The following is a 72,089-nucleotide window of genomic DNA, read 5'->3' as shown; positions in this document are numbered from 1 at the left end:
TTTGGTTGATAATTTAGCTCTTTGGTGGAATGTGGTAGAGAATGGTAGGAAGCGTTCTTAAATATGGAAAGAGCTCAAAAGGCTTATGAATAAAGAATTCTTACCGACTCAATTCAAGGCTAAAAATAGGCAACAATGGGACAATTTTAGCTAATTTGAGAGAGAGAGAGTATATCTATTTACATTGAGAGGTTTTGGCAAATACTTATACAGCTTCAATCATTTGACAAAATTTTGAAAAGAGATCAAAAGACAGAGTTTTTATCAAGCCTTAGATCTAAAATCATGGAAGAGATAAACATGTTCAAACTCTGGGTTTGCTCCTACGAATGTCAACAAAACACAAGGTGATCGTAATAAGTGAAATTGAGAAAAGGGTCCACTTAAGAAGACCATCACTTGCTACCGATGTCATAAGGAGGGCTTGGATAAGTTGAGGGGAGCTAAGGTGTTTAGCAAAATTTATTTGAAATTGGGTTATCACCAAGTAAGAATGGTCGAGGAAGATGTTTATAAAACTTCTTTTGAAACACAAACAAGTCATGATGAATTTTTGGTTATGCCTTTTGGTTTGACTAATGCTCCTACTACATTTAGTAGGATGATGAATCGGATTTTCTTAAAATATCAGCATTGTGTAGTGGTGTTCTTTGATGACATATTGATTTTCAATAAAAATGTTGTTCAAAGAACATAAGAAACATCTTGAGTTAGTTTTTGGACTTTTAATATAAAATCAATTGTTTATAAATCCGAAAAAGAGCACTTTCTTTTAAGATCAAATTGAATATTTGGGTCACAATGTCTCATCACAAGGAATTCAAGTACAAATCCTAAAAAGGTTGAGTGCATTTCTACTTGGCCTAAACCAAAGGACATCCATGAGGTACGATCATTTCTTGGGCTATGTATTATTTATAAACGATTTCTTAGGAACTTTGCTTTTATAGCAAATCCTTTAAGAAATCTTCTAAGTATTTCAATTTGACTGAGCTTCAAGATAAATCATTCTAAGATTTGAAAGAAGCTTTAATAAAGGCTCTAGTACTTCAGTTACCTAATTTCTTAAGACCATTTTTTGTGGTAGCAATTGATGCTAGTGGAAAAGGTATTGGTGCAGTGCTTGTGCAAGACAACAACCCTATTGCCTTTGAGAGTAGAAATTTGGAACCAATTGAATGCGATTATAGTACATATAACAAGGAAGTGATTGTTTTTGTTCATGCACCAAGAATTTGGAAACATTATTTGATGGGTTCCAAATTTCTTCTTAAAACGAATCAGCAAACTATCAAGCATTTATTGACACAACCCTTGATTTCCAATCGGCATATTAAATGGACATATTTTATTCAAATATTTCAACCCATGATTCAATATTAGCCCAAAAAAGAGAATGTGGTTGCTGATTCACTAAGTTGCAGACCACAAATTAATAACATTACAGCCATAGAGATTCAACCATATGAGCAATTGAAAATTTCTTACAAGACAATTCACATTTCTCTGATATATGGGTTAAGCTTGAGCTAAATAATTGGAGTCCTATATACAATTATTCATATAGTGATGGGTATACAGTTATTCATATAGTGATGGGTATCTCTTTTTTGAGAAAAGGCTATGTATCACTCGACATTATAAATTACAAGTTATGGAAGAGATGCATCATCCACCCTATATACAGTTATTCATATGGTGATAGGTATTCATATACAGTTATTCATATGTGATGGTTATACAAGTATTCATATAGTGATGGGTATCTCTTCTTTGAGAAAAGGCTATGTATCACTCGACATTATAAAATACAAGCTATGGAAGAGATGCATCATCCACCCTCTATAAGACATAGAGGAGTATCCGCTACCTTGCAAGTTATTTCCAAGGAAGTTTATTAGCCTTCCATGAAGATAGATGTAGCAAAGTTTGGTAGCTAAATGTATAACATGTCAAAAGATCAAAAGCTACAAGGGAAAGACACCAGGATTATTGATGCCCTTACCAGTACCTACACAATCTTGGGAACAAATTTCAATGGAATTTATTTCTGGATTTCCACTTACTGGTAATTAGAGTCACATGATTTGGGCCATTGTTGATCAATTTAGTAAACAAGCATATTTTATTCCATACAAGAAAATGTTGACTACTCAACAAGTAGCACATTTGTTTATAAAACACATCTTTGTGCATCATGGACTACCTAGGATTATTGTTTCTAATCGAGATTGCAATTTTTGTAGTGCCTTTTGGAAAGCTTTATTTGAGAACCTCGGAACCAAACTAGACTTCACTTCTGCATTTCATCTAGAAGACAATGGTCAGCAGACCGAGGTCACTAACAGCACAATACTGGACACGATTAGAGCATATATTGGCATCCAACCAAAGAGTTGGGATAATTATTTGCATTTATTGCAATTTTCTTGCAACAATACTCCGCACTCTACTACTGGGAGAGCTCCATTTAAAATAGTTTATGGAAAACTTCCACCAATACCCATTACTAGAATCCATCAAAAGTAGAAGCTGCATATGACTTTATGCGCAATTATGATAACATCATGAAGCAAGTCTCATTTTTAATCAAGAGAGCTCAAGATAAATATACCAAACAAGCCAACAGGAAAATAAAACATCTGGTATATAAAGAAGGTGACTATGTGTTACTACAAATTGAGAAAAGAAGACTAAAAAGTGTGGAGAAATGGCCTGTAGTCAAAATGGCAGCACGATTTTATGGACCATTCAAAATCATTCAAGTGATAAATGATGTGTCTTATAGGCTAGAATTGCCAAATCATTGGAAGATCCATAATGCTTTCCACATCCATTTATTAAAACCTTTCAAGGGAGAAGTACCTAACTAGGGACCTAACCATCCTACTTTTGAAGAGCCATCCTTTATCATTGATGAGGAAGAAATATTAGATCAAATTGCATTCTTGATCATCAATAGAGGACTACGCGTGGAGGAAAGATCTATAGCTCCTATTTGTTGAAGTTTAAAAATCATTCAAAATATGATGCACAATGGTTTCCAGAACTTTTCTTTTGAGCTTTACCTAATTTGATCCACTCTTATAATCAAGAAAAATTGGGAATGTTGTTAATATGGAATTGGCCATGAGATAGTATGTTTTTATAGTTGCATGGAAATTGCCATGAGATAGTATGGAGCTTGCATGGTGTGATGGTAGCTTTTATAACAATAACAACATGCATCCACATGGCATAGGATTGAAATACTCAAATTGGTGGTGTTTATAAAACATGATTTTAAAAAAATCAATATGGTGGTGTTTATTAAAACCATTTTTAAGGCTTGCATAACCTTGTTACATCACAACGATGAATCTCTAGAGGACAAGTGTAGATTGTTGTCTCTGTGCCAACATGGACTTAGGTAGAACAGAACGTGTGTCTAGAGTAGCGGCAAAGCTCCGCTTGTACTTGCATAAAGCTAGAAATAATCCCTCTTAGAAATCCAACTTGCATATTCTACATGCAACTCCTACATGCGAGTTCTACATGCAACTCCTACATGCGAGTCCTACATCCAACTCCTACATGCAACTCCTATATGCGAGTTCTACATGCAACTCCTACATGCAACTCCTACATGCGAGTTTTGCATGCAACTCCTACATGCAATTCCTACATGCGAGTTCTGCATGCAACTCCTACATGCAACTCCTACATGCGAGTTTTACATGCAACTCCTACATGCGAGTTCTACATACGAGTTCTACATGCGACTCCTACATGCAACTCCTACATGCAAGTTCTACATGCGAGTTCTACATGTAGAGAGAGATTGTCTTACAATTTCCACATGTAGAGAGAGAAGCTCTCCAACTTGTATAAATACCCCATAATGGAATGAAGCCCCACTCTTTGGGGCATTGTGTTGAGTTCTACTTTGGTATTGCAATCAATTGTCTCAAGTGTCCATGCTTCCTTGCACTCCACGTCCAAAAGCATGTCCTAACCTTGCAACTCCTCCTCCCCTCTCCTCCAACCTTGCAACCCATCCTCTCCATTCTCCTCCTCCCTCCTCCCTCCTCCTCCTCCCTTCTCCTCCTCCTCCTCCCTCCTTCTCCTCCCTTCTCCTCCTCCTCCTCCCTCTTTCTCCTCCTCCCTCCTCCTCCTCCCTCCTCCTCCTCCTCCTCCTCCCTCCTCCTCCTCCTCCTCCCCCTCCTCCTGCCTCTCTCTTCTTTCCCCCATGCTCTTACACCTTCTTCCTCTCCCAGTCCTATGCTCCCCCTAAACCCTTAGTTCCTCAACCCTTAACCTCCATGATCTACGAGGGAGATGTGTTCTCGACCATGTACTCTACCCTGAACCTTGGATCCTCCTTCTAACCCTGGAACTTCTTCTAAACTCTGGAATGACAAAATATGAAGAGGGGAGAGGAGAAGAGTGGAGATGAGGAGAGAGGGTACAGCTAGAGAGCACACCACAAATGACTAATTGTACACTAGAATTAGTTGAAAAAATAGAATATATACAAACCCTTTTAGAAATAGGGTTAGGGGATCTAACCCTTTCCTTTATAGCACTCTATAAGGTTATTGCTATGCACATATGATCACATGATGGTGCTATGCACACATGATCACATGATGTTGAGCGTGAACTCTCAACACCTTCCCTCAAGATCAACATCATGAAGTAGGCCTTCCCTCAAGATGATGATTCTGGGGAATCGAAGAAGGACTGAGCATTACATTCCACACACCCCTTTAATGGGAATGTCCTTCCTCTGCGTCAAACCAAGAGCTAGTCGGTGTTTCTCGAATAGCTCTTTACCGAGTGGTTTGGTAAAGATGTCTACAACATTTTCTTTGCTATCACAATGCTGCAGTGTGATGTCACCAAGTAACACTCTTTCTCTGATGAAGTGCTCTCTGACATCAATGTGCTTTGTCCTGGAGTGATATACTGGATTTTTGGCCAATGCTTGAGCCGATTGATTATCACAGTATATTGTTGTTGGCTTTGACTCATCAAAGTAATCTGTTTCCGACAATAGTCTTCTGAGCCACATAGCCTCACATGCACCTGTAGTGAGTGCTCTATATTCTGCTTCAGTCGAAGACAAAGAAACAGTTGGCTGTTTGTTTGACAACCATGATATAGCACCTTGACCAAGGAAAAATGCATATCCTTGTGTCGATCTCCTGGTCTCATGATCTCCAGCATAGTCACTGTCACAATATCCATGCAACCGTGGATGACTTCCTCTATATTCTATCCCAAACTGTCTTGTACCTCTGATGTATCTCAAGACTCTTTTGGCTGCATTCCAATGAGACTGTTTTGGATTTGCCATAAACTGTGCTAGTGAGCTTACTGCATAACAAATATCTGGCCGTGTGATTGTCAGATATATAAGAGATCCAATGAGTTGCCTATAGTATCTGTCATTGACTGTAGGCTTTTCTGAATCTTTAGTAAGTTTCAAACTCTGTTCCATGGGAGTGGCTGCAATCTTGCAATCTGCCATATGAAACTTCTTCAGGAGACTGTCAACATACTTGAGCTGACTCATGAATGTGCTATCTGAATCTCTCTAGAACTCAATTCCAAGACAATAGTGCATAAGTCCAAGATCTTTCATGTCGAACTCTGCAGATAAGTCTTGTTTTAATTTTTTGATGAAGCTATCCTTGCTTCCTATCACAATCAGATCATCTACGTACAAAAGTGCAATAGTAATGTCGTCCCCTTGAACTTTGTAGTAGAGAGTATGATCTGCATTGGACTTCATGTATCCCAGATCAGCAAAATACTTATCAATTCTGCTGTACCAACTTCTGGGTGCTTGCTTTAAGCCATAGAGACTTTTCTTTAGATGGCAAACCTTGTTCTCCTTTCCTGGTTCAACATAACCGGCTGGTTGTTGCATGTAGACTTCCTCATCTAGATAACCATTGAGAAATGCATTCTTGACATCGAGCTGATACACATTCCATTTACTGAGTGTCGCTAGTGATATTAAGAACCGTATGGAATCCATCTTTGCTACTGGAGCATAAGTCTCATCATAATCTTGGCCATATTGTTGTGCGAATCCTTTTGCAACTAATCTGGCTTTGTATCTCTGAATACTACCATCTGGATTGTACTTCACTTTGTATACCCATTTGTTGGCTATGGCCTTCTTTCCTGGTGGAAGGTTGCATAATTCCCAAGTGTTATTTTTATACAAAGCATCCATTTCTTCATTCATAGCAGTTTGCCATTCTGGCTTGTCTACTGCGTCTTCGAAGTACACTGGCTCTTCTGTAGCCATGATGGTAGTCATAAGAGCATAGTTGGTGGTTTCCACCTGAATTGCTTTGCCTTTCTGAGCATATGTCAATCTGGATGGTGGTCTGCTTTCCCTAGTAGACCGTCTGAGCTGCTGTGGCGCTGCTTGGGGTGTTGCTGGCAATTCTTGCTCTTCTTTATCAACCTGTTCTGTAGATGACTGTGAAGTCGATGCTTCTATCTCCTGTGTAGGTGAGGTTTTCCATTCTGATTCCTCATCGAAGATTACATCTCTAGAGATAATGACTTTGCGGTTGATGGGATCATACAATTTGTATGCTTTGCTTTCTTCACTGTAGCCAACCATGATGCATTTGCATGACTTTGCATCCAATTTCCTGCGATGATCATCATGTATGTGGGCATATGCTATGCAACCAAATATGCGGAGATGCCCAATGTGTGGCTTGTGTCCAGTGAATGCTTCATAAGGAGTCATACCTTGTATCGGTTCGGTAGGAAGCCGATTAAGCAAGTAGTTAGCTGTAGCTATTGCTTCTGCCCAATACTGATTCGGAAGATGCTTTTCACTAAGCATTGTTCTAGCACTATCTGCTAAAGTCCCATTCTTCCTTTCAGCTCTTGCATTTTGCTGAGGAGTATCTGCACATGTGAATTGTCTTCGAATGCCGTGATTTTTGCAAAAGTTCATGAATGCTGAAGACATGTATTCACCTCCTCTGTCTGATCTCATGACCTTGATCTTTCTGCCTGTCTGGTTTTCTACCATGACTTTGAATTCTTGAAATCTGACAAACACTTTAGATTTCTCTTTCAGAAAGTAGACCCAACAATATCTGCTGTAGTCGTTGATGAAGGTCAAGTAATAAAGTGAACCATTGATGCTGCGGGTCTGGGCATAACCCCATACATCTGTATGAATCAAATCAAGAATACCTCGTGCACGAGAGGTACTTCTGACAAAGTTGGTTCGCTTTTGTTTGCCGAAGCAGCATGCTTCACAAACTTTTCCAAGAAACTGTAGCTTCGGAATCCCAATTGCCATATTCTGATTCCGGAGATCTAACAAGTACTTGAAATTGACATGACCATATCTCTTGTGCCATTTTGCAGATAGTGGCATCTGTTGCATTTGAGCTGACATGGCATGCTTATCTGGTACTGTAGCTAGCATCCTGTATAAGCGTCCTTCCTTGACACCTTTTGCTACTAGCTGACCTCTTTTGGATTTGTCTCTGATAGTGCATTCATCACCGTCGAAGATGACTTTGTAGTTGTGTTCCGTCATTTGACCTACTGACAAAAGGTTCTTACTGAGCTTCGGAACATAGATCACATCTTTGACTAATCCTTTTGTACCAGTGAAATTGTTCATAGGGATAACCCCTGTCCCTTGAACCGGATTCGGTGTATTGTCTGCTGTGTAGATGACATTCTTTTGACCTTCTAATGGCTTCATTTCTGTGAACCATTCCTGGTGATTTGTCATATGAGATGATGCACCGCTGTCGATGTACCAAGGATCCTGTTCCACTTGGTCGACTTGATAGCTGAAATCCTCTTTGGGATTGAAATCAGTGTCTAGGTGCATTGTATCAGTCTGATGCAATTACTCACTTGCAAGAAACATATTTCCATGTTCATTTGCAAAATGACTGTGACTAGAATGTCCACCACGATGATTTCCTCTTCCTCGAGAATTCCCTCGATTACTGCTGGATTGACCGCCTTGGTCATACTGCTTCTTGCGGCAATCTCTTTCATAGTGTCCAAACTTGTGACAGTAGTTGCATTGAATGTTTGACACATTGGTGGATGCATTCCCTCGTCCTTGGAATCTTCCTCGGTTGGAATGATTTCCTCTTTGCTGATTCTGATGTTGCTGAGGATGATGCTGATGCTGATGCTGATTTTGACTTTATTGATGATGACCACTTTTCTGATATGATCTACCTCTGTTTCTGCCTTTGCCTCTGCTTCTGTCTGAAGCTGTGAATGCCTGATCATTAGAATGACCTTTACGTGCTTGAATGGCCTGAGTCCTGAGTTCTTCACCAAGTAGAACTGACTGAAGTTCTTCCAGTGTTGGAATTTGCCGTTGGATGGCAATACTCTGGACTAGATTCTCATATCCTTCTCCTAGTCCATTGAAGATTACTTGAACCATTTCTGCGGGATTCATAGTCTCTCCTTCTGCTGCAAGTTGATTGTTGTAGCCTTTGATGCGGAGTACATAAGCATGACCGGTTTCATTGCTATTGCGGAAACTCTGGTTGATTTGGTTTCTCAGGGTGAGAATCCTGGATGTGTTCTTGGACTCGTAGAGAGCTGCGAACATATCCCATGCTTCTTTTGATGTCTTAGCTGTGTTGAGCTATCCTAGCATGACATCTTGCACATTCTGCTTGATCAGGTGATAGGCATACTTGTCTTTCTTATCCCATTATTCTGCTTGAGCTCGGGCAATGGCAGGATCTGCTACTGGTGCGAAAACTGTTTGTGTAGATGTAGATCCCGTTGCTGGTACTGTGACAACAGATGGAGTAGAGCTAATGGTGGCTGGATCGGCCAATGGTCTAGGTATAGATCCATCGACATACTCCCATTTGTCCTGAAGCACAAGAATGGTCTCCATTCGGTATTTCCATGTACCGTAATTGGAGTTGTCTAACTTAGCAGATGCCTCCAGATTGAGGTTGCTAGTCGACATGGTGCAAACAATGTACTCAAAAGTGTCCTGAAAAACTCTGTATGAATCAACTGCAAATACACTGAAGATGCCAAGTGAAATCTCTGTACCGTCGGTGAAGATAGAACTGCAATATATATAAGATCTGATCTGTGTTACAAGGCTTGTGGCAATGATGCCGGGAATAGCCAAGAGGCTTTACAAGGCTGAAAAATGATGTGCACAATGCCGTGAGATAGCCGAATAGGCTTTACAATGGTGGCATGTGTGTGTGTGAAATCAAGTGCTATCTGCCCACTGAATCAATCTGCAATGCCTCTAAACTCTGAAGTCTGCTCACTGAACTGATGAACATAAGGTTTCAAGTAATGTAATGATGTGAAATCGGATGTGAGCGTATGGACTGACTCCGAGTAGGTACTAGTCGGGAATTTTGGGCATGGCTTAGATTGGCAACTTGGGGAATTCAAAGCGTCCCCTCTATGGCAATCTAGTCTACTTTGATCTAGATCTAAACCAACCGTCGATCGATGAAAGAGCAGCAAATAATTCCTTTTCTTTTGTTCTTTTTAAGTGCTGGGTCAGATGCGTCGATGTAGAGGCAAATGTGCATGAAGGAAGTGGTTTTGTCGGCGAGGCACAAATGTGAGTGTAACTTGCGCCGAAATGTGCACGTGATGTAACGAGCGCGTAGAGCACAAAAAAACGAGCGACTTTCCTTTTTGGAGCACCCTCAAATTCTTCCTGGATCAAGAGATATGACTTGATCTAGGTGGAGGGGCAAAAGGAGTGCAAATGGTGCTCAATGATGATGTGTCACTGTGAGTCACATGCAGTGATGATGTGGCACTGTGCTTAGCAAGAGGTGTGCCAGTGAAGCTCTGTGCTGAGGTGGCAGGAGTGTGCACATGCAGTGTGTGCACAGTGTGCCTGGCAAGGGATTGTGCCTGCAGGGGTCAGTGCTGAGGTGGCACTGCTGATGTGGCAGAGATGACGTGGCCTGGTGATGTGGCACTGATGACATGGCTTGGTGATGTGGCACTGATGACATGGCAGGTGACATGGTAGGATGATGTGGCTTGCTTACGTGGCGTTGATGACGTGGTAGATAGGATTGGATAGGGTTGCCACGTGGCATGCGCTGGAGACTGTTGACGTAGCAGTGGAGATAAGGTGCCACGTGTTTAGTTTCTAGGACCGACAAAATCTTCTCAAGATGCCGACAGAATCTCAGGATTTCGTCCTTCGTTGTCGTCTCTCTCATCTACTTGCAGAAGCTTGGAGGTCCGTGGTCGTCTCTCTCGTCTACTTGCAGAAGCTTGGAGGTCCGTCGCTGCCCGTGGGAGTCGGCCAATCGTTCGAGGGAGATGGAGAGGCGTGCTGATCGAGTTTCTTGGAGGGCGCTGGTCGTTGCAGTCCGAGAGGGAGTTCGCAGTAGATGGCGTTGGCTCTGCGTTGCTGGACGAGATTAGAATCCGGCTATTGGAGGTCGGCCGTGCGCTGCGTTGAAGCTACTGCAGGGCCAATAGATCTGTTGCTATAGGAGAGAAGCCGTCGATTGCTTTGGAGTTTGAAGCATCCGAGTCATTGAAGCTTTCGAGAGTCTCAGCTTGTTGCAGGTCGCCCGTGAGCTCATCTTTGGTCGATGTAGTCACTGGTAGCGCTTCTTGGAGAGCCGGTGTAGAGGCTCTGTTGGAGAGGCTTGGAAACGATGCCTTGAGCTCGTTGGCAGAGGCATTGAGGAATAGTCGCTTGGTCAAGGCTCCGTCTCAACTATTCGTTGGAGAGGTTAGTTGCTGGGCGCAGTTGGATTGCAAGAGGCTCACTGGAGCCTTTGGAGGAGTTGCGTCTACGAGGAGGAGCTCTGTGAAGTTGAGGCTGCTCGCTGGTGCTGGGAGTTACCAACGCAAGAGAAGCTGTTGCTGTCGTTGGACTTGGGTAAGGCAGCTCGTTGAGGACTACTGCCATTGGCTTGTAGCCCAGCTATGGAGAGGCTAGCGTCTGTGGAGAGGGATAGCATGGGCTTTCGTTGAAGGTGCAGGAGGCGATGTATACTTAGGAGTGTCGACAGCCCTTAGTTTGGGCTGCTAGATGGCTTTGCAAGAGTGGCTGGAGAGAAGTGTGGACGTCCGTCGGCAGCTTGCATGCATTGTTGGAGAAGCGTGCGTACGTTTTGGAGTTTGGAGCTGGCCATCGATGGCACAAGGCCTTGGTACAAGGGCGCTGCTGAAGCTTGCAGAGCCTCAGAGGTAGTTGTTGAAGATGCTAATCCCGCTTGTAGGTGTCGCTGCTGCAGCCACCGAGGCAAGGCTCCCCTTAAAGTAGTTCGCCACCAATACAGTTCAAGCGAAGGGTGTGGTTAAAGTGCAGGATAGGACCTGCAAAGTGACTCTGTCTCTCTCTCACAGACTCTCTCAAAGTAAAGTCTCTCTCATAGCAAAAATCTCTCATCATAGATCTCTCATGAAACTTTTCAAGAGCTCTCTCAATGAATCCTCTCACAAACTAGATCTCTCTCTCTCAAAGAAGGAAACCTTTCAACCTCACATGGACGGAAATATCTTTCAAATGAACATGATTTTCTCTATCACTCAATGGAAGTGAAAATCACTCAAGAAGAACTCTCTCAATCTTTCGATCTCTCTCACTCTCTCAAGGATCCCAATGCCTCAACGGAAGGCAAGGGAGCTCTGATACCATGACAAAATATGAAGAGTGGAGAGGAGAAGAGTGGAGATGAGGAGAGAGGGCACAGCTAGAGAGCACACCACAAATGACTAACTGTACAAGTCTAGAATTAGTTGAAAAAATAGAATATATACAAACCCTTTTACGGTTAGGGTTAGGGGATCTAACCCTTTCCTTCATAGCACTCTATAAGGTTAGTGCTATGCACATATGATCACGTGATGGTGCTATGCACACATGATCACATGATGTTGAGCGTGAACTCTCAACATGGAACTCCTTCTAACCATGGAACCTCCTTCTGAAGTCTGGAACCTCCTTTTGAACCTTGGATCCTCCTTCTAAACCTAGAACTTCTTCTAAACCTTGGAACCTCCTTCTAAACCTTGGAACCTCCTTCTAACCCTTAAAATCCTCCTAAGATGTGAGGATGGGAGTAAGGTGGTGGTCGATGGAGAGGGAGGAGTGTCTTGCGTAGGGCTCGAAATGGGGAAGAGGATGGAGGCAAGATGTGAAAGAAAAAGTATGAGAGGGATGGGAGCTCTTTGATAGGGAAGGAGGGGGGGCTATGGATTTAGTCAAACACATGTGCACCCCCCCCCCCATCTCCACCACCCCTCCCCCCTCCCTCTCTCCCTCCACCACCACCCTTTCTTCCCCCCCCCCCACCCCCCTCCTCCATCTTCACCTCCCCCCCTCCATCTCCACCATCCCCTCCACCCTCCAGCACCCCCCCTTCCATCTCCTCCACCCCCCTTCCTCTATCTCCTCCTCCACCACCACCCCCTCCCCCCCGTTCTCCTCCACCACCACTCTGTCCCTCCACCACCACCACGACCATCTTCTCCTCCACCACCACTCTCTTTCCCTCCCCCTCCCTCTTCTCTCTCTCTCTCTCTCTCTCTCTCTCTCTCTCTCTCTCTCTCTTCTCTCTCTCTGCCCTCTCTCTCTCTCTCTCTCTCTCTCTCTCTCTCTCTCTCTCTTTTCCTTCTCTCCCTCCCTCTCTCTCTCTCTCTCTCTCTCTCTATCTCTCTCTCTCTCTCTTGCTCTATTTTCCCTCTCTCTCTCTCTCTCTCGCTTTCCCTCCCCCTCCCTCTTCTCTCTCTCTCTCTCTCTCTCTCTCTCTCTCTCTCTCTCTCTCTCTCTCTCTCTCTCTCTTTTCCCCCCCTCTCTCTCTCTTTCCCTCCCCCTCTCTCCCTCTCTCTCTCTCTCTCTCTCTCTCTCTCTCTCTTCCCCCTCTCTCTTTCTCTTTCCCTCCCCCTCCCTCTTCTCTCTCTCTCTCTCTCTCTCTCTCTCTCTCTCTCACTCTCTCTACCCCCCCTCAGCGGCCGCTCCTAATAACTATATACTAACCTATTAAAAAAAGGGCTGAAGCCCTTGCAACTAAGGGCACGATGCCCACAGTGGTGCTCGCCCCGCCAACCATAGTGCCTGCCTGCCCTGCTCAAACTCTACCTCCTCCGCGGTGCCCTACGCTCTGTCTACAATACTGTCGCATCTCACCCTCTGTCTCCACCTCCTCCGCGGTGCCCCGCCCTCTGTCTACACCACCGCCCTTCCCCCCCACCGCTGCAATGCCAACCTCGCCCCTCCTCCCCACCTGCCTCACCTCTCCCCTTCACTCCACACCTCCCCTCCACTCCTCACCCCTCGCCTCGCCTCACCAGCCCCCCTCCCCTCCCCTCCACTCCACACCTCCCTCCCCATTCCCCTCGAGCCACCATCCCCCTCGCATCGGCCACAGCGCAACCCCCCCTCCCAAAATTTTTTAAAAATTAATTAATTATTAATTATTAATTTAAAAAATCTAACCTAACTTAACCCTAGGACTAACCCTAGCTAGGTTAGTTTATACCTAGGTCAGGTTAGCTTTAACTTAGGTTAGATTAAACTAATCTAGTTAGTTTAACTTCTAGTTAGTTAGCTTAATTGGACAGCTAGGTTAGGTCAACTAACTATGGTTAGTTTATCTAACTGTCCTCAGCTTTAACCCATAGTTAGGTTATATGCTAGTTAGACTAATTAGAATTCAATTGGTTCAAACCCCTTAGTTGGACTTAAAGTCCATTCACACCAACCTTAAGACCAAGGCCCCTCCCCTCCCTCCCCCAAAAGGCCAATTTTACCCCTACTTCAACACTTCGTATTACGCCCGTTTGCAACCCAAATTGGACCCTGTTTGAACCAAAATTTGACACACAAAACACCACACTATGGGGCATTTTTCCATCCCATTGCACACCATTTTTGCATCCCTAGCACTCGCTCATTCGCACCCCCGTGCTGACCTCATTTCGCACTAATTCGCTCGTATCTTTACACCGTGATCTCCGATTGACGATCTGTCTGCACCAACACATTTTCCTGCACACATGGGACAATTTTAGGCACATTATTAACACGATGGTCCCTACAAAACTAACACCACTCTAACCCTCCAAACAAAACTAAATCAACACCAACACTTGCGGGGTAGAGACACCCTTTGCAAATCTCGCCCAATCTACATGCAGCTACGTTCCGGCCAACACCTTTGACTCCAACGCTCGCTAAATCTATATACAACTCCACTACAACCACCTCCCCCAACAATCCTCTACCCCGAATCCCCCCCTGAAATTCAATCAATCCCTTTAACTCCTCCACGCCACAACATGGCTGGACGCCATCGTGAACAATGATGGGGATATTGGTCTCCATGCAGAGGCTGACAATTTCTTTAATCGAAGAAATGATAACACTCACGGCAGGCACCCCTTGGGAAAATTGGAACTTCCCAAATATAATGGTAGGGGAGATCCAACTCGATTCCTCCAGCATTTTGATGCCGCATGCCGAGTAGGTGGAGATCAATCCCATGAAACCAAGGTGGCTAGGTTTCCCATGGCCCTAAGTGATGAAGCATCTAAATGGTACCTAGACCTTCTAGTGGAAGAGCGCGCCACATGGGACCTACTTCAAACAGAATTTAAAAGACACTTTCAAAGGGAGAGGCTACAAGATGATCCCGCTCTCATCGAGAAGATATACGCATGTACTGGGTAAGATGAAAGATTAATCGCCAAATGTGACCCACGCCCCGATGCAAAGTACCTCACGGCCTGGTTCATTACAAGACTAAGAAAATTCAAAAGAATATGAAAAATATTAGTAGCAGCAGCTATGAAATGTTCAGTGCTGCTCATGTGATAGCCATTGACATCGAGGATGGCATGATTGACTCAAACACTAGCAGTGATGATGACAGATCTAGTGCATGAGATAAGCACTCAAAAAAGGGCAAATCAAAGTCCACTACTGAAACATCAAATGAAGATCGCCTAGAGGCCATGACCATGAAGCTGAAAGAAGACATGATGCAAGCCATGGAACAAAAACTTCACTTGTCTCAGCCACCAACTCAGACATATCCATGGTGAGAAAATGTCTGGTGTCCACACTGCATGGCCAATCATACAGCAAATGAGTGCCCGGTCCTAAGAGCCAAGATCACTGCACAAGCAAATCCACCACCAAGGTTGTGGTGCCATATCTGCGTCGTCTGTGGCCATGATGAAAACAATTGCATATTCAACATGTGCAACAACCCGCCTCGACCTCAACAATACCAAGCGGCACCCATGCCAGTGTACAGGCAACCGGCACTTGCACAAGTGCCCCCAGCTCTGAGGCTAAATCCTGTTCCCATTTGGACACAAGTCCCACAGCTACTCAGGAATGTGAATCCATGACCATATCCAAGAGTACCAAATCCAGCTCCTCAGGCAGTTCCATTACATCAATTACAAGCCGATGAAGTAGACTCGTCATTTGAGTATGAAACAGAGTACCCAGTGTACTATGTAGAAGGTGCAGAGGGTCTAATACCAGTTTATGCAAATCAAGTATGTCCCAACACATATTGAGCACCAATCAAGTGCTACGGTTGTGGAGAAAATCACCGGATCGCGCAGTAATTCCTAGTCTCTTGCCCTTAAAATTGTTGTGGTTATTTGATATATGGCTAGTCGGTCTTCATCTTTTGTTTATCATCTGCACAATACCTCATGCTTTGTGATCAAGGCTCAAAACCAAGGCCTATTATGACGGTAAATCACCTCTTACAATTGCATAGGTGGTTGGCTTGACTACGCTATCTCGTTGATCTCCCTCTTGGCCCGTTATCTCTCTGAGACCCTTGAAGCCTATTCACTCATCACCCTCCTCTTCCTTATTTCATTCTATGAAATCCTCTAGCTTCCCACAGTAGCGACGCCCATCATCTCATGTCTATCTATTACCTCCAGCCTGCATAGTCCGTCCTCCAAGCAGGATCTCCGTCGCTCATCTCTCTTGCTCACAGATCTCACACTCCATCATCTAAGGTTCTTCATCCCACATAGTAGAGATCACAAGTCTTACAAACCTGGCAGCTTCTAATGGAGGCAACAATCGACCCTCTCAGCTCCTACAACCAAGTTCTAAAGCTCCCTACCTCCACTTAGAAAGCTCTCTACTCTTTGCTGATCCTTCCAAGCTTCTCACTTGTGCAACGATCTCTCTATTCAAGTCTCTAAAATAGTTCTTGTTCAGCCGCTCACTGTGCACACATGGTCCATCCGTTTTTCGAGCCACCATGCAAGCTTCTTCCCCTCTTTTAGGCAAATTCTAGGGGTATTGGATCGTTGATAATTGTGGAGCCTTGAGGGAGTAGTTTTCTTAGGCAAAATCTGCATGGGCAGGTGGCAGTTAATATGCACACTAATGCACACCACATTTGCACATAACCTTCAAGCAAGCATTTGATGCTTATTTCAACAAACTATCACATATGATGAACCCTATCCTGACACACGGAAAATTTACAAGATGCCCTTGACAAAAAAAACTATTGCCCTTATACACATATGGCTCGAGACAATCACAAGGAGCACATGTCATCTTCAAAACATTATCGTACATTGGATATCATGCTCTGGGATGTCTGGTGCACCCACACTAAGTACATGAGTGCTCCCATGACTTCACCACAATACATAACTCTAGTCATAACACTATGAACACTTGGTAAATGACTACTATGACAGACATATGTCATCCATGATCAACACCGTCACTCTGGATACCATGCTATACTCGAAAGCTGCTTACACAAGATCTGATTGAATGCCATCAAGCACACACACAAGTTGAACATCACACATGTACACATGTACAAGATGATTTTGGGGTTTTTTAAAATCTTCACACACCTTTAGCAACCCCACTCTTCTGCTGTGACATTCATGTCCAACAGCTAAAAGAAAAAAAATCAGCAAACCACCTGGATCAAAAACAAAATGAGTTTGTATTCTAAGCATGTGCTTTTCTTTCCCCGGATCAAAAGGATAATTTTGAACCCTCCACTGCCAAGTATGCATAATCCACCATCCCCCTAGATCAAAAGGAATCAACAACACACCAAATCAATGTAGCCACCAGCTCCTTCCATATACCCACATCCTCATTAAGCCTCTAGGATCCCATAGCTTATCCTGCCAAGACATCATACAACTCCTTTGGCTATTAGCCATCACACTTGTATCATGAGTCTTGCTCAGCTTTACATGAGCCACATCTTTTGAGGTCACTACCTCACACATAGATCTCTTGGGAACAACCAGCCCATAATCTGAGCTTAGGGACTTCTCAACAGACTCTATTGCCTCAACCTTGTAAGATGCAAAACTTAGCCCATCACATGAATTATCAAGATCACCGAGGAGCGAACAAACATCCTTCCCACTTGAAGAATGCTCAAACATATCAGCACACTCTTTGCTATGCATCCTGTCCTCATTGACATTTTCATTTTCTGAACACTCATAAGAAGTACATATTTTCTTGTCATTACCAACCACACATGCAAAATCCATGAGGGTATCATCAAGTAAGGCATCTAGCTGATCATCCAACCACACTATCACTATACCATCCTGCTCAACATGCATACTGGTTTTTACATTCTTTTTTGAAGACATCAATGCTAACATATCATCGAGTGCATCATCAAGAATGCAATCCAACTCATCATCTGAATCACCATCATCCTGTAAAATCTGAATCTTAACCTCATCATACACATCAAAGTCCACATGCACACAATCAACACTTGCCAGTCCCACCCAAACTAAGAGTTTTAACTACAGGTCTTTTACTTTATCAGTAATAGCCACATCAGCTTCATCACTGTCAAACATGATTGAGCTCTCATATTCAGTGCTAGTTTCACCTCTCTTCCTCACTTGTTGAACCTGAAATCTCAGCCCCTTCAGTATGCACAATCATAGCGTCAACCACAAATTGATTGCATTCAGCCATGTACTCCTTCCAAGCCTTGTCTTCAAGTGGCTGCATATCTACTGCAACATGACCAGCCATCATATGCACATCATCACACAACACTGGAGCATGATCATCATCTACCGCTACACACACAGACTTATCCTTAGCTGCCTTTAATGGGCTCTCAACATTTCTTCCACCTGTGGTAGCAACCCCTTCACTCGGGCTCTCCTCTGCCACCTTACATAGATCTGGTTGAGCAACACCCTCCTCCATAGCAACTGACAAGCCTCCATTCATAATAAGTGTAATGATTTCTACTCGGGGGGGTCACTATGTATAAACCGTCTATATCACGTGCGTTCAAGGCCTATATTTAAAGTCCCTTATCTGTAAAATATTTCATTAATAAAATGTACCCCTTTTCTATACAAATCTGTAAATTTTTTCGAAAAATATTTTAAATAGTCCCTTATGTATATTTATTTCTGTAAATTTTAGAAAAAAAAAAATCCTTCTGTTGAACTCACGTGATAGGGTTACATATGATGAGTGACCCCTCCGAGGATTTCTAGCTCCCCTACATCAACACTATATGTATCAAGTTTCTTCAACAGTGAAGACAACTGACTCTCTCCCACTGATGAGATGCTCTCTTCCTCTATCTCACTCTTTGTCTCTTCGTTTGTGACTGTCTCCTCAGGTTCCTCTTCCAATTCCAACCTACAACTCATATTACACTGCATGGGTACAGACATAATCTCTGGTATGGTCTCCATTTTGATCAGGCTAATTGCCTTTCCTTTCCCCTTATCCTCCCATTTCACACCACTAGTAGAGATCTGATTCAGATCTTTCACCTCCATACTATAGTCACTTGATCTATCATTTGTTCTCTCCTACTCAGGATAGATGTCTCCCCTTACCCTGGCTGGTTTATATGTCCCCACTCCCCACAATTCCAGCATTGGACATTGCTCATGTAACCTTGTCCTCTCCCTGCATCAGCTGAACTTCCTTCTCCTCCATCCATAGCTTCTCTCCTGCTATTTCGACCTCTGCCTCTTCTTGCAGTCTCCATCCAATTTAGGCTGTGAGTGTTTTCATCAGCTCTAGAGCTTCATACAAATCCTTTTTCAAAGAATCATCCTACACAGGAATTGGACCCCGGCTCTCTCTCTGCATAAGCCTTTATTGCTTCTAGACTTCTAATCAGATTCTTAGGCTTCTCTTGCATGCCAAGTTGCCTCAGTCTCTTGACTTTCCACTCCTTCTCCCTGGCCACTCTGACTGCATCCTCGAAGCTATCGATATTCCTCAACTCCACCTTCAACCGGAGTGAAGGCTTCAGGCCTGAAATGAAGCAGTCTCTCTTAATCATCTGAGGAGGCACCTCCGGCACAAGAGCTTGACACCAGAGACTCCATAATCTCCCAAACGGAATCAGGTACTGGTCAACCTCTTGCTCCTCCTCTTGTCTCACTTTGCATAGCTCTTTCCAAACTTCATTAGGGCTCCTGGATTGTGCAAACCATGCAAGAAAGGCTACTCTCACCACTATATACTTCGGGTTTTGTTGCTTAGGATGAGCAGTCCTGAAGGTAGAAACTAGAGTCTGCAACCATGCTTTTGCATCTCCCTGCTAGCAATAATTCATGATCTGAAACAAAATATCAGAGCTTGCCCTATCTTTCATAAGTGCTATAAATTCCATCTTCTCCAGGAACCTGGTTGCATTTTCATATGGCAACCCCCAAAACTCTAGAAAATCCTGTTCCATCTCTCTCACCTCTTGAAAACTACAAATGACTGCACAGCTTCACACTTGTAAATTGAAGTGCATAGTCCTCCGTGGAGGCACCAAAATGTGGATCGACAAAAGCAGTAGAGCCCAGACTGCCTTCACAGCCACCCTCATCCACATTTAAAGCAAGTGAACAACACTATCAGAAGGTAAAAGGTATTCATTCAACATCCTTGGCTCTACACCCCTTATTAAAAACATACACTGGCCACATTTCCTCCCAAGACAAACAAGCTAAAAAAACCCAGTGGATCACATAGCTCAACACAAGCTCTCCTAAGCTCAGAAAATACATTGAAGGCCCATGAAACATAAAACTCTAGAAAATGACAACTTCAAAACTGCATAACTGCCATGAACACTTCGTGACAACTCAAGGTATAAACAACCATGCTCATATCTCCCCTAACAAAAATCCATGAAGAACAAATCCTGGATCTCTTTGATTTCAAGTAGCCAACTACCTTGTTTGCTCAAAACTACCACCCTGTGGATTTTCATCTATCAACCATCCTCGAATCAAACAGCCTTTCTACTCACAACCCTCAGGCTCCTGTGTACATGCACTATCCTTCTTCAAAAATCATTTGCCAATAGTCTGCCCCTAAAGCTCAATACAAATCCTTGAGCATATTCCCAATATAGTTGCTACTAAGCTTCCTCAAGTCACTAAAGTACCCTGAGATCACATGCAAACATCTCCACGGGATCATCAACATGGTGATGTTCCTTCTGCCAAATAATGTAGAGCTTCCATGCTCTCTTTAGAACAACTGATTATAATCACCACGACTCCCCTTGAATCCACTTTAGAGCAAGCAAAAAAGCTGAGCTAAACCCCTCACATGAGATCTCCACTCGAATTGAAGAGCCTCCATGACTCTTTGGAACCAGATTGTGCAGTAATTCCTAGTCTCTTCTATTTAGTATCTACACAATACCTCATGCTTTGTGATCAAGGCTCAAAACCAAGGCTTGTCATGATGGTAAATCACCTCTTACAATAGCATAGGTGGTCGGGTTGACTATGCTATCTCGTTGATCTCCCTCCTGGCCCGTTATCTCTCTGAGACCCTTGAAGCCTATTCACTGATCACCCTCCTCTTCCTTTTTTCATTCTGTGAAATCCTCTAGCTTCCCACAGTAGCGACGCCCATCATCTCATGTCTGTCTAGTACCTCCAACCCGCATAGTTCGTCCTCCAAGCAGGATCTCCATCGCTCATGTTTGGCACCGCTGCGGGGAGACTAGCATCTCAAGTAAAGAGTAAACACATGTAGGTATGTGTAAAAAAAAAACTACTTCAAATTTTCATGAACATATCACTCAAGAGCTAGGAAAACTAAAATTTTTCCAACTCAAGTAAAAATAAATAAAAATTCCTAACTGAAACTCTTCATTATCGGTTTAGGAAAATGCATGTTTTCTAGAGAAACAACACCTTAAAAAATAAATCAGACCATGTGATGGTTGTCAGAGTGTAGAGCTTGAAAATCTAAACATTTCTCCTTTTTACGGAAGCACATTCTGACACAACCACCAAAAGTTATGGGCAATTGATGATTAAAGGTTCTAAATGCCATAACCCAAAAGAAAAATTAAAACCACCTCTCTAGTCAAACATGGACAAATTCAAAGGTGCACATGTGTTTGACTAAATCCATAGCTCCCCCTCCTTCCCTATAAAAGAGCACCCATCCCTCTCATACTTTTTCTTTCACATCTTGCCTCCATCCTCTTCCCCACCATTCCGAGCCCTATGCAAGAAACTCCTCCCTCTCCATCTACCACCACCCTCCCTCTAACACCACCCGCCCCCGCGACCTCCTCCCCATGCCCTCCACCATCCACCCCCCCCCCCCCCCCGTGTCACTTGCCTCACTCGCCTCACCTCTCCCCTCCACTCCTCAGAGCTCCCCTCTGACCCTACCTCCACCCCCCGTCCCCCTCCCCTCCACCCTCCCCTTCCCTCTACCCTCCCTACCACCCCCCCGCCGCCGTACAAATCCTCCCCCCCCACCCCTCCGCTGTTGCACGAAACACCCCCCCCAAAATATTTATTAAAAAAAAAAGATTTAAAAAAAAACCTAACCTAACCTAACCATCGCACTAACTATAGTTAGGTTAGTATTAACCTACATTAGATTTAACCTAGCTTATGTTAGCTAGTTTAACTTATAGTTAGTTAGCCTAATTGGATAGTTAGGTTAGGTCAACTAACTGTGGTTAGTTTTTCTAACTATCCTCTATTTTAACCCACAGTTAGGATTAGGTTAGTTAATCTAACTGGAATTAACTTAGTTCAAATCCCTCAGTTGGAACTAAAGTCCATTCACACCAAACCTTAAGACCAAGGCCCCCCCCCAACCCCCACAAAAAAGGTCCATTTTCCCCCTTCTTTAACCCCTCGTAACTCATCCGTTTGGGACCCAAATTGGACCCCATTTGAACCAAGATTTCACAGACAGAAACACCACTCTACATGGCATTTTTCTAGCCCATTGCATACCATTTCAGCATCCCTAGCACTCACTCATTCGCGCCCCTGTGCGGGCCTTGTTTTGCACAAATTCACTTGTATCTTCACGCCGTGACCTCCAATTGACGATCCGTCTGCACAGGCACATTTCCCTACACACGTAGGACAATCTTAGGCACATTATTAACATGATGGTCCCTACACAAACTAATACCACTCTAACCCTCCCAATAAAACTACATCCACACCCGCACTTGTGGCAAAGACACCCTTTGCAAATCTCACCCAGTCTACATGCAGCTACGTTTCGACCAATGCCTCCGAATCCAATGCTCGCCAAATCCACATACAACTCCATTGTAACTACCGCCCTCGACAATCCTCTACCCCGAATCCCCCCCTGAGATTCAATCACTCCCTTTAACTCCTCCACACCACAACATGGCTGGACGCCATCGCGATAATGATGGGGATATCGACCTCGATGCAGAGGTTGACAATTTCTTTAATCGAAGAAATAATAACACTCAACGCACGCGCCCCTTGGGAAAACTAGAACCTCCCAAATATAATGGTAGGGGAGATCCAGCCCGATTCCTCCAGCATTTTGATGCCGCATGCTGAGCAGGTGGAGATCAATCCCATGAAACCAAGGTGGTTTGGTTTCCCATGGCCTTAACTGATGAAGCATCTGAATGGTACCTAGACCTTCTAGTGGAAGAGCACGCCACATGGGACCTGCTTCAAACAAAATTTAAAAGATGCTTTCAAATGGAGAGGCTACAAGATGATCCCGCTCTCCAACTAAGCAAGATCATCGAATAAGGCTGTGAAGAAGATGTATGCATGTACCTGGGTAAGATGAAAAGATTAATCACCAAATGTGACCCACATCCTGATGCAAAGTACCTCACCGCCTGATTCATTGCACGACTAAGAAAGAAAATTCGAAAGGATATGAAAAAGATAAGTAGTTATGAAACGTTCAGTGCTGCTCATGCGGTAGCCATTGACATCGAGGATGGCATGACGGACTCAGACACACTAGCAGTGATAATGGTAAATCTAGTATGCAAAAGATCAAATGAAGATCGCCTAGAGGCCATGACCATGAAGCTGAAAGAAGACATGATGCAGGCCATGGAACAAAAACTTCACTTGTCTCAGCTGCCAACTCAGACATATCCATGGCGAGAAAATGTTTGGTGTCCACACTGCATGGCCAATCATATAGCAAATGAGTGCCCAGTCCTAAGAGCCAAGATCACTGCACAAGCAAATCCACCACCAAGGTTGTGCCATATCTGCGTCCTCGGCGGCCATGATGAAAAAAGTTGCATCTTCAACATGTGCAACAACCCGCCTCGACCTCAACAATACCAAGCGGCACCCATGCCAGTGTATAGGCAACTGGCACTTGCACAAGTGCCCCCAGCTCCAAGGCTAAATCTTGTTCTCGTTCGCACATAAGTCCCACAACTACTCAAGAATCCGAATCCATGACCATATCCAAGAGCACCAAATCCAGCTCCTCAGGCAATTCCAATACAACAATTACAAGCCGAGGAAGTGGACTCGTCATTTGAGTATGAAACAGAGTACCCAATGTATTATGTAGAAGGTGTAGAGGGTCTAATCTTTATGCAAATCAAGTACGTCCCAACACATATCGAGCACCAATCAAGTGCTACAGTTGTGGCCAAAATCACCGGATTGTAGAGTGCCCTCATCGTGGTAGCCCAGCTACTTTCCAACCACTCTGCAGAGATTGTGGCATAGGACATGCCTGTATGGATTGTCCCATGAAAAATAAAGTCCCACAACAAATAGAGGTTAAGCCTGATGTCCCAATCGGCATCATTGGGGTGGACCATCAAAGTTTGGGTCTGCCAAGTGTAATATCACATGTAAATGTAATTACATGCCAATAGAAAGAGGCCACAAAGGACCGTAACATTCCAATCCAAACAAAGCGACTTCTTAAAAAGAAAGCACAAGTGCCTCCACCTCCACCAAGCCATGAGCAGTCGAGCTCATCCACATCAACTCCTGAGACTCAAATAAAAGAAGCTCCATACCCAAATGAAGAGGTGGAGAAGGCTCGTTTTCAACCACTTCAACAATGGATACAAAAGGAACAAGCTCAATTTGAGGCTGAGAAGCAAGCTCAATTTGAGGCTGAGAAATAAGATCAAGACCCAATCCATGAATTGGCCCCACAAAGTATTGATACTGTACTCGAGCCTCTGTTCCAACAATAGACTCCACAACATAATGTCCTGCCACGTCAACTTGAAGGAGCTGCACTCTCTAGCATCCTAAGTTGCCCTGTGCCAATTCCCATCGGAATCCTCCTACGGAATTGTCCCAATCTCTAGGAGAGTTTCAAAGGATGGATTGAACTCACAAATCCCTCTCCACCATGAACGACATCGAAGATATCCCTATGCAAATGGGTGATAGAGACAACATACACAACATTACTGTGCCTTTGATCCACAAGGCATATAATGAAGTCCAAGCCATAGTGGATGGTGGAGCACGTGTAAATGTCCTATCAAAGGAGCTCTATGAAGAATGGGATCTCCCACCAATGCAAAAGGCTAATTTCAACATACACCTTGCCACCGATGATTCACGGGCTAAACCCTTGGGAATAATAAATGGCATGTCCACAAAGGTCGCAGGAGTTCACTTTTTCCTTCAATTCATAATCTTGGATCTCCCCAAAAAATCCTATCAAGTCTTACTGGGATGTCCTTGCTTATGGGAAGCATCAATTCTCCATGACTGGGGAACTGATAAACTGACAATCCAGAATCATGACACCGCAGTCAAGGTGAATGTGGGAACAGGAGCTATAAAACCAATTGCGCCTAGAGCATTGGATGACACATCTTCTATGACAATCTCAAGCAAATCAGCTCCCTTGCAATAGCATGCCATAGTAGGTGACTCACAAAGCAATGTCAATAACTGGATATAAACATTGGCAACCATCAAAAACTGCCATTCATTAAACCCCATCTTCTCACAGATAGATGCTAAGGCACTACAAGTAGATCCTCCACCAACACATGAAGAACCAATCGATCTAGAGATGCCATTCTTTATGGTTAACCTGGAGTGGGATAATGAACCTAAAGAAGGTACCCATACCAATGATGACTCAGATTTTCCTTGGGACCTTGAAACTGAGGCTGAGAATGCTAAAATTGAAGATCAAATCTTTGATAATGACTTAGCCATGCCCTAATGGCAGTCGAGCTCCCAAAAGTTGAACCTCAAAAGTTGAATAATAGCAAAAGATCCCACAAGAAAGCTGAAGGAGGAAATCGCAAAAAAGCCAAGGTCGAACACTTCAATGAATTCGAACGAGTCCAAACAAGGATCGTTGAATTATACGTTGCAAAGCTAGCTCCCTCAAAATCAGAACCACCGCCTCTTGAATGGTACCCTGAGGGACTGGAAGGAGTATGCGCACCAAATGAACCCTTACTTGGAAACACCTTACTAGTGGAAAAGTTACCCCATAGTTCCCAACGTAAGAAGTTTCAAAAATATAAGCCACATGTGCGGATGAAGCTCGATCAAGAGACTTAAGAAAAAGAAAGTCAAGAAGAGCCTAACAAATTGGTAAATGCAACTATGCCACCTAGTGCACATGGCACATGCCAGGCTAGTTCAACACCATCAGAGGTCGATCTTCAAGAAGTGCTGGAATACTTCAAGAATTACACAAGTGGCACTGCGCCAATAGCAATGCTAAGACCACTAAGAGAATCTGAAGTTCAAGAAACTGATAGCATTGGAGAAACTCCAATCTATGAGGGACCAGCAAAAACACACACAGTAAACCTCGCCTTGAAGGGGAGGAAGAAAAACTGGTTTTCATTGGGCAATAGCTTTGACAAGAAGATGAAACCAAACTCAAAGCACTCCTAATGGACTCAAGATGAATTGGCAAAAGAGTGTGCACCCTCAGCAACAAGACCCCCACCAAACATCATAGCCGTCTCCTATATGCAAAAATATCAGACTTGCATACAAACTTATCTATACAAGCTCAATGATACGGGTGCAATCGCATCCAACATGTATGCAAGATAGCAAGAAATGCCAACCTCAACAACGAGACCCCCGCCAAACCTCTTTCCAAGAAGATTCGATGGTAGAGTCCACAGCCTCAGCAACGAGATCCCCTCTGAAATTCACAATCGTCTACCCCTCCTTAAGCAGAGATAAGCTTCCTAAGTACAGACCACAAATTGTATTGTGCAAAAGCATTACAGCAGGAACGACTCGCATGCCACAAGCTCAACAGCCACTAGGTTACGCACATGGCATCCCAACTCTGATATCAAAATAAGCCATAACCTGAGGATGGGTAATCAAATGGATCCAGGAGTATGATGTCTTTGTACAACATGGATTTAGGTAGAACAGAATGTGTGTGTAGAGTAGCAACACTAGGATCTGGGAGTATGTTGTCTCTGTGCCAACATGGACTTAGGTAGAACTGAATGTGTGCGTAGAGTAGCGGGGTAAAGCTCCGCTTGTACTTGCATAAGGCTAGAAATAATCCCAACTTGCATGTTCTACATGCAAGTTCTACATACGATTCCTACATGCAACTCCTACTGTGAGTTCTATATGCAAGTTCTACATGTGAGTTCTACATGCAACTCCTACATGCAACTTCTACATGCGAGTTCTACATGCAAGTTCTACATGTAAGTTCTACATGCAAATCCTACATGCAAGTTCTACATGTGAGTTCTACATGTTCTACATGCAACTCCTACATGCGAGTTCTACATGCGAGTTCTACATGCAACTCCTACATGCAACTCCTACATGCGAGTTCTACATGCGAGTTCTACATGCAACTCCTACATGCGAGTTCTACATGCGAGTTCTACATGCAACTTCTACATGCGAGTTCTACATGCAACTCCTACATGCAACTCCTACATGCAACTTCTATGTGCAAGTTCTACATGTAGAGAGAGAATGTCTTACAATTCCTACATGTAGAGAGAGAAGCTCTCCAACTTGTATAAATACCCCATAATGGAATGAAGCCCACACTCTTTGGGGCATTGTGTTGAGTTCTACTTTGGTATTCCAAGAAATTGTCTCAAGTGTCCATGCTTCCTTGCACTCCATGTCCAAAAGCATGTCCTAACCTTGCAAATCCTCCTCCCCTCTCCTCCAACCTTGTAACCCATCCTCTCCCTCTCCTCCTCCCTCCTCCTCCTCCCTTCTCCTCCTCTCTCTTCCTCCTCCTCCTCCCTGTTTCTCCTTCTCCTCTCTCCTCCTCCCTTCTCCTCCTCCCTCCTCCTCCTCCTCCTCCTCCTCCTCCCTCATCTCTCTTGTTTCCCCCATGATCTTACACCTTTTTCCTCTCCCACTCCTATGCTCCCCCTAAACCCTTAGTTCCTCAACCCTTAATCTCCATGACTTACAAGGGAGACGAGTTCTCCACCATGTACTCTACTCTAAACCTTGGAATCTCTTCTAAACTCTGGAACCTCTCTCTAAACCTTGGACCTCCTTCTAAACCTTGGAACTGCTTCTAACTCTAGAACCTCCTATAAACCCTGGAACCTCCTCCTAACCCTTAAACTCCTCCTAAACCCTGCAACCACCAAGGAAGACGAAAGCCTTCATTACCTCAATCATGATGATACAAGTTTCTTTTACACATGCATGCACTATGTTTTCTTACCACACTTAAGCCTGCATCTCTCATTGCAATATGACTCGAGGTCCTAAGCTACATGTATACTACAAACGACAACCCCGATATATCTGTAGGTGACAAAAAGCCTCAGAACCCATCATATTGAGAATACCTTGCTCTTCCTACGGAAGCCGTAGGAAAGAGCCAATAGTCAATATGCCCTTGTACTTATCCATGTAGTATCACAAACTCCCTGTGCACTAGTTGCATTGAAATGCTCCACAAATTTGTTCATTGACCTAGATGTTATCTCTTATTTTAAACTTTTGAATTTTGGATGTGGTACTGCAACATTTTTTTCATAAACACTTCTCCCATAGCAGTAGATTGTTCACCATGGATAGACATGAGTTCTAAAACACTCCTACAAGCTCTCACTCGATGCTTCTAGTGACCACTTTTCTTGGATATTTCATGCAATAGACACACTTTCCTCCTCCGTAGTCTTGGACCCATTGGAGTATCCTTCATGAGTGATAATGTTTATTTAAACTTTTGATCTCATCCTTCAAAGCTATGTTTTGCATTTGTAAGTGAATTGCATTTATAGTGCTCTCTCTCAAGTGAGCATCGAATGAATATTTTACTTTTCTTCTCTATGCCATAGATTCTATATACTGCAGTTCTATCTTCACCGACAATTCAGAGATTTCACTTGGCATATTCAATGTATTTGCAGTTGATTCATACAGAGATTTTCACGACACTTGAGTACATTTCTTGCACCATGTCGACTAGCAACCTCAATCTGGAGGCATCTGCTAAGTTAGACAACTCCAATTATGATACATGGAAATACTGAATGGAGACCATTCTTGTGCTTCAAGACAAATGGGAGTATGTCGATGGGTCTACACCTAGACCATTGGCCGATCCAGCCACTAGTAGCTCTACTCCATCTGTTGTCACAACACCAGCAACAGAATCTACAACGGGATCTACATCTACATAAATAGTTTCCACACCAGTAGCAGATCCTGCCATTGCCTGAGCTCAAGCAGAATGGGATAAGAAAGACAAGTATGCCTATCACCTAATCAAGCAGAATGTGCAAGATGTCATGCTAGGATAGCTCAACACAATCAAGACATAAAAAGAAGCATGGGATATGTTCACAGCTCTCTACGAGTCCAAGAACACATCCAGGATTCTCACCCTAAGAAACCAGATCAACCAGAGTTTCCGCAACAGCACTGAAACCGGTCATGCTTATGTACTCCACATAAAAGACTACAACAATCAACTTGCAGCAGCAGGAGAGACTATGAACCCCGCAGAAATGGTTCAAGTCATTCTGAATGGACTAGGAGAGAGATACGAGAATGTAGTCCAGAGTATTGCCATCCAACGGCAAATTCCGACAGTGGAAGAACTTCAGTCAGTTCTACTTGGTGAAGAACTCAGGACTCAGGCCATTCAAGCACGTGAAGGTCATTCTAATGATCAGGCATTCACAACTTTAGACAGAAGCAGAGGCAAAGGTAGAAGCAGAGGTAGATCATACTAGAAAAGTGGTCATCAGCAATAAAATCAAAGTCAGAATCAGCATCAGCATTAGCATCATCCTCAGCAACATCAGAATCAGCAAAGAGGAAATCATTCCAATCGAGGAAGATTCCAAGGATGAGGGAATGCATCCACCAATGTGTCAAACATCCAGTGCAACTACTATCACAAGTTTGGACACTATGAAAGAGATTGCCACAAGAAGCAGTAAGACCAAGGCGGTCAATCCAGCAGTAATCGAGGGAATTCTCGAGGAAGAGGAAATCATCGTGGTGGACATTCTAGTCATAGTCATTTTGCAAATGAACATGGAAATATGTTTCTTGCAAGCGAGAAATTGCATCAGACTGACACAGTACATTGATTTCAATCCCAAAGAGGATTTCAGTTATTAAGTCGACCAAGTGGAACAGGATCCTTGGTACATCGACAGCGGTGCATCATCTCATATGACAAATCATCAGGAATGGTTCACAGAGATGAAGCCATTAGAAGGATAGAAAAATGTCATCTACATAGCGGACAATACCCGAATCCAGTTCAAGGGACAGGTGTTATCTCTATGAACAATTTCACTGGTACAAAAGGATAAGTCAAAGATGTGATCTATGTTCCGAAGCTCAGCAAGAACCTTTTGTCAGTAGGTCAAATGATGGAACACAACTACAAAGTCATCTTCGACGGTGATGAATGCATTATCAGAGACAAATCCAAAAGATGTCAGCTAGTAGCAAAAGGTGTCAAGGAAGGACGCTTATACAGAATGCTAGCTACAGTACCAGATAAGCATGCCATGTCAGCTCAAATGCAACAGATGCCACTATCTGCAAAATGGCACAAGAGATATGGTCATGTCAACTTCAAGTACTTGTTAGATCTCAGGAATCAGAATATGGCAATTGAGATTCTGAAGCTACAGTTTCTTGGAAAGGTTTGCGAAGCATGCTGCTTCGGCAAACAAAAGCGAACCAACTTTGTCAGAAGTACCTCTCGTGCATGAGGTATTCTTAATTTGATACATACAGATGTATGGGGATGTTTGACATGTTGATGGATGCATTCCCTCGTCCTTGGAATCTTCCTCGATTGGAATGATTTCCGCTTTGCTGATTCTGATGTTGCTGAGGATGATGCTGATGTTGATTCTGACTTTGATGATGATTTTTTTGCTGATGATTACCACTTCGCTGGAATGATCTACCTCTGCCTCTGCCTCTACCTCTGCTTCTGTCTAAAGCTATGAATACCTGATCATTAGAATGACCTTTGCATGCATGAATGGCTTGAGTCCTGAGTTCTTCACAAAGTAAAACTGATTGAAGTTCTTCCATTGTCGGAATTTGTCGTTGAATGGTAGTACTCTGGACTAGATTATTGTATCCCTCTCCTAGTCCATTCAGGATGACTTGAACCATTTTTGTTGGATTCATGGTCTCTCCTGCTATGCTGTGAGTTGATTGTTGTAGTCTTTGATCTTGAGTATGCCGAGCATGACCGGTTTCATTGTTGTTGCAGAAACTCTAGTTGATTTGGTATCTTAGTGTGAGAATCCTGGAAGTGTTCTTGGACTCATAGAGAGCTGCAAACATATCCCATGCTTCTTTTAATGTCTTGACTCTGTTGATTTGTCCTAGCATGACATCTTGCACATTCTGCTTGATGAGATGATATGCATATGCTTTCTTATCCCATTTTGCCTGTGCTCTGGCAATGGTGGGATTTGCTACAAGTGCAAAAATTGTTGGTGTAGCTATAGATCCCGCTATAGATCTTGTTGCTGGTGTTGTGATGACAGGTGGAAGAGCTACTGCTGGCTGGATCATCCAATGGTCTAGGTACAATGATGGTCTCCATTCGGTATTTCCATATTCTGTAATTGGAGTTGTCTAGCTTAGCAGATGCCTCCAGATTGAGGTTGCTAGTTGTAGACATGGTGCAAGAAATGTACTCAAAGTGTCGTTATGAAAATCACTGGACCTGAATCAACTGCAACACACTGACAAGTGAAACCTGAACTATCGGTGAAGGTAGAACTACAATATATAATCCGATCTGAAATACAAGGCTTGTGGAAAATGATGCCGGGGATAGCCAAGAGGCTTTACAAGGCTTAAAATGATGTGCACAATACCGTGAAATAGCCAAATAGGCTTTACAATGATGGCATGTGTGTGTGAAATCAAATCTTGTGCTATCTACCCACTGATCAATTGGTCATTGCCTTTGAACACTCTGAAGTCTGCTCATTGAACAGAGGAACGTCAGGTTTCAGTTAATGTGATGATGTGAAACCGTATGTGAGCATAGGGACTGAACTAGTCATGAATTTCAGGCATGTCTTAGATTGGCAACTTGGAGAAACTCAAATCTTCTCCTCTTTGGTGATCTAGTCTACTCTGATCTAGATTTATACCAACCATCGATCGATGAAAAGAACAGCAAATAATTTCTTTTTTTCTTGTTCTTTTTATGTGCTAGATCAGATGCGTCGATGTAGAGCCTGATGTGTGTGTAGGAAGTGGATTTGTCAGTGAGACTCAAAAGTGAGTGATACTAGCACCAAAATGTGTGCGTAATGTGACAAGTGCGTAGAGCACAAAAGAGCGATTTTCCTATTTGGAGTGCCCTCAAATTCTTCCTGGATCAAGAGATGACTTAATCTAGAAAGGGAGTGCAAATGTGCTCAATGATGGTGTGGCAGTTAGGGGGTCACATGCAATGATTGTGCCTAGCAGGGACTGTGCCTGTGGAGCCCTGTGCTAAGGTGGCACACAGGTGCACATGTAGGGTGCAAAGTGTGCCTGCAAAGGGATCAGAGTGCCTCGCAGGGGATAGTGCCACGTGGTAGTGATGATGTGGACTACTAATTGGATAGGGTGACGTGGTAGTTGATTGGTCAACCTTGATGATGTGGCACTTTGAATTGGTCAATGGATGACATGGCATGCCACCGTGGTAGATGACGTGGTAGGTAGATAGGATGATGACATGGCAAATGTGTGGCCACAATTGACGTGGCAGTGAGATAGGAGTGCTCATGTGGCCCTATAGATAAGGGTGCCACGTGGTTGAATGATGACCAAGGTCCATTGACCAATGGTTAACCTTACCTAGGGTTAACTTAACCAACCTTATCTCAAGTATTGCCACATGTCGACTGCTTGGGCCCAAGGAATCTGAGAAGATTCTGACAAAATCAACAAGATTCCATTCACATTGAGTCGCACGTGTTGGAGATGGCTGTTGCAATTTTGTGTGGCGTCCATGAGTGTGGAGGACTCATTGATGGAGGCAAGGCTGAGAGAGACATGGGGAGAGCCTTTGTGGTTGGCGATGTTGAAGCCTAAGAGTCAGAGGTGAGATAGGTCGGGTGTAGTGCTCGTTGGAGCTGTGAGCAAGGCAGGCTAGCACAACGGTCGTTGTAGGTTGGATGTGGACGGCTATGGCGTTGTGCAAGGCTATGGCTATGTGAGGAGCCACCTATGCTATCCAAAGTATGGAGTTCTTGATGGCTTGCAGAGATGTTGCTTTGGCCAGCGCTGTGTGTGGTGGCTCATTGAACTTAGGAGCATGGAACCTGGCGATGGCGTTGCATTAGTCGCTCATAGTGGGCTGTTGGGTACGGCAAGACACAGTTGCTGTAGCTTGATGGTGGTGATGAAGGCATTGCTGCCTTGCTCAGATCGACTATGGTTGCTGATGCCCCGCAGGCGAGTTCCTTCCCACCGCCAAGGCTATGGCTGCTGATGCCCCGCAGGCGAGTTCTACTGGACACGAACTTGCTACCGTGAGGAGGTGGAGCTCATTGTTGCAAGCAACATCTATAAAGGCGATTGTCGTTATTCCCAGTAAGGGCACACGCTCTCGGGTGCAACTGCTTCTGATACTGCCACACAAACCCCCCCTCGGAGAACAAAGGGGTTCACAGCTAGAACATGACAAATCTCAAAACGGTGCCTCCTTCAAGTCATGCACGACTCTCAAAATGACTATCGTGAATGCAATTCGAAAAGCAAGGGCATTCGCACGTGCTATGTCTAAAACCAAGAGCAAGGTGACATGTTGGAGATGCTTGCTAAAGAGATAGCCTTTGAGCTTGATTTTGGTCGTCCTGCCTTGCAGGCTAGCAACTGTAGATAGCCCCTATGTTGTGCTTGAGAAGAGAAGGCATAGACTAGTCTCTCTCTCTACCAAATCTCTCTCTCTCTCTCAATGAACTAAGCAATACACACAAGTCTCTCTCTCTCTCTCAAGAACGTGAAAACTATCTCTCCCTCTCTCTCTCAGAGATGAACGTAATTTTTTAAAGAATGAATGATGGAGATTCTCTCAACAGAAGAGACACTCAAGAAAACTCTCAATTGATCTCTCACACTCTCTCATGAGGATCTCAATGCCTCAGTAGAAGGCAAGGGAGCTCTGATACCATGACAAAATATGAAGAGGGGAGAGGAGAAGAGTAGAGATGAGGAGAGAGGTCATAGCTAGAGAGCACACCACAAATGAGTAACTATACACTAGATTTAGTTGAAAATGTAGAATATATACAAACCCATTTTTGGTTAGGGTTAGGGCATCTAACCCTTTCCTTTATATAGCACTCTATATGTGTTAGTGCTATTGACATGTAATCACATGATGTTGAGCGTGGTCTTTCAACATCACCCACGATTAGTGAGTTGCATTGTGATGCAAGAATATTTCATGTAAAGCTGAGGAATCCATTCCGCATGTTCGTCCTTAACATTCTTTAATACAACAGACTGGAAACTACTTTGATATCTATCATTTTCTACTTCCATAGTTTTTGCCCCTGTACCATATGACTAAAATTAGCTCTTTTAACCTCTTTCTACTTCCATAGACCCTCAAAATTTCTGTCTACTCTTCTCTCTCTCTCTCTCTCTCTCTCTCTCTCTCTCTCAAGATACCCCTCATACAAACAAACAACATATTATTTTGAAATACTTAGTTTAAGATATGCTCTCTTCCTGCTCCATTTCTCCCTAGCCCCTCACACAAATAAACAAAACATTATAAAGATCATCTCTCTCTCTCTCTCTCTCTCTCTCTCTCTCTCTCTCTCTCCCTACCAAAACTCTTTGATTAGTTTAGGATCTCTTTTTCTCCCTTCCTCAAATACTTATAAAACATAGTAGTTTGAAATACAATGTATGTTTCTCTCCCTCACTCATCCCCTCAAATAGGAAATAAACATAGTAGTTCAAAATATAATCTCTCTCTCTCTCTCTCTCCTATACTAGTGAAGAAACAAACATCGAAAATAGTCTTATAGTTTTAAATATCATCTACCTAAATCTCTCCCTCCTCCTTGCCTTTTGTAACAAACATAAAGACAAAGTGTGAGACAAAAACGCATCTACTTAATACATACAAAACTTTCAAAGAGAAATCAATTCATTACCTGGAAAGTATGTGTTCCTTCTTCTGAAGGGGTTCTGGAGTTGAATCTCTAGACTCAAGAAAGGTAGAGAAAGAGCCAAAATGATAGAACACCCATTTTTCTCACTCCTTCCAAGTAGAGCTAGGTAACAACTTTGGTTTCTAAGAGAGAGTGCAATAACTGGAGAATGAATGAAAGAGAAGAGGGACGAACAAAGCTTGGGAAAAAGTTTCTCTGAGAGATTTTCGTAGGTGAAAGAAAAGCATAAGCAAAGAGGAGAGAGAATTCTAAATGACTAATCAACAGTGGAATGAGGATAGTTTGAAACCAGGTGCTAGAAAGTGGTGGGAATGGATGTTTGAAACGTTTCGGAAGAGAGAAAATAGTGGGAGAGTTGGTTAGGAAGTCAAAGTTTGGGCCAAATATTTGAACCAAATGGAAAACGTCAGCATAGTTCTAGCTAGGGGATAGTTTCATGGGAGGAAAACAACGAGGCCTAACATGGTCAGGGCAGACCTGCCAAAGGCAAATTTTTATTGTGAAGCACCAATGACGCTTTTTGGCATATTTTGAAAAAAAAGTGAAATTTTCCCTAGATTTGGGAAGCCTCTGTTACAGAGAAGTCCACATGGCATAATCTCCTTCATGGATACCTTATTCCCTTATCCAAGACTCTAATATTTTAGTAATTCTCCAAAGGGTCCCTTTTTTAATCCAATTTTTTTGTAATAATGTGATATTGAGGATAAATGATTCGTATAACCTAATTTGATTGACAATATGTTGTCTTTCACAATGGAGTTCTATATTCTTGTGATTGTTATATTTCACATCATTTTATCAATTTTTATAAATATATAACACTTATAAAATTATTATTCAAAAGCTTTAGATCAAGTAGTTATGAATTCTCACTCGCCCATGCAAAATTTTCCTATGCACATATATGTATATATCCATCATGTCTCCCATCACAACTTAGGATAGTCACAAAGATTAAACTTCACTTGTTTTTGTACTTTAATATATCAATTTATATGTGCATTATTACATGCATATTCCAATACATTTTATTTCAAGACCTTCAAATATATTAAAGTCATCCTTTTCTCGGATTGTCATTAGATTACTTTCATTGTTTGAAAGAATCGTTAGGAAGCTAAATCAAAATAACATATTATATATATCCCATTACAAATTAAACAATCAATAGCATAAGTCACAAAGGCAAGGCAATTGTCTAGTTTTAACTACCCTTTTTGTGTGTGCTCTATTATGTGAATATTCCACATTTTAATTTTCAAATTTCAACTCTATAAAATTCATCCTTTTCTAGGATCTTTATTACATTACATTCTTTATTTTCATGAATCTTAGGAATTTGAATTCAAGTTTCATGATAAAAACGATGTGTAGGCGGGTAACAATTTTTGCTGATTAGTTCTTCTTTAGTGCATATGGTTGAATTCAACTTTATTCTAAGTTAGTATAACTACAAGAACCCAAGTTTTAAGAAGATGAACTCACTAGCTAAATCATGTAAGTTGTCTACTGGACTTCACACTTAAGTGAAAAAAAGTACGATTTGCCATCTTACAACTAAAGGCATAACCTCAAGAAATTGAAGATGCAAATTTAATACATAGCACATTAATGGGTTTGGTAAATATTTTAATCACAAGAACACACTTGTAATAGTAGCTTTTCAATGAATTTAAAATAATAGGATAACTTCCTCCAATCGATCTACGCACACACTTTGGTATACCTTAGAAAAATTAGGACCCACCACCACCGCCACAACCACCACCACCGCCACAACCACCTCCACCTCCACAACCACCTCCACCTCCACCTCCACCTCCACCTCCACAACCACCTCCACCTCCACCTCCACCTCCACCTCCACCTGCACAACCGCCTCCAGCAGCTCCTCCACAGCTTGTTCCTCCACATGCACTTGCCGCACAAGCACTTGCACCACATGCACCAGCAGCTCCACACCCAGATCCTCCAAACAAGATATTATTCGTATTATAAAATGTTGAAATCCAAAGTATTGAAGGCATGTCCCACCAACAATAGTATGGCATCATAGATTTACTCAATGCACTTGAATTCCTTGTCTCAAAGATGACTGAACCTACACCATGAGAAATCAACCATAACAAAATAAATAATAAAAATTTTGATAAAACCCAAGGTGAACACGATATAGACTCTTTTGTAAACGTTTAGAAAACCACTATAGGCCGGAATAGTTAAGTTTAAAAAGGCACTTTCTAGATTCTCTAATCCACATCAATATTGGAAAACAATATATATCCTAATGCTAAATGTAGACCTCATCTTTACAAGTTCCCAATGCCTTGGAATATAATATACACATTATAGATTTTTAGACTAATAATACAAACTATTTGCTAGTATCCCATGTGTAGAATTTTTAGACTCATTACAAGCAATTTTAAACATTGTGTGACATGACATCTTTAAATAGTGCCTCATGAACAAGATTAACAATGAGCAAGATTTAATAATGATATAGTATTTATGGTCAACACACAAATATGGATGCAATCAAACATTTCTCTAGTACACATGTTAAGTGCACAATGTCCCATAACATAACGCTGGAACTATAATTTTATTCAAGATTCTTCTATTGAACTCTTTTTGCTAATGTAATTGAAACAAACATGTGAGATAAATGGTGGATGAAAAGTACTCATAGAACCCACATCAAAATGCCATGTTGATTTCTTTGAAAAACAACAGTTGGTATCATGTTTTGGGATCAATTGAGGAAAATATGAAAGCTCATCTATGGCTATCATGTGGATAATCATAATATCATTCAAACATTGAGCTAGCACAATGGAACTAATGAAAGAATCTAATGTCATTAATCATATCATGCATGCAAGTGGTAATACATGCATTTTAGGGTGCATTAACTCTTGAAGTCATAATATAGATATTTGGACAATTGAACATAGATTGTATGTTAATTAAAATTTTGATATCATGCCACAATCCTCAAAAAAGTAAAAGATATTATGACTCCATTATGACCTATTCTAGATGGAACTATTCAAAAGATCTTGAAAGAGTAGTATATCTAGTAACTTTAAGTGCTTGTAAGACTCAAGTAAAACTTGCGATGGGTAGCATCAAATCATTTATGCAATGAAATTAGAATTAAAGAGAAAAAATGTGACTTGTTAGAATGTGTTGTGGGATTGAGTTGGTGATGTGCTCATGCATAGAGTAGCAACCAAGTGATGAGAAAGAAAATAAATACATAAACATGATTCCTTCCTTTGAGAAATAAGAGAGGTGAAGCTAGGGAACAAGGGATATAATTAAAGGATTCATAATGTGAACATGGAACAAAGTATGACATTTCCTTTTGCATCAAAGTTTGATAAGGAAGATAGTGGTGAAGTAGTCACAACGTTCCTACTTAAGGAGGCAAGGGTAACTAGGATGTAGGGTAGCATACATAATATTGATGAAGAATCTCTTCAGTAGCAACAAGTGACATATGTGACTCTAACACATAACAAAAAGTTGTAGAAGTGGGATCATTTGGTAAGTTGGAGAACATAGTGCATAGTAGGTTAAGGAAGGACATGTGAAGAAAAGAGGATATAATAAATTTTTTATTCTCAGCTAGAAACAAGAAAAGAGGGATATATACATAGGAAAATCATAATTCAATCAATAAAAGGGGATAGAAAATGGCATCAAGCAATGTGACATGGGATGTAAAGCATCGTCTCACATAAAATTCATAAGGACTGATCAAGAGCCAAGACAACATGGTCCTACTTTGAACCCTAAATTATGCATTCATTAGTGGCCACCCTTTGTTTCTAGTCGCTTTGCACTCCCTCTCTAAAAGAGAAAGGACCATACTCTTTGTGAAAGAAAAGATATGATGCGTGCATATACATAGTTTCTTCACCTCAACAATGAGAGCTCAAAGAAAGGAGTAGATGTAACTAGAGGTTTTCTAATATAATACTAATATTTGTGAGTATATCTTGCATGCTCTTCCATTAGTTCTCGGGAGGTACACCACTAAGAAATCCTAGGTATCACGTGCATTCAAAGGATATTAAAAAAACCCCTCAAGTAAAATTTTCCCCCCAATAAAACAACCCATCTTTACTAACGGATTTTTTTCTAAAGTTGAATTTAAAAACCCCTTCTATTATTGTAAATCTCTTAAAATTTTTCCAAAAGTGAAATTAAAATATCCCTCCTTTTGAATGAACGTGGTACACTAAAATTTTGGGAGGTGAACCCCCCGAGCATTAGTTTGAAGGTATAGGAAGCCACAAAATTTTGAAGACATGCTTTAACGACGGTGGAATTATTGCTAGGGTGAATATCTTGATCTAAGAAACCATGTCAACCATTTGCCATAACTCTTATGGAATATCAAGTCCATTGGATTTGTAAAAATCATTTGATGTAAACATCATTTAAATTATGTTAAAGCAATAAAAGTATTTTATGTAATCATCAGAGAAAGGGCCAAGTTTCCATGCACCGCATATGTGTGTGTTGGGAAGGAGGAGGGGAGAAGGGCTTGGAAGTTATGAATAAGCATTGTGTAAGGAAGCATTTAAAAATATGTATATGTGCAAAAAACATTTAAATTTTAAGAAATTTATTGTTTTAATAAATCAAGATGGGATGTGACTTACCCCATTCATCATTTGACTGGATAGCACGTCTTGGAAACCGACGATTGCGGTACAAGTTTACTTTCAAGCCCTCTATGTCAAAAACAGACATTGCAATTATGTTTGAAATCAACAACACAAGTAATACACTCTCTTTCGGCAACACCTGCAAATCATATTAAATAACCAGTAGTTAGCTATGGACTAAACCATATTGAAAAATAGCTTGGAAATGACATCAAAATAGTATGGAACAGCAAATAGTTGCACCATAATATCAAGGTAGCAGTATGATTCTCTCGATTGAATGCAAAAATGCTTAGATTTGTTTAAACCTGAGGCAAGCAACTGCACAACTTCTCCCTTAGTGATTTCTTGTTGGTTTCTAATGTTCTCATGACTAACATTGGTAAGAAGGTGTGGGACAGTGTTGCACCTTTTAACTATCGTGTGGTCAAGAAAGATGAAGTTGAAATGCCACACCGTTGGCTAAGCTTAATTATTAGCTCTAGAGGTTAATTCTCAGTAAAATTTGATTCAAAGAATGCTTGCAAAGTGGGCTAGACCATTCCATCCTACCCCTTGTGCAAAGTGAAGGAGGAGTCCAATTACCACATCTTTTGGAACTCAGCATACATCACAAACATGTTACCTAAAACTTGTTACCTAGTACCCTTGAAAGGAGGCACTTCTACAAGATAAAGGTTCAAATGAATGAAATACATAAGCAAATTTGGGATCTCAAGGGCAAGTCGTGATGTAGCAAATTTGGAAATATCAAACTTGAGTTGCATTTCAATGACAGAAGTGCACACCATAAATTTGAACTAGTTTCTCATCCAATTCTCTCAAGTCTTTTTGGCCTGCCCCTCCGGGGATAGGGCTTAATTATGATTCTCATTTCATAGAAAGAGAAACTCGGCGGTCTTCTTTTTTGGATTATTCAGCTATCTTTTTGGCGAAATTAGTCCTGTAAACACATGCCTCTTTTCCTTCTTCCCTTCTCTATAGCCCCCCCCTCCCTTTCTTCTTGGGCATCCCCTTCTCTACAACCCTCCCTCTTCCCTTTCTTCAAGGCAGGCCCTATGAATTGCAATTCATCTTGTTCATTTTGAGAAGGGCAAATCTGAATTTAAACAATCTCAGAGTCCATCGGATGTTGTAATTTCTTTTTGGTGCTCTTTTCTTTCATATAATGCAAGTACTTTTCTTCGGGGAAAAAATTTACAAAGAAAGTACCTCAATAGCTCCTGATCTCCAGTTGAAAAGCGCAGTTGCCTTGCCAAAGGGTGCAACTTTTGGATTGTAACGTATGACAGTCACAAAGCCGCCTTCATCCTCCTGTGTTGCTCCTTTCACCTCGTAGTCAAGCATCCTACCGCAAACAAGCCTTATCTAGATGCACGAGTCCGATTTTTAATAAGCTGGATGATGCTTTTTTAGGTGCTCATATTGCGTCAATCAAGTATAAAGTCAACTGAAAGAGAAGATCCATAACACCTTCACATGCAAATAAATCAACATTGCATTGCATTGGGCGCATAAAATTTACAAATCAACATTGCATTGCATTGTATGGGAAGCAATCAGACGGAGGTTGAAGTCCATATTATGGGCAGCCAAAATCTTTAAACAATCTGTTTTCTTAATTTTATATGTATCAGATCTTACTAGTTGTTGCTAGCTTGAGTGCAAGGTCTGTTTGTCACTTACCGGATCACCAAGGTTTCCAGTTAGTTGAAGAACAGGTCTAACGTTCCACAGTGGATCCGTAGAGTTTTTTATAACCGTAAGCTGGGCAGTGTTATCGAACAAAGTCCACCGTCTTCCAAGGTCGGAACCCTCTACCAGTTGCTGGGCGCTGGCTACTATGTGAACTACACAAAATGAAACCCATTCTGTGAGTTTCACGATGATGTGTTGCATTAATGGATTCTTCATCATCCATGCGACAAAGTCCTCATACCTGGAGCAGTTCCTCTCTCTGAGTAGCCGTTGGGGTATTCCCAGCCTCCCTGGTGAATATACATTTGCTTGCCAGAGGTGCTCTCGTCCGAGTAACTGAACAAATTGACCTTAATTTTAGCGCACGATGTATTCTGATCAAGAAGCAGACGTGCAGAAACGGATCATGATTTCTAGCTAAGCAGTTAAAAGAAGAATCGCCTTCAGACCTTGTGCGAATGATGAAGACCTCCCTGTTGGCGTGGTCTAGAACAGTCCTAGTTAACCAATTTCCATAGAGACTTGAGTCCATACGACCCTTTTTGTCAGTGCGGATCGAGTTTATGATGCGCAGCAAGTGCGGCCCGGGTTGAGGAGGGGTCACAGACACCGAGATCAGCAGCGATGGCGCCTTACTCGAATCAGAAGGCAAACTCGCCTGTGATTCGGGAAAGAGGGGATACCATCCATCGCAGGAGAGAGTAGGCGACGCGAGCACCTTGTACCATTCGAGCTCAATCCTGCCCATGAGCTTGCTGCCTAACAACGATTGCTTGAATGCGTTCGATCGGCGAAGAAGGAGCCCTAATCGCAGACCTCGGGTAGATGTCTCGCACTGGAAGCTACTATGATGATTCCACTGAGGATCCGAGGCCAATGGAGCCTCGGCAGTATCTAATCGAAGAGTGCTGCATTTGCTTTCGAACTGCAGACGAACACGAAGCTTGCCCTTAGTTTCCGTGGGTATATTCTTAGCTCCCACGACTGTCACGGATACCTGATCGATCGAGTAAGCCATGGTCAAAAGCATCGTTAATCCCATGAATTGGTCCATTTCCACCATTAAAAATTCGCGAAGGCTTCGTGCATCAAGAGAAATCGATCCACCGCGGCCAGGATGATTCCTGAATCACAAGAATCACCACAAAAGCTTCCTCGCACGAATGGATCCACGACAATTAACAGACAAGAAACGTTACCTGCATAATCTCCCGTGATCTTAGACGCGAATTCTGTTGCAGGCCCACGACTGGCGTTCCTTCCGCCACTTTAATTGCGGGAAAATTAGGCGGTGCAGGTAGCGCAGGAGCGGGAGGTTCTCCCCTGTACATCGCGCCGGCGTGCTCGTATAAGATACCGAAGGCCCAGTGCCAGATATCCTGAGTTGTGTTGAAGCCCTCGTCCAATTTGTGGCCTGCGCTTCTATCAGAGTCGGTGTCGTCGTGATCCAAAACCCTTCCGAGGATCTGGAGCATGTCTTGCCTGTAAGACACTGGGCTAAGCTGATGAGCATGCCACATCAAGTCGATATCATAGGTCGGCACCAAGAAGACGGCAGACTGGGTTATCTTGAACAGGTGTAGGAAACCTTTGTAGCGTTTCTCAGCAACTTGCAGGAATCGTTGATCCCTCATATGGGGTTGCGAAACCTGCCGTTCACGGATTCCACTTTGTAGTTACGATTACCATGTCTGTGAGAAAGCGAGAGAGAGCACAGATTCCTTCCTGATGAACCCAATAACAAACGGATTCATTGTGCACCGACCTGATAGAAGAATGACCGTTGTCTCACAACAGCATCCTCGAGATTGTACGCGATTACTCTCGCTGCTGATGAATCTTGGGCTATGCCGAGTTCCTGGAATTTATTTGCAGGGCGATCGGAACTAGGAGAGGCACCCAGAGGTTGTCCGAGCGCAACGTCGCATGGGAAAACCGTGAGATCAAGGTGGTATTTCTCTGTGGGGAATGTCTCATTCCAGATCTGTTCTGTGCTGGCTGTGGCGGAGCGTATGACTTCGGGGTACTCATCGTGGAATATGGGAGGGGCGTCGAGGAGTCGTCCATACAAAGACTCACAATCCCTATGGTATTGTACCTGAAAGGAGACGAGAGATTAAGGCGTGATAATGTCATAAAAGGCTGGGTGAAGGATGAAGGAGCGAGATGTGGGTATTGATGCAGAGGGGATGGACGGTACCGGGTTGAGGCGATGGCAATGCCAAATCCAAGCGCAATCGAGGGGGGGTTGAAGGGCGGAGGAGGAGGTCGAGGAAGCGAGGAGAGGAAGCCAGCAATGTTGGTATCTAAGCAAAACGAATGAAATCGCATGGATCAATGAAAGTTTAGAAAGAAAAAAGTGAAAGAAAGATGATCAGGAAGAAAAACTGTAGAAGCCATAGCCAAGTTCTTCCGTCAAAGCAGTTTTGATTCACATGCGGAAGCTCTCCCGGAGCTGGGGTGGTGTACCGATGGATAGCTCGGTGGAGAGCAGGGCCAGGGTAGAGGAGGCAAGGGTGGCGATGGAGGGAGGCGAGGAAGTCGAGCAGGTGTTGGGCAGCAGGAAGCAAGGCCACAGACACTCGGATACGCTGTGCCTCCTCCCAATTTGCAGCGTCGCCCATATCTAAATCTTAGTGTTGTTGCAGATACACAATCGATCGTATAGTGAAACGACGATGGATACTGTTGCTAATTTCGACGCGGAGACCTTCTCATAAACACCAATGATGCTGCTTTCGTGGGCTAGTGTCTCACCATGACCTTGACTTTTGATCATTGTTTGACCATGACCTTTTCTACCTCTCTACAGTAACTCGCCCGCACATCCCACCCCCCTTTCATTGAACCAACCTTTTTGGCTGGGGGGTCACTATGTATAAACCCCTAATATCACGTGCGTTCAAGGCCTATATTTAAAGTCCCTTATCTGTAAAAAATTTCATTAATAAAATGTACCCCTTTTTTATACAAATCTGTAAGTTTTTTCCAAAACTATTTTAAATAATCCCTTATGTATATTTATTTATGTAAATTTTAGAAATAAAAAAAATCCCTCTGTTGAACTCACGTGATAGGGTTACATATGATGAGTGACCCCCCCGAGCTTTTTGGCCTCCCCTTTTATTCAACTTGTTGGCCCTCCAAAGGTCCTTCAAACACGGACATTGAACACAATATTGAGAGTGATGATGGCTTACGATCTCATCGTTGCTACATCACAAGCCTTGATTGAAGCTTCACACGAAATGAGGAAACAAAAAGCAGAAGCCATAGAACAATGGTATATGAAACCTCATTCATTGCATCTATGGAACAATTTCATGGCATTCACAATGGGAGATGATGTGCGCTTTGAGGGATCTTTTCATCTTCCTAGAGAGTTGTTCTCCTTCATTTGTGAGTTGTTGAGAGATGACCTTTCCCAGAAGAACATCCCACTCTCATTGCAAAATTACCCACGCATACGCTTAGTGCATGTAGAGAAAAAAGTCGCCATCTCATTGCATAGTATGGCTTCCCAAACAGCAGTTCAGAATTTGAGTGAGCACTATGGGGTAGGAAAGTCTACAGCCAGTAAAGTATTTTGGCAATTTGTATGTGCCTTGAACAAGCACTTGATGAGATTTTTGCATTAGCCTAGCACAGATGTAGAGATGCAAATAGTCGGAAGCAAGGATTTTGTAGAAAACAAGGTTTCCCAAATTGTTGTAGAGCCATTGATGCCACTCACATCGAGATGGAATCGCCTCAAGGCATGGTGCATACCCATTGGTATGACAGGGAAACCAAAAACTCAATGTGTATGCAAGGAGTTGTTGATGCAAACATGAAGTTCATGGGCTAGTTGGACAGGCTATGTCAATGACATACATTTACTGTAAAACTCATCGTTTTACCATAAAGCACAGCAAGGGCAAATATTGAATGCTTAGAGTTTTGATGATGGATCTTTCTCATGCCATGAGCACATTGTTGGAAGGCTAAAGTTAGGCAACAATGGGAAAATTTTAGCCAAAATGAGAGAGAGACTATATCTATTTACATTGAGAGGTTCTAGCAAATACTTATTCAACTTCAGTCATTTGACAAAATTTCAAAAAGAGAGCAAAAGAGAGTTTGTATCAAGCCTTAGACCTAAAATCAGGGCAAAGATAAACATGTTTGAACCACATTCATTGAGTTCTGCAATATTACTCACAATAAGTTGTGACAGGAAAAATGGATTGCCTGACACTAAAGAAGGTGAGACTCAGGGGCCATTTGTACCATTTCTAAAGAAGGTCAAGAAGTTCAAGTGTAAGCCATGCTCCAGGTTTGCTCCTACGAATGTCAACAAAACACAGGGTGATCGCACCAACAAGTGAAATGGAGAAAAGGGTCCACTTAGGAAGACCATTTCTTGCTACCACTTTCATAAGGAGGGACACTATGCCAACAATTGTCTTGAAAAGAAGAAAGCTCCACCAGCAAAAGTCCACACAATGGACGACGATGAAGCTAAGCAAGAGGGTAACTCATCTCCAAGACTTCCAAGTAAGTATGCTCCAAATTCATTGCTGAAGGTAAAAGGAAGTATTTGTGGGGTAAAGATGTCACAATTTTTCATGATGATGGTAGCTCGCATGGAGTTATTTATGAAAGAATGGTCAAAATGCTAAAACTTGACACTTCATCTACTCACAGCAGCTTTCACAGGCATTAAATATAATTGTGTCAAGAACTTTAGGAATTTGGGAATCATTATTGGTCCTTATTGAGAGAAAAGAAATTTCCTAGTGGCACCCCTTCAAGGAAAAGATATCATTTTAGGAATGCCCTAGAGACCTCAGTATGACCCCGATATTGATTATGATTGTCATCAAATGCGAATTGTAAAGGACAATGAAGAATTGTGTCCTAATGGTCTAATTCAAAATGGGATGAGTCCCCTACTGAATCACACACAAGCAAAAATATCCTTAAGAAAGAAGGAAAAACTTTACTTGATTCTTGTCCATTCCATCACTAGCACTCAAGAAAAATCTATTAAGGAAATGCACAACTTTTATCCCAGCTTTTTGTTTTATGGACTACTAGCATCTAGGCCTAAGGATCATAAAATAAGCATCCTTCCTGGTACTTCACCTCTCTGTCATGCCCCTTATAGAGTAAATGCAATGGAACAAAAAGAAATTCAACGACAAATTGAAGAACTTTTGGAAATAAAGTTAATAAGACCGAGTAGTTCCCCATATGGTGAAACAATCCTTCTTGTTTTTAAAAAAATGGCACATTTAAAATGTGTGTGGACTATAGGGCTACCCAATTTCGAGAGTTGATGATCTCTTGGATAAGTTGAGGGGAGCTAAGGTGTTTAGCAAAATTGATTTGAAATTGGGTTATCACCAAGTAATAATGGTTGAGGAAGATGTGTATAAGATTTCTTTTCAAACACAAATAGGTCATTATAAATTTTTGGTTATGCTGAATCAGATTTTCTTAGAATATCAGCATTGTGTAGTGGTGTTCTTTGATGACATATTGATTTTTAGTAAAAATGTTGAAGATCATAAGAGACATCTTGAGTTACTTTTTGGACTTTCAAAATAAAATCAGTTGTTTATAAATCTAGAAAAGAGCACTTTCTTTCCAGATAAAATTGAATATTTGGATCACATTGTCTCATCACAAGGAATTCAAGTAGATCATAAGAAGGTTGAGTGCATTTCTACTTGGCCTAAACCAAAGGACATCCATGAGGTACCATCATTTCTTGGGCTATGTAGTTATTATAGGCGATTTGTTAGGAGCTTTGCTTTTATAGAAAATCCTTTAAGAAATCTTCTAAGTACTTCAATTGGATTGAGCTTTGAAAGATGCTTTAACAAAGGCTCCAGCACTTCAGTTACCTACTTTCTCAACTCCATTTTTTGTGGTAGCAAACAATTATAGTACTTATAACAAGGAGCCGATTGCCGTTGTTCATGTGCTAAGACTTTGGAAACATTATTTGATGGGTTTTGAATTTCTTATTAAAACTGATAAGCAAAGTATCAAGCATTTATTACACAAGCCTTGATTTTCGATGGGGATATTGAATGGAAATCTTTTATTCAAAGTTTTTAGCCCATGATTCAATATCAACCCGGAAAAGAGAATGTGGTTGCTGATTCACTAAGCTGCAAACCACAAATTAATAACATTACAGCCATAGAGATTAAACCATTAAGCAAATGAAAATTTCTTACAAGAGGATTTATATTTCTCTGATATATGGGTTAAGCTTGAGTTAAATAATTGGAATCCTATATACAATTATTCATATAGTGACGGGTATCTCTTCTTTGAGAAAAGGCTATGTATCACTCGACATTATAGATTACAAGTTATGGAAGAGATGCATCAGCCACCCTATATGGGACATAGAGGAGTATCTGCTACCCTGCAAGTTATTTCCAAGGAAGTTTATTGGCCTTCCATGAAGAGAGATGTAGCAAAGTTTGTAGCTGAATGTATAACATGTCAAAAGATCAAAAGCTACAAGGGAAAGACACCAAGATTATTGATGCCCTTACCAGTACCTACACAATAATAAATATAAAAATTGCGGAGGGGCTTGGCGGCCGCGGCCGCCATAGCATGTGTTTGTGAGCCCCCTCCCCTTTCCTTCCCTTCTCACTCCTCCCCTCCCCTTCCCCTTTCCCTCCCCTCCCTTCCCCTTTCCTTCTATTGTCTCTTTAGGTGCTCGGCAACCGCGGCCACCAGAGCATGCATTAGGAAGGTCCCCTCCTCACTCTTTCCCTTCCTCACCCCTCCCCTCCCCCCTCCCCTTCTTCCCCCTCCCCTCCCCCTCTTCTCCGTCCCCTCCCCTTCCCCCTTCCCCTCCCCTTCCCTTCCTCACCCCTCTCCCTTTCCCTCCCCTCCCCCTTCCCCTCCCCATTCCCTTCCAGTCCCCTCCCCTTCCTCCCTCCCCCTCCTCTCCCCTTCCCCCTTCCTCACCCCTCTCCCTTTCCCTCCCTTCCTCACCCCTCTCCCTTTCCCTCCCCTCCCCAACCCCATTCCCCTCCCCTCCCCTCCCCTCCCCTCCCCTTCCTCCCTCCCCCTCCTCTCCCCTTCCCCCTTCCTTACCCTACCCTTCCCTTCCCTTCCCCTTCACCTCACCTCCCCTCCCCTTCCCCCTTTCTCCCCCACCCCCCGTCTCTCTCTCTCTCTCCTTCCTCTTCCCTTCCCTTTCTCCTTCCCTTCCCATCCCTTCCCCCTTTCTCCTTCCCTTCCCCCTTCCTTTTCCAAGGATTCCATGCATGCATGTGTAGCGTCATGTGTGACTCCATATCTACTAGATTTTATACTCTCAAAAGGTGTTTGTTAATACTATTATGATATCTTGAAGATTTTAGAGGACTCTTATGGGAGATTAATGTCATGCATGGGCCATACATACATACATGCATGCATGCATGCATGCATGTGTAGCATCATGTGTGACTCCATATCTACCAGATTTTAGATTTTTAAACTCTCAAAAGGTGTTTGTTAATACCGTTATGATATCTTGAAGATTTTAGAGGAATCTTATGGGAAATTAATGTCATGCATGGGCCATACATACATACATACATACATGCATGCATGGATACATATAATTTTTTCATACATTTAAATTACTTTTATTAATTTAAATGTAATTAAACTATCTTTTTAATTTAAATTATTATTAAGTGCAACATTATAGAGAGATATTTTGAAATTTATTATGTGGAAATGAGAGTGCCAAAAAGTAAACTTTTGATTCTCGATCAACATTTTGATAAAGTAAACTTTCAATTCGGGAAGGAGTTTTAGGATTAGTCCAAAAGCAGGCATATGAGTCCAAAATTAATGAAATGAGTGTTATGAGAATGCATTCTTGATCATCAATAGAGGACTATGCATGGAGGAAAGACCTGTAACTCCTATCTGTTGAAGTTTAAAAATCTTTCAAAAGATGATGCACAATGGTTGTCAGAACAGTACTTCCGAGCTTTTCCTGATTTGATCCACTCTTATAATCAAACACAATTGAGGTCAATTGCACCCTAAGAAAGAGGGATTGTTACGCATATTCAATTTTCACCCTACTTGCTAGGATTATTGGTAGTCAGTCAATGACTACATGTAGTTAGTGAGAAACTATGTGTGAGCAAAGTATTAGGTAGAAGCGCACTAGAAGTGGCAAGGACTATATCTATACTTTGTGTGGTTAGTGGGCACACCTATCTAGACGTGTGGGTTTTATATTGCCATTTAGTATCGTGGGTGATTCCATTGTTAATACTAATATAAACAGCATGTGCTTATATGACCATATGATGGCGTGATGCCATGTTCGTGTGTTTATTGATGTTTGATTACTAACAATAACAATAGAATTGATTGATGTGTGATATGCATATTTCTAATGTTATTGATTACCTGAGTATAGGTGAAGACATGGACGAATGGGAGTAAAGGAGCTCATGAAAATATTCCTTCTAGTTTTGTATGCAAGGCTATATGCCTCATTTTGGTAATAGTGCTCAAATGATTTTGTAGAATGGTAGAGGACTTAAAATGCCTACCATACCTTGTCACACTTTATTTTTGGAAAAGTATGGAAAAGGGTGAATGAGAGGAAAAGTATGTAAAACGATGGAAAAGGATGGATGAGAGGGAAAAGGAGGGATCAAGAAGACACTACACATATTTTGTATTCATGGCTCTAAGCATAATGCAATATCTATAAATACTCTAGGTGTGGAAGCAAGAGCCACACACCTAGGGGGGGGAGATTGTAGTCTCTTGTCTTCTTCTTGTTCATGGATTTCCATGTCTCTATGAAATAATGCTATTTTGTGGTATTGCTTCAATTTCCTTTTTGTAACAATACTCATTGACTTTGGGGTGGAGATGGAAGGTGTGGTAGTTCCATTGGATGCAAATGGAGGTAATGCTAAACATCCAAGGGATGCAATTGCAGGAAATTATATGGATAGGTTGATGAAATATGTCCTAATCTTGGAGTAGCATCCCAATGTACCTTTTATCTCATAGCATGATTATCATGTCCTCTCCTTAAGATCTATTCCGTCCTTTTGTGCAATTATGGTAATACGTTTTCATTTACAAATGTGGCCTTTTGATATTGTATGTTTACTTAAATCTTAATGCTAGAAGAATGTTGGTTTATTAGATTGTGGTCCTACTGATGTGATGTGTCTTTTGATTCGTGTTTACCTTGATGCTAGAAAGAGGGTTTGTTTGAAATATTGTGGTCCTACTGATGTGAAATGTTTTAAAGAGGCTTTGTCATTTCAGCTACCACCCACTACTAATAAGTAAGTATGTTTGTATCAATGCATGTTAATGATGAATGCAAGAAAGACTCTTGTTGCTACTGCTTATAGGGCCACACTTTCCTCTTTTGAGACATACATCCAACCCCATTTCAACTATATAAGCAATAAATTCTACCCCCTCCTTCCATCCGGGTCAATGTTTGCTTGGGTGTTGCCAATCGCGAAACTATTTTCGGGGCCATTTCGGGGCCATGATGCGATGTGCTCCTAGATGAATATTTGAATTTTGCACAGACCTGCGCTCTCGCCGAAAATTTTTCCCGATGTCATGAAGGCGCACTAGCATAATAATGAGACGCAATCTATCAGTTCAAACCACTGCATAGCTTGACACATGGCATCTTTGCACTGCTTCGCACAATGCAGTCTCTGGCCTATGCCACCTAATCACTTATCATCGCACATCATTTTGCTGTAGCTTTGCCACTTGTCACTGGGCACCGCACCCATGTAGATCATTAAAATTGAAGGTTGGCTTGGAGAGACTGGTCACTGCACTGGTTCTTGGCATAATAATTAGATGCAATCTATCATTTTGAACACCACCATAGCACAGGCAGTAGTCTCTGGCCCGACCACTTGTCATCGTGCAACCTTTTATTGCATCTTTGCCTGCAGTCCATGCAAATCATAGGTTAGCTTGGAGAGACCACCGCGCTAGTTTTTGGCATAATAATGAGATGCAATCTATCATTCTGAGCATCACCTCAGTGCAATCTCTGGCTTGACGACCTATCATCATCCCAGAATTCAAGGTTGTCTTGGAGAGACCACCGCAATGGTTCTTGGAGTTATATCTCCGTTACCTACTTTTACGTATTATAGGAGGAGGTCTATGATGACCAGCGTGCTGGAAAACAAAAGGAGATCTATGAAAGCCATCGCGATAGTTCTTCGAGTTATATATTTGTGTACCAAGAAAAATGTATTCCGTTGTGCAACCAAGAAGAATGCAGCTGATGATATGGCCCTTGAGGGGTCCCCTTTAGGGGAAGCACCATATCGACATGCCATTTTTGTCTAGTGGCATCCTTGATATTGTATAATGCACATTGATATGGCCCTTTCCCTTAGAGGGGACCCTCAAGGGCCATATCATCAATTGCATTTTCTAAAAGTTTAATTGTATTTTTCTAGATGTATCTCCATGCAACCACAATGGTGGGGTTGTTGGAGTTATTTTAGTGCTATTTTGGTCATAAACCAAGGAAATTGTAGTCCTTCTTTCCTACTATTTTAGTCCTTGTTGCAGTAAATATAAATGAGGGCAAAAGTACAATTTATCGAGTGAAAATTTTGCAAGAGAGATTACAATGTATATCTACGTCCAATAATAGGTTACATAAAAATTATCAACTTATACCGAGCAAAAATTGAATAGAGGATTTTACATTTATAAAAACTCGACAATTGCTGAGAGCCTTAAAAGCCGAAAAATTATAGGTAGCGGTCATAACCATTCAAATATAAAGGTTAACAATAGTGCATACTGAGAACCTCAAATTGAACAAAAAGAGATTACATAAAAGCCTTAGATCATTGAGAGACCAAAAGATTACCTCCAGCCATTGCTGAGAGCCTCGTCTAAGAAGAGGGAATTTGTAAAACTCAGTTTTCCGCCAGTCTAGCTTGTTGCATTAAAAAATTTTAGGGAGAAAAAGGAGGATACAAAATTTTAGGGAGAAAAAGGAGGATACAATGGAGAGGCTGAAGACCATGCACATTGCAAGTTGAGAGTACTCTCCTCTAAAAATACGGAGGCCTTCCTTGACATCTAGGGGGAACCCATACATGACGACCATAAAGAGGCCCTCTGTGAGCATGTCATCTAAGGTGGTGACATGCAGATGTGTGGGGAATCGACTTGGGAATGAAGGATCTCCAGTAGTTCTAGCATTTCTACTCCAAGTGAGTGCAATATGCAATCACCTTATATGAGAAGGCAGATAACATTGGTATCATAGAGCATCGAGGGGGGGTGGTAGTAGGCATGCTGAAGATAAGTGGGAGCAACAGATGAGCAGGGGAGCAGATGCGTGACAAGAGTTGGAGGACGAAGCATGGAACAAAGTAGAGTATGGGAAGAAAAGAGCTAGAGGAGGGGTGTGGAGCAAACTAGCAGAGCATGGGTGGAAAAGAGCTAGAAGAGGGCTGTGGAGCAAACTAGCAGAGCATGGGAGGGGATCAGAGCAACGTAGTAAAATGCCAAATGCCATGGATCTTATATATATTATAAAGTTCGAGCCACTGTGGTGGCTGGAGCTCGAGGTTCCATCCATATTAATTGTAGGCCACGTGGTGGAATCTTAGGCGCCACTCCAGACGGGATGGTAATCATGAAGAAGACAGTGGCTGGTAATTAATGCCAGACTAATGGAGTCTTAGCCATGACAAACATGGATGATGAGAGCCACCACCACTGAGCAGTAATTCCCACAAAGGTAAATCATGAAGCTCCAATCACTCATTATCATGCAATCTAGTTCTCTACTGAGCATGCGAGCTCGGTGACCGGTAATTTTTACTGCACTCATAGTGATCATGCATGCTTAAGCCCAGTGGTGGATGAGCGATGGTTGGTAATTTTAACTGCCAGCCTAATGGAATCATAGCCACGACAGACGTGGCTATAATCACTCATTACCATGCACTCTAGTACTCTACTGAGCATGCGAGCCCAATGACTAGTAATTTTTACTGCACTCATAGTGATCATACATGTTTAAGCACAGTGGTGGGTGAGTGATGGCACGGTGGAATCGTAGCCATGACAGACGTGGCTGATGACAGCCACCACCATCGGGTAGTAATTCCCACAAAAGTAAATCATGAAGCCTAATCACCTCTAATCCCTCATTACCATGCACTCTAGTACTCTCTTGAGCTCTAGAACTCACACATAGAATCCAAGGTGTGCCTGGGGCATACACCTTGAGATATCCCAACATTGTGATGCCCCACTATTAGTTTACCCTTTTTTTAAAATTATTGCATGTGCAAAACAATGCTCAATCACTGTCACATTGGCCAATATGGACTTGGTCTCTTCCTTGGGCTTACAATGAATCCTTGCAATCTACTGTATATCTCTCACATCTACATTTAAGAGTCTGCAACCCCAACCCACTTGCACTTCTAGGTGGTGATAATGTCCTAGTTTATGGCGTGCCACTACTGTTGCCACAAAAATTCTTTTGCTAACTTATCCACTTTGATAGAAGGAGTTGATGAAAAAGGTAGCACTATTGCTACATACACCATCTCGAGATCTATGATATGCTTCAAGATTGTTAGCCTGCCTGAGATCTCGGGGGGTTTACCTCATAAAATTTTAGCGTACCACGTGCATTCAAAAGGAGGGGTATTTTAATTTAACTTTTTGGAAAATTTTAACAGGTTTACAATAGCAGCAGGAGATTTTTAATTCAACTTTAGAAAAAAATCACTTAGTTTATAAGTAAAGACGGGTGTTTTTATTGGGGGGAAATTTTAGTTGAGGTGCTTTTTAAATACCCCTTGAACGCACATGATACATAGGGTTTCAAAGTAGTGAGCCTAAGATGGACTTGTCACGCCACTTATGAAATTTCTCCCTTACCTTAGTAGGACACAAGTCCATAGAAACACGGACACTGACCACGGATCCGAGGTTGTGAAAAATCACTCCCATAATTATTCGCTTAAAGTGATACTTGGACAACCAATCTGTAGGGCCACCATCCCAACCGAGGTATAGCACTACTGTTTTAGTGGTATTGATGCGTGAATCAGACACCTCAACAAAGAACTCAAAAACTTGTAGAAGATTATCCAAATTGTTATCTGCTTCAATTACATTTGTATTATCATCTGTGAGGAATTGTGTGGAAAAGCAAGAGCCATCTAATAACCTCGTTGTTTGTAGGCTATCACTCTAGGCATGAAAAACTAGTTGCTTGAGAAGAGGCTCCGTAACTATATTGAATAGGAGAGAGCAAAAGACATCCTTGTCACATAGAGCATTGTAGTGGGAAGGAATCAAACATGTATCCATTTAGAGACAGTGTGGTAGCTACATTTGAAAACAAGGAATTCATGATCTTACAAAACCCTGTGCCAAACCAAGCTTGCTTAAAACTCACAACATGACGGTCCATTTGATTCTATCATAGGCCTTTCATGATTCAAGAGCATGAATTGTTTATCCTTAGTGAGAGAGTAATCGGCAGCCATCAACACATTGAGTATTGCTTTGTGGATGCAATTATCCCTTGTAGAAAGTAGTACTAGTGCTGATGTAGCTCCTGAGCTAGGATGTACTTAACTCATAATGCTAATGCTTTGGCCAAAACCTTGTAAGCACATTCAACATGGTTAAAGGTCATCAGTGAGTAGGACAGAGTTTATCGACCATCTTGGGGATGAGTTTTATCAAACCACAATTGATTAAAGGTTGACATAACAATAGTTGAGCAGGCCCGTAAGGTCATTCCCATAGAGTGGGCAAAAGCATTGATTGAAATTTTAAGGCACCCCATCAGGAAAGGTCTTTGCAAGATCAACTGTTCTTGTTGAGAAACAATCACATGAGTGTTGAAAAGGAATTGATCCACCCTTTGGTCATAGTTTGTTGTGTAGGGAGGTTACTACCAATTGTTGCCGAGAGTTGGCGTGCCAAAGAACCTGCTATGTTAGAATCTCTAGTGACCTCCTGATTGTACTTATCAATGGATCACCAAAATATTCTCTTGCATCTTCTTTTCCTTAATGCACTTGAAAAAAAGGTTGGTGATCCTATTGCCCACATTCAAGCCAAGGTAAGCTGGCTTGAATATATGTGGATGCAAGTTTGTGGTGTTCCAAAGATCGGATATGCAATTCTACCAATTGTGACAATGGAGGCAGATAGGGATCTATCGAGTCCTTTCAAATGGAATTCAGTAAGGAAGACCATATATATGTTACTTCGTTCATCCTCTTCTTTGCTTGAGACCTGTTGCTTGAGACCTGTCGTATTGCTTGCAAACTTGTGTAATGATCTGAAAACAGAGTTCCCATCAACAAATTGGACATATGGCCCTCTATCTAGCTAAGATCTAGGCCTGAGTGTTATCCTCTTGGAAATCCATTCTGCCAAACATGTAATGTTCATCTTAAATGGAAAAGGGTCATTTGTTGCTTGAGAATGATTGATACAAGGGAAAGAAAAGGAGATAGGTAGGCCGAAACAGGGGCATCACATAACTCTCCATGCAGTCAAGGGTCTATCCACCATCATTGATTTGAGTAATAAAATCTATGTAGCCATGAATTTTCCCCATGCCTCTTATGCCAAGCAAACCTCTACATCGTCTTTAATTTGAACATCATACACCAATCGATTAAGGTGAGAGACAAGACAACCCTATTCCATGCCTCCAACTCAGTAGCGCATATTTCTCCTGAGGGAGACTACCGACCTACCTCCATGAGTGTCATATTCTAGTCCCTTGCTAGGCTAGTGGTCTTACCCTGAAGTGCTTGCTCCATCTCTTCCCAGAGATGAGTATGATCTTTTGAAGGGTTGGGGGCATATATAGATATCATCTAAGCTTGGATCATCACCTCCACAACAAGGAACAAACAATCAACATGTGAACAAAGTATCAACACGTGAACAAAGTAGTTGACGTTTGAATTTTGACCTACTTAGCACTGTTGTACCACCTTTCTCCCATGAAGGGCAATTCACAAAAATAGAATAACTTGGAAGCTTTAGATTCCCTAATGATTGAGCACCCATCTTGAGCTCTTGAAGAGAACAAACGTCTGAATTTAGCTGACAATCTCCAAAGCAACATAGCAAATGCCATGCACATTTCAACTAAACAATGAGCATCATCTACTTGGGCTCTTCATGATGGGTTTGGAATCCCAACGAAAACTTCTCAACATCAACCAGATCTTGGAGCAGCGCATAAAGATTAGCAAAGGCAAGAATTTTCCTAGCATTGTCTTTCATTGTTGTTCTTAAAGAAGGAGACTTAACCTAGTGAGACGTAGAGGCTACATGGGTTGATTAGCCATGTGTTGTGATTTGTTGCCCAACTCACCATCTACTCGTTCCATCAAGGATCCATCACCTAGATACTGATTACATGCTCTCAGGTTGAAGAAACTATTGTGAGGATTTCCATTTGGTAGAGCGGACCTTCCCTTCAACTTACTTTATTTAGACTTTTCATCCTTCAAACTTTTCTCGTGGGGGTCACTCGTCATATGTAACCCTATCACGTGAGTTCAATAGATGGGTTTTTATTAAATCAATTACTTACAGATTTATATATACATAAGGAAGTAATTTAATACCCAAAGGTTAATATACAGAAGGGCGTTTTATATTAAAAATTGTCCAGAAGCTTGCAACATGTGACATGGATATTTGCATAGAGTGGCTTATGTCATGGGACATTTTGAAATGCTATTACTGGCATTTTCCTTTTGAAATGAGTAAGCGCTCCTCTTGCATTTTCTTGAATTCTAGAGAATTCTAAAAACCTTTCTCTCTTTATTGCTCTTTTTGGCCTTTGCATTAGGATGAGATTAGGATACTATGCTTTGTTGAATTCTAGAGAATTCTAAAAACCTTTTCTCTCTTTATTGCTCTTTTTGGCCTTTGCATTAGGATGAGACTATGATCCTATGATTTTCTGTCTTTATTGCTCTTTTTTGGCCTTTTCATTAGGATGAGATTAGGATGCTATGCTTTCTTGCATACATTGACCTCTAATCTTGATGAACACCATTAATTTTGAATTTATTTTTTGAAGTTTTTTTATCTCGTCACTCTCTTTCTTTTTCTTTCTATCCACAAAGGGATTGCATTGAATCAATGGTGGAGGAGTATTTTTGAAGTTGATGCCTCTTATACTTGATTTTCTTTAGTTCTACTCAGTCTACTTAGCACTGCCTTTGTAAAGATCCTTTAGGCTTTCAAACAATTGATCTATTATTTGAAAATGGATAGATAGTGGAGAAACACTTCTATAATTAAATCCATCGGATAAAACCTGTGAGAGTAAAGAAGTAAGGTATTTATTTTTAGATAGCCCTATTCAAAAGGATTCTCCCACTTGGGAAAATATAGTATCCATATAGCAACAAGGGATCAAAGCAAAAGGAAAATTGTCATTGAGTGAGAATCCCATTATGTTTGAGGGTTTTTCATGCACTTGTGCCTAGAGTTGTAGATTAGCAAGTACCATGAGCATCACTACCAGTGACAGTTTGAACTAGAATATGGTAAACATGATTAATTTAAAGTAACTGAAAGAATAAAACTATTTCTAGGTTAGGAGAACATAAGCCCTTGTGTCTGCTACATTGAGAGCTAAAGAAGGCTCTTATATATGGTATCTTCAAAGATTAAAGAAGACCCTTTCTAGCTTCTTAGACCATATCTTTTCTCAAGGTATTATATATGCTACACAATGCCTAGAAATGTCATCTTGTTGTTTGCAGCATATGCTACACAATGCCTAAAAATGCCTAGAAATGGCATCTTGTTGTTTGCAGCATCTAGTGGTGGATTAGTTATTAGAAGGACAATGCTAAAATCTCCCCGAGTTGTCATGGATGTGGTTGTACATAGGTGTTAGCATGGCGTTAGAGCATAGGTCCTAAATGCAGTTATATTATAGTCATACATGCAGTGATGCAATAAGCTATGCACATATGCAATAAGCTATGTGCATATATAATTGAGATATAATTTATATTATTGTCATGTATTAGATGTTGATTTTGTGATGAAGGGATGTAGAAGACTGGAAGGTGTGGCTACTCAATTGTTTTCTTTGTTGCAATCTATTATGAATTGCATTCTTCTTGGGCAACTTATTTTCCATTACTTTTGGTCTAAACAATTATGAAGAATTCTACATATTCTTGACATAGGTGGAGTGTATAAGAGTGTGGTATGACATTAAGGCTGCATTTTTTGGTGACTAATATCTTTCCAAGAGCGTCTCATGGTACAACTTATAGAACATATAGATGACTACAATTCATAACATGGCATGAAGAGAAATCTTGTTTCCAGATTGCAAAGTTCTAGAAATCTGTTTAATGGGCCTAATTGTAGTTTTGCACTATTTTGCATAGTGTATCTCGGACATAATAAGCACCATTTTGTGAGCGTTTTGTTGAGAATTTGTAACTCTTGTAATCTAGATGATATGAGAGTGATTCAATCACCTATATTTTTCATTTTCTAAGTAGAAAATTCACATGCATAAAAGCAATCCACATTAAATTTCATAAATTGGCATTAAGGTATTGGCACTTTTGCTTAACAGAAGCTAACATAAGCTATTCCGATTAACACAATGTACATTAATAATGAAACCTAGCATAATTTAACAAGAAGTAGCTTACCTAATGTACACAGGGTTGAGGGGGGCACAAGGAAACCCGTTGAGCCACCTCCCTTTCACCATAGCTAGGAATCTTGGTGGATAGCAGGGCAACCACATGGCTAGGCGAGTTGAAGCAATGGATGAGTAGAGGTCGGTGTGTAGCAGAGAGAAAATGCTTCGCCAGGAGGGCTACTATTTCCACAAGGCAAGGGGAGGCACAAGGTGTTGCTAGGAGGACTGGGAGAGAGTGGGGCAAAGGAGGCCACGGGGCATCCACCATGGTTATATGCCTATGAAAGGGAAAAAAAATTTTCACAAATATTTGGCGTGCGTGGAAACTATGGAAAATATGCATTGGTCCACTATACTTTTGGCCATCTATCTGCTACTGCCTTGTCAAAATTTTTAATTCTTGACATTGATTCCACCCATTACAAGCTATGGATCTTATGGGGTGGAATCTACATTTGCTAAATGCCTACATCTCCATCCTCTTCCCTCTATCGTCTCTACACCAATGACAATGTGACTCTTGTGTTCAGAATCTATCTGCCATCATCGATCACGAAGTTTCATTCCTTTGGCTAGGCCCTAGCACCCATTGCTCTACAAGAGACCTTTGTCTCACCCTGCCTCGTCCCCGACCTAGTGTAGAGCAATGAGAGGGAACTTGATTTGGTCTTGGCTAGAGAGGAGCTAGAGAGGTAGCCACTGTTGCAAGGCTCAATGTTGCCTCAGTTGGAGCCTTGGTGCCTCCCTGATGGGCATCACAGCTTTCTCTACTAATTCAAATCATTAGTCATGCCTTCTAATAGAACACCATTGTAACATATAAAATTAAGCATACTAACCAAAATCTATCAAAGGCTTTCCCTTCCCTGGATTCCTTGAGCATGCAACGGTTTACCTCCCTCGATTCAGGCTTCCCTGGATTCCTTTTGATCTCTTGCAGGTTGTAGATTAATGCCCAACTCTCCAGGACTACTATTGGATTTGTCGTAATCTTGGTTGCTTTGGGCTGTAGCACTGTGATCGTTGCATGCATGAGACATTGGTCTGGTGAGTCATTGCCAGTAGCTTCATCCATTGGTCATCGAAGGTTGTTGGGATATCTCAAGGTGTATGCCTCAGGCACACCTTGGTTTCTATGTGTGAGTGCTAGAGGCATAGTTAGGTGCCCATAAGCACAGTTAGGTGGTGGTCGAAGCCACATAGGATGATTGAGAGAATCTAGGAGAAGATTGAGATGATTGTGGAGCTCTGAAGTCATCAATGATGTCAGTGAGCATGTAAGAGGTGCCTACATAAGGACCTCACTCTTCTTCATTCTATAAGCAAGTATTCTGAGTTTGTGTTCACTCCGTGCTTTCTTTTCAGTTTACCAACATGGTATTAGAGCCCTTTGATCCCCCTTGAGCCCATTTCTGCCACATCGTCATCTTCTTCTCCATCTTCTTCACCATTTCTTCCCCTTCTTCCCAAATCTTACTAAAGCCTGTTCTCCCTTAGTTCTCCACCATTCTCCAAGCCCTTCCTGCTGGAGATACCTTTCACAAGGGTGAACCTTTGGCTATAAGGAATCAAAGTATCTTTGTCGCTGCAAGTCGCCATTTCGCGTAGATCGTCGAACCTATCTTCCATGATTTCTCTAAGACTGCTCCATGTTTCTCTAATTCCTTTCATAGGGAGCTTCTCCATACCTTGAGCTATCCTGTGCTGAAATCTGAGCAGCAATGGCTACATATTCAAATTGAAAACAGAGAAAAACCAGTCAAAATTGAAGAAGCAAGCTATGGCGATCTGACGCAGATTTGCGCCCCTCCTCCTCAATGGACCTTTTGTGGTATATGAGCTTTCTTTTGCCTCAGAAAGCCCCTTTTTCTTTGCTTTGGAGAGTGAGATACAAGCCCTCCAAGTTTAGGCCTTTGTTTTTGACAGTTTTTAACAAGGTTTTGAAAGTGATGCTACATTAGATGCTACTTTAGCATTTCTTGAAGTTTTGAAAAGCATTAGTACAACTGTGGCTACAACTTTCCTTTAAGTTGCTAGACCTGGATTTGATTGGAAAGCTTTCATTTAGCCACCCCTGTGAAGCATATAAGTGAAAGCATCATTGATTGAAATTTGGTCACAAGACTTTGCTACATTAAATGCTTATATTTTGAAGCTTTTCAGTTGTTATTCTAGCCTTGTAAGAGAGAAGACACTGCCCAATTCCTGGATTAGACCCTCTCATGGCTTGCTTATGCAAAATATGTGAAAAGCCAAAACATAAAGCAATGTCTTGTTATGCTACAAAGGAAGAAAATGCCAATATGGCTTCCTTGTTGAAGATTGCCAAGATAATGGTTGCCAAAAAGGAAGCAACTTCAAAGACAGAAAATGCCAATCTACTTTCAGTTGATGTGCCTCCACAAGATGAGGCATCCTTTGAATATTATGCTTTTTAAATCATCTCTATGTATGCTCCAGATCTCTCTTTTTATGTTGAGTCAAGGTACTCAGCCTGGATAGTCCTCCAAAATGAATGAAATAAACTATTGTGTTTTGTAAACACCTCTGGTCACCTTATGATGTAGGCCATGTGTATGTGTTTTGCTCCATGGTACCTCCTATAGACATTGTGTGCATGTACATGCAGGGGAGATAACCATTGGAAGGTCTTTTGTATCCCTTTTGTTTACCTTACACCCATGGGAACCCTTGCTAGCTTGAGATCCTAGCCATTAATAGATACATGACCACCATGAGATGGCATAAGACACCTTGTGCTAGCTATATCCTTGACATAGCCTGAGGCATTCCCTTGAGGGGGGGTTTGTTGGGATATCTCAAGGTGTATGCCTCAGGCACACCTTGGTTTCCATGTGTGAGTGCTAGAGGCAGAGTTAGGTGCCCATAAGCATAGTTAGGTGGTGGTAGAAGCCACATAGGATGATTGAGAGAATCTAGGAGCAGATTGAGGAGATGATTGTGGAGCTCTGAAGTCATCAGTGATGTCAGTGAGCATGTAAGAGGTGCCTACATAAGGACCTCACTCTTCTTCATTCTATAAGCAAGTATTCTGAGTTTGTGTTCACTCCGTGCTTTCTTTTCAGTTTACCAACAAAGGTCTCCATCTCCAGGATCGCATTCAGGTTCTTGTTGATTTTGCAACTGGCCCTGTGGCTTAGTGGGATGGAAGGGAGTGCTAATCGTAAGGCAAAGAAAGAAATAATTCTTTTTCTTTACCATTCTGGGATCATCGCACATTTTGATGTTTGGCTCTGTTTCGCCAAATTCTGCTCCTATTTGGGGTCGGAGTCTACCCTCATCTTGATCTTCCATTTTCGGTGAGAAAGACATTTTGTTAACGTCAGGGGTCTTTGAGTTGCCCTGTTTTGTGCCTCTTTTGGGTGAAAGAATGCCTTGCATGGCTTCTACAGCTTTGGCTGAGGCTTTCATAGCCATTTCTTTCGGGTTCTTACCCATTCGTACATCTGCATCTTTTGGCTACAGATCACCTTTGATGTTTCCTGCATTTTCTGGTAGCAGGTTGCCATCGCCATCTGTGACAATCAGGGTCTTTAACTCGCCCTATTTTTCTCCATGATTGGGCCAGAGGGTGCCTTTGTCAGGGTCTTTGTGCCCTTCTTTTTGTCTTTGCCCTTCGGTGAGGGGATGGAGATCTATGTCTACTGCAGCGTCGTTGGCTGCTTTACTATTTGCCTGGTCCTTTCTTTTTTCCAGGTCTTGCTGGGTCTTTCCCGTAGGAGCATCTGCATTTGTAGGCTGCAGGTTGCCTTTGTTTTGTAGGTCTATGTTTGCTGCATGTTGACTTTGCCCTTTGATTTTGGGCTGGCGCAGGACTGTGTTCTCTGCTCGATCGTCTTCCTCATTGAGGAGAATTAGGAGACTTGTGGGTTGCGGAAGTCCATGGCTGGTTTGGGTCCATGCCCAACTTGATACCATGTAGAACTTTGAGTCGTGCGCATAGACATAGAATTGATTGTATTGAATCTTTGGAATGTGTCGATTACATAGGTGTTGATACGATGGTTACCAAGAGTTGCGACCTCTTGGATATTCCATCTGTGTGCATGAGACCTTAATGGTCTTAGATGCAATAGAAATGCTCTTGATATCCCAGACTAATGAACATAAGTGATGACATCGTGGCCCATAAGCTCATTTGAAATGTGCTTACAGGGCATATTCATTCTCGATAATGGATTCTTCCGTCTACCTCATGATACTCCGAAACCATTTTAGAGATACCCACTTTCATTCATGGCTTTTCACATGTATGTAAATCAGTTTCATGGGATCCTCATCACTCCGTGGACATTGGTTCAATTTTGTTCAATCGCTGGTTAACTATAAGATTTTGGAGTCTAATATGCGCAATTCGAAGTTGGGTTGCTCATCCATAGCTTAGGATTCCTCATTTACCTTACTCCTTCCCCTTTACCTTACATAAGCTCTCTAATAAGTTTGTTCATAAGGCACTACATCTCAAAAAGGCAGTTTTGGGAATGACTCAACTGGAGTTTATAGCTTGCCTTCTACTGAGAGAATTTCTATTAATTGTCCCTTGGATTTGTGCAGGTCACCCAGGCGACTCTCTGTTCGCTTTGTGCCTGGTTAGCAATCCAAAATCAAAACTATAATTGAAATAAAGGTATGATAGCTTTTCTTTCTCTGCTCAATAGCCCATCCGTTGGCAAATTTTCGATAAGTTGATAAGCTTTTTTTGGGGGGCGTTTCTTCTTCACGTATGTTCGATGTAGTGTTGTCTTTTCATATAGTATGTCAATGTCATAACTTTTTTATTCTTGATATTACATGACTATTAGATATCGAGGTAGTGTCGTATTTGGCCTTTCGACATAATACATCGATCATCTGATTTGTAATGTAATATTTGAGTCAATTACTTGGGCCATGCATTTGCATGGTGCTTATCTTTCTACATTGGATAATATTACTCGATTATATGTGCGGTTAAGTAAGTAAGTTTGCATTTTGACATTTGGTTGTAATATTCAACCTTTGATGTCGTTACAAGGACTCCTTCTCATTGTTTTGAAACTAGCTCGACACCTGGTCGTATCATTCGATTGTATGTGTCATCTCTCAACCTTAGAAGAGTAATAGGATTCAACACTTTGTCGTTTATTCGACTTTTGGTGTTGTTCCTTAGATATATAATTGATAAAATAAGTAGGCTTCGACACTAGGTCGTTTATTCAGCTTTTAGTGTTGTCGTAGCTTATTTCATAAAACAAATGTTTAAACTTCGACACATGGTCATTTATTTGGCTTTCAGTGTTGTTGTAGGTTATCAATGTTGTATGATAGTTTTGTCTTCAACACTTGGTCGTTTATTCGACTTTTGATGTTGTTGTACTTAACATTATTAAATGTAATTGTCCAAGCTTTGACACTTAGTCATTTGATTTGATGTTCGTGTCATTGTAGCTTGCATATGAAATGGTTGTTTGTGTTGTTTAGTTTAAAATACTTGTGATCTAGTATAATTAATAGACTAATGGGAAACCCATGCGTTGTTGCAATTGGTAAAATAATAGCTTAGTTAGACTCCTTCAGCTATCACCGCCTTGGTTATAAGTAGCTTTGAGATTCGGATTTGCATGTTGGTATTCTTCTACCAAGTTTCCATCCTCAATAAAGACCTGACATTAAGTGGGCCCAAATTGTGAGCAAATTGTAAGGATTCTTATCGCTAGCAAGCAATCATAACTCAAAGGTATACAGTTTCTTCCACATGAAAAATAACACCTTGCTTTGCACTCTTTAGGGGCATTGTCAACTTCAACTTTATACTCCTATCATGCTAGTGCCACCATGCATTCCTTCTTTCTAGAGGATTTCATCTCCCTTGAATACTAGTATATGCATCTATACTATTTGAATTTAATAAAGTATTATAAAATATATTTTTAAAAAATTCTCAAATTTTTATCTTCGTGCTGTAACTTCTTGCATTTTGAATACTAGTATATGTGTTTATAGTATTTGAATTTAATAAAGTGTAAAGTGTCTTAGAATGTATTTTTATTTTTTTTCAAAATTTTATATTTGTGTATTAGAATTGTGTATTAATTTGGGAATATTACTTTTAGTTTCACATGCATAACAATATTCCAGGGATGCAATGGAAGCACTACTCAGTAGATGGAGATCATTTATGGAGTGAGTCATATGCTTTATTACAACGAATAATTCCATTGGAGGAAACTAGATTTGTTCTTGCAAAAAACAATTTATCACTTGACATAGATGAAATGAAAGGCTTGAAAGCCTTCATTAAACATCTTCAAAGTATGATGCAGAAATATCCTGAGCAATCAACTAAGAATTTGGAGACAATTAAATCAACTAAAGCACTTATCCAATCTTTAGAAAGATAAGAAAAGTTAATGAGCATTGAATACTATGAATCCTTTTGGCCGGAACAAGATAGGTCACCAAGTTTTCCTTTGGATATAAATATGTTAGTAGATATGGAGGAAGTAGAGGAATGCCTTTTACCTCGAAAATATTGTGGCAGGAAGGGAGACAAACCCTTACCAGAGTTTATACCATCTAATGAGATTGAAGAGGGTCTATTTGTTGCAGTTTGGGCATCTGATCCAGGTTCAAAGTTGGATGACCAAGGTGGCACAACTTGGGTTGCAAAGGTTGCTAAGATAGAAAGGGATGACAAGGGAACTCCTATAACATTTACAACTTTATGGTATGAACCAAAGCCATTGAAAAATCTCTCGAGAAGATATACAATAAAACAACTCTATGAGGGATGCTTGCTAAAGAAACGCGAATGGGTTCCAAATAATGAGGGATTAACAAAGGTGGAAGTCAGTAGCATTATTCATTGCTGGAAATCGAGGACATGAAGTTTTAAAAAGAAGCATGGATACAATGTTGAAAAATGTATCACAATCCCTGATCCAAGTCATGTCCATATTAAACATCATTTGGCAAGACTTGACCCATCAAGCGCGAATACATTACATGAATCTGATGACTCTGAATGAGATTTAGATGCATAAGATAATGTTTTGTATGCTTTTTTCCATACAAATGGTGTATCTATACACCACCAATAAGATAATTTATTGTATGGTTTGTTTTTCAAAAAAAAGGGTGTATCTATACACCACTTATATATTGAATTCAACAAACTCTTTTTTTTCAAAAAAATGGTGTATCTATACACCACTTATATGTTGAATTCAACAAACTCTTTTCATATGGTGTCATATTTTCACTTCATAGTGTTAAAATTGAACTTGAGTTAGGAGACTACTATTATTATTATTATTATAGTTACTGGATGGGGGCACCATGCACGAGTTTGGGAATTATAGCTTCACTGAGCCATTTTTTTTAAAATTAGAGGTCACCACTTGACTTTTTAGCTTAATAAGGCCATATTTTTACATAAGTGACCCATTTAGTGCTCTAAAAAACCCAATTTTTTAGCTCACTAAGTGAAATTGAGTGGAGAGGTTATGCTCCAAAAAAAAGTCCAAACCAAGAGAGAAAGTCCAAAAATTTTGAATAGTGTGTTCCAAGCAATATGTCTAACTTGTGCCATGCTTCAAAAGGGGATTGCAAATCTGAAATGTGGTGTACATAGTCATCACCCAAACCTAATGCAATGATGGTATAGGATTTTTCAATTCTCTTTGCATCTGCAGGTGTAGAAGTAGAGTTAGTGGCTTTTCCTTTACCTTTTGTTGTAGTTGATTCACCTTCCTGAGAGGTTTGAGTTCCTTCCTTGAATAAGTTCCATAGATTTTCCTTCATAAGCATAAACTTTATCTTCATCTACCAAGTATGGAATCCTTGGCCATTGAACTTGTCAATTATATAAGTAGCCATGAGAGGGTCTTACCTTTGTCAAGCAGTGTCTACTCTCTTATAAAATGACTAAGTTTGTGGAACAAAGAAATCTCCCTCACCATACAAATGTAGATTGCTAGAGATAAATTCAGAGAATCCTAAATTTTTAGCATATTCATACCCTATTGGCTTCTCCCAAAGTTTATTGGCTAGGGTCTTAAGACTTCACTTTGAATTTTGTCCTTCTTGTAGTGTTCTTTAAGTGATTAGCATTAGAAGAACCTTCAGAGCTTGGCATTTTGACAAAATATTAGTTCCAACTGAAATTCCAACTGAAAATGCATTCTCTGATCTATACTTTGGCATTACTTCAATCCTCAAGCATCACTCTAGCATTTACTCTAGCATCAAATGTCCAAAACTGTTAAAAATGCATTGCAGTAGACTAGATCAACTTGGAGGGCACAATACAATTGAAGAAGAGTTTGAGAGGGCTTTTAGTACAAAACTAAATCTTGAATACCCAAGTAAGTTCACACAGAGCATTGCTAAAATAGTGCACCTTTTTGTCTGGGAAAGTTGCACCTTCTTTGACTATCTTTTCTCTAATTTCTCCTTGCTCTAGCAAGAATTGGCCTTCAAAACTCATCAACAGTAGGTTCTAGGCATGGACCAGCTTGTGCTAGGAGGGCTCAGGCAATGGTTGAGTAGAAGAGTAGAATTGCACATTTTTTATCTCAGATTTTTTGAATCAGCACGGGTGGAATACACCATATCTAGGGAAATGCTCAAGGCCAGAGGAGCGCCCCATAGTGTAGAAACTCTAGCTGGAAGGGCTTGGCAAAAGTCACAAGGAATGGGGAGAACAGAGCTAAGCAAATTCTGAGAGGGAAGGAGGAAGAAAGCTCAAAAAGAGGTGTTGGAGAAGATGATGAGGTGGCACTACCAAAGTGAGCTCTACAAAGCTTACTAGCTCTAATACCAAATGTAGAGGAGTGTGGGGTAAAAGAGATGCATCATGGCACAAAGCGACACAACTGAGGCAAAATCCATGTATTAGAATGAAGGAATGACCTCCATTTTATAGAAAGTAAGGATGGTGTAGGCACTTCCCCTAAATCAGTGGCAATCAGCCCCTACATCAGTGGGACTAGCCTAAATCAAAGGAACCTCCCATGTGGGGGCCTTTGGCTTACATCATCAGTTAGGTCACACACTAGACACATCATAGCACTAGATATGCCTCTACAACACACACACACACGCACACACACATGTGACTCCCCTAGATGCACACATGCACCATAGAGCAAGCCCTTGACCATAGTTATCCCAACAGTCTTCCCCTTGAACTTTGCAGTAGAGAGTATGATCTGCATTGGATTTCATTTATCCCCGATCAGCAAAATACTTGCCGATTCTACTGTGCCAACTTTTGGATGTTTGCTTTAAGCCGTAGAGACTTTTCTTGAGATGGCAAACCTGATTGTCCTTTCTTGGTTCACCCTAATGTGCTGGTTGTTGCATGTAGACTTCCTCGTCTAGGTAACCATTGAGAAATGTATTCTTGACATCAAACTGGTACACATTCCATCTGCTAAGTGTCGCTAGTGTTGAGAGTTGTGGTGCCATGAGCGCATGTAGAGCAAAGGTATGAGCAAAGGGCAAGCTGCCACATGGCATGGAGGACATATCCCACATGTGAGCAAGCATATATATGTAAGTACCCTCACCTATAAAAGGGAGGTTTATTTGAAGTAATATCAATCAAGCACTTTGCACTATCTCAAGATTCTCTTGATGAGTCCAAGTTAATCTATATTGGAACCTAATTGACTTGAGTTATAAATCATGATCACTCTTAGGATTCATCCACCTTAGATTAGTGTTGTCATTAGAGTAGATTAGAGTCCATAGGAGAGCTCAGTCCATGTGCTTTAACATGGTATCAGAGCTTAGGTCTTAGCTCTCCTAGATAAGATGTAGATTTTTTATTGAGAGTTCTCTTTTACTTGGAGAAATTCATGGCATGCATTAGAAATGTCCGTTCATATTTCTTGAGAGGTTCATGAGTGATTCCTTTGTGAAAGAGAGTGAGTTCTTCTTCTCTTTCAAAGAGAGAGAGCATGTTTGAGAGAGAAAGAGTCTCTGTGTTGTGAGAGATCTCAGAGGAAGAGAGATTTTGCTCCATGAGAGGTTCATGAGGGAAGTTCTTCAAGACGACTTCAGGCAACTAAGCCTCAACCTTCTATAGCTTCAAAGAATTTAGCAAGGAGGCTACAAGCCCGAACTCTCTGTGTAAGGCCAGCCACCTCTAGATGCCTCCTGCTGCATCCATCCCCAGCCGCATCAAGAGCCTCAACCATCAAGCTCCTATGACTTCTTTCGCCTCATGTGACTCCAAAAGCTTGGCTCCCAAACGGCCAACTAACCACAGCAACGACTTCCTCGTCCATGTTTCCTCATCCATCCACAAAGCCATGATTCCTGATAAGAAGTTGTGACCTACTACTCCAAAGCTACGAGCCGTCGTTTACCTCTCATGCACACAGTGCTAAGTTCCTTTGACCATCTATTGCTTCAGATCACCTAGCCTCTTCTCTGCAAGCTCGTCTGACTCGCACGTGACCCTGTAGCTATGGAGATCATCATCCGCATTGCCTCCACCAGTTGACATCGTTGATTGACTAAGGCTGCTCAGCGCCTCAGTTGATCGTCTATGCTCTAGTATCTAGCCAACGCTCAACCTTCACACTTAGCAACCAGCAGCCACGCAAGCCCTGAAAGCTCTGCCTCTTCTAGAAGACCTCACCATTGCACAGATCGAGAGAATTCCTCTGTCTACTCTGGAATACAGCAGAATGTCACCATTGCCATCGCTGTAGATCTTACTCCAAGTGGTAGTTAGGTTACTTTGTCTAAGTCTGGTTATGAATCTGACACGTGGCAAGATATAAACTAACCATGGTTGAGTGTCTATAACCTTGGTTGAGTACATTAGGTTATGTTAACTCACTAGTCAAGTTTTTCAAGCTGGGTTAAGTCAATGGTTTAGTCAACACAATGCCACCTAAGCACGAAGGCCCTTGCTAAGCACAGTATGGAATTCTGCATGTGAATCCTTGTGCCACATTAGCAAAGGCCTTCTCTTCTTCACAGAAACTTTGACAAGGTGTAACTTGCAATCTAGGAGGAATTTGCACAAGTTCCAAAAAGGAAAAATAACCAGTTTTTTGAGCTCTATGCGCCTTTCAACTTTTATTTTCTGTATGCAATTAGACACTGCCAGATTTGAAAGTATCTTCAACTGGTAAGACCTTTGCAATGGCAATACGCACCCCAACTGTTGAGAAGTTCACTGGGGAAGGATTTCACACATGGTCTACACAAATGAGATATCTCCTGATGCACCAAAAGCTTTGGAAGACTGTAAAAGAAGACATACCCACAACACAAAATGATGCATGGAAGGAAAAAGACGAAGCGGCACTATCACTCATTGGTTTGCACTTGGGTCCAAACATAATTCATCATATAGACTCCAAGGATCATGCCAAGGATGCATGGGATGAGTTGAACATAGTGTTTGGTGCAAAAGCCAAAAACCAAGAAATCCATCTTAAGATAGAATTCTATGGTTTGCACATGGGCTTTAATGAATCCATGGCACAATTTGTCAACAAAAACAAAGGCGTTATGACCCAACTTGAAGGCATAAATGCAAAAGTAGGGGAGAAAGATGCCCTTGCAATTCTCCTTAAAAGCATGCTTGCAGAGGACAGTGCACTGACCACTTTGAAGAATTTTCCAGATCCAAAGTTTGAGGAATGTGTATCCTCTCTTCTTGAAAAAGAAAGAGAGTTGAAGGCATTGACATCGACATCGACATCGACATCTACACACAACAGCTATAATGAAGAATAAGCATTATTCAGTAAAACATCAATGAAGTGCTACCATTGCAGAAGGATGGGTCACTATCAAAGTGATTGCAAATTGAAGAACAAACCAAAATTTCACCTTTGCAAGAAGCTGGGACACAAGGAAGAAGATTGCAGATTGAAGAACCAACAGGTCAACTACGTGGAGTCATCATCAAGCCATGAGCAGAATGACAGAAACAACATGTATTGAGAAACCAAAACCTTGCCATCCTTGCCCATATTTTGTAAATCAAACTTGACCACCTGAGAGTAGCCATGTAGGCACCTAGGGGAGGATTTGATCTTGTAACTCACATCTGACCACCTTGTAGTAGCCAAAGGATCATGGCACCAAGGGAAGGTGTTGAGAGTTGTGGTGCCATGAGCACGTGTAGAGCAAAGGTATGCGCAAAGGCAAGCTGCCACATGGCATGGAGGACATATCCCACATGTGAGCAAGCATATGGATGTAAGTACCCTCACCTATAAAAGGGAGGTTCATTTGAAGTAATATCAATCAAGCACTTTGCACTATCTCAAGATTCTCTTTATGAGTCCAAGTTAATCTATCTTGGAACCTAATTGACTTGAGTTATAAATCATGATCACTCTTAGGATCCATCCACCTTAGATTAGTGTTGTCATTAGAGTAGATTAGAGTCCATAGGAGAGCTCGGTCCATGTGCTTTAATAGCTAGTGATATCAAGAACCGCATGGAATCCATCTTTGCTACTGGAGCATAAGTCTCATCATAGTCTTGACCATATTGATGTGCAAATCCTTTTGCAACTAGTCTAGCTTTGTATCTTTGAATACTTCCATTTGGATTGTACTTCACTTTGTGTACCCATTTGTTTGAAATGTCCTTCTTTCCTGGTAGAAGGTCGCATAATTCTGAAGTATTATTCTTATACAAAGCATCCATTTCTTCATTCATAGTAGTTTGCCATTCTGGCTTGTCAACTACGTCTTCAAAGTACACTGGCTCTTCTGTAGCCATGATGGTAGTCATAAGAGCATAGTCGGTGGTTTCAACTTGAATTGCTTTGCATTTTTGAGCATATGTCAATATGGCTAGAGGTCTTCTTTCCATAGTAGACCTTCTAAGTTGCTATGGTTCTTCTCGAGGTGTTTTTGGCAATTCTTTCTCTTCTTCATCAACCTTTTCTGTAGATAATTGTGAAATCGGTGCGTCTATCTCTAGTGTATTTGAAGTTTTCCATTCTGATTCCTCATCGAAGATTACATCTCTAGAGATAATGA

General features: G+C 41.6%; 1 protein-coding gene across 1 annotated transcript; it reads right to left on the bottom strand.

The window, feature by feature from the left end:
- Nucleotides 1-36,676: 36,676 nt before the first annotated feature.
- On the bottom strand, nt 36,677-43,956 carry LOC147891983 (glycine-rich domain-containing protein 2-like). The gene is made up of 10 exons (XM_087388549.1): nt 43,790-43,956; nt 43,521-43,626; nt 43,086-43,418; nt 42,520-42,969; nt 41,770-42,317; nt 41,562-41,656; nt 41,309-41,472; nt 40,835-40,990; nt 39,617-39,761; nt 36,677-37,041 (listed from the first exon to the last, which is right to left on the bottom strand). Exons 1-10 carry the CDS (start codon nt 43,942-43,944, stop codon nt 36,677-36,679), a joined length of 2,517 nt encoding a protein of 838 aa, XP_087244675.1. The 5' UTR covers nt 43,945-43,956.
- Between the last annotated feature and the right edge of the window lie 28,133 nt (nt 43,957-72,089).

This window comes from Dipteris shenzhenensis, chromosome 17 (genome assembly GCF_047967505.1).
Source record: "Dipteris shenzhenensis isolate YYH24624 ecotype China chromosome 17, Dip_SZ_1.0, whole genome shotgun sequence".
Taxonomy (NCBI): Eukaryota; Viridiplantae; Streptophyta; class Polypodiopsida; order Gleicheniales; family Dipteridaceae; genus Dipteris; species Dipteris shenzhenensis.
Note: the sequence above shows the minus strand (reverse complement) of the source record. Positions and strands in the feature narration are given on the sequence as shown.

Coding starts and splice junctions, on each gene's coding strand:
- LOC147891983 (XM_087388549.1), bottom strand. CDS start 43,944: ATGGGCGACGCTGCAAATTGGGAGGAGGCACAGCGTATCCGAGTGTCT. Junction 41,657..41,769: donor GTCTTCATCATTCGCACAAG/GTCTGAAGGCGA, acceptor CAATTTGTTCAG/TTACTCGGACGAGAGCACCT. Junction 37,042..39,616: donor CCAGTCAAATGATGAATGGG/GTAAGTCACATC, acceptor CTCATGGTGTAG/GTTCAGTCATCTTTGAGACA.